The sequence below is a fragment of the Erinaceus europaeus genome, chromosome 20 (genome assembly GCF_950295315.1).
Source record: "Erinaceus europaeus chromosome 20, mEriEur2.1, whole genome shotgun sequence".
NCBI lineage: Eukaryota > Metazoa > Chordata > Mammalia > Eulipotyphla > Erinaceidae > Erinaceus > Erinaceus europaeus.
In genome coordinates, this window is record NC_080181.1 from 55,032,181 (window position 1) to 55,101,559 (window position 69,379).

Here is a 69,379-nt window from a genome sequence, read left to right on the forward strand (position 1 = left end):
GTGGCCCAGGGACAGGACTGGTCATGAAACTGGCATTCTCTAGTGCCATCAGAGTCCTCAGGTTGACTCTGGCCCACATCACATCCCAGCCCTGAGTTGTTTGTAAGGGAGACAGCAAGCTGGCTCAGCTCACTTCACAGGACTGCTTCAAAACAGATGAGACGTGATTCAATCCTGCTTAAGTGTCAAGTGTTTTGATTCTTATTTTCCTTTCTGTTGCCCTTGTTTTTTATTGTTGTTATTGATGTCGTCGTTGTTGGATAGGATAGAGAGAAATGGAGACAGGAGGGAAAGACAGAGAGAGGGAAAGACACCTGCAGACCTGCTTCACCGCCTGTGAAACGACTCCCCTGCAGGTGGGGAGCCAAGGGCTCAAACCAGGATCCTTACACCAGTCCTTGTACTTAGCACCACGTGCACTTAACCCACTGCGCTACCGCCCAACTCCCGGTGTCAAGTGTTTTAAAGGAGGAGGCTGGGGCCAGGCAGTGGCACATCTGGCTGAGCACACATTACAATGCACAAGGACAAGTTAAATCATATTTAACTGAAATGAAAAGTTTAACACTTTCTGGTACTGGAGGCAGTGGTATATATTTAAAGTGGGGTCATAAAGGAGTCAGAATGAAAGAGTGTTAACACCACTCAACCAAGTGCTGAGATCGTGATGTGTGGACTGTGGCATCACACACCTGTATGGTGTTCTCTGCTAAAAATGGCATACAGAGATTCATTCACAAAACCACAAATAAATAGCAAGGTGGAATCTTTAAGATTGTTCAAACACCTCACCTCCCCAGAGCCCTGCCCCACTAGGGAAAGAAACAGGCTGGAGGTATGGATCCACCTACCAACGCTTATGTCCAGTGGAGAAGCAGTTACAGAAGCCAAAATTCCCACCTTCTGCACCCCATAGAGAATTTCGGTCCAGACTCCCAGTGGGGGAGAAGTAATAGGAAGGAGAGGATAAGAGGGCTCAAAAAAAAAAAACAAGGACCCAGGTTCAAGCTCAAACCCCCCGTACCCACCTGCAGGCAGAAAGCTTCGCAAGTGAAGCAGGGTTACAAGTGTTTCTGTCTCTATCTCCTCCTTCCCTCTCAATTTCTGTATCAAATAATAAAGATAACAAAAAAAATTTAAAAAACAAAGAGGCTGGGAGATAGCTCGTGTGGGCGTCCTCCATGAGGGAGGACCCTGGTCTGAACCCCCCACCCCCATCACCATGAGCATGTGCACAGAGAAGCTTCATCAGCGGTGGAACAGCATTGTGTCTCTCATCCTCTAAGAGGAAAAAAAGTGGGACAGGGAGATGGCATAGTGGTTATGCCAAGGATTTTCATGCCTGACGTATCAAAGATACGGGGTTCAATCCCCAACACCACCATAATCCAGAGCTGAGCAGGGCTCTGGTAAAATAAAATAACATAAAACAAAATAAAATAGTAGATAAATAGGGAAGAGTGTCCAGTGTGAACTGTGAGTGGTGGAATCATGCAGGCATTACCCCCCACCCCTCCCCCCACAATAACTCTGGTGGGGGATGAAGACAGATACAAAGACAGGAGAGAGAAGAGGGCCGGGGAGAGGCTCAGCAGGGAAAAGCACATCTCACCGGATGTGAGGCACTGGATTTGAACCCAGCGCTGCAGCAGAGCACCCTGGATAACACAGGGGCAGGGGTGTCTTCATGGATGATAGAGCAAGACTTTGGTGACTCTTCCTTTCTCTTAAAAACCTTTTGTTTAATGAGAAGAACCCCTTTCCTAAGCTAGACTGAAAACTTTTGTGTCAAGTGGGAAGAGTGAGGACACAGGCCAAGTGGCTGAGAAACTACACTGATTTTCACAGGCCTGGAAACAGAACAAGACCCTCAGGAGGGCCATGTGTGCCTCCCACCTTTTCTCCTGGGCCCAGCAGGCAGCTGGCTCCCCAGGAAGCAGCGTTACTGTCGTTACCAGCTAAGAAACAGAAGGGAAGGAGCCCAGGAGATGGCTCTCAGTCGGCCGGCGCAAGAATAAATGAGACCACCACAGCAGAAACTCGTTTATTTCTCAGATCTGAGTTTACTGCTAGACGTTCCCCACGGGCCCAGGGCCCTCTCCCCCGACCTGAGGCCCCAGCCGCGGGCCTGTCTGAGCACTGTCCACAGCAGCTCAGGCCCTCAGAGGTCCAAGAGAAATCTCCTGACCTGGGCCAGGTATTTCGGTTTCAAATAGTCGCCCAGCTCTTCCTTGCTGACCCACACGTGTTGGCTTTTCTCCAAGACTTGGGAAAAGTCTCCAGTGAGCAGGAGTGCTTTGAAGAAGAAGATTTTAGCCCCGAGGTTTCCCTCTGTCCGCACTGCCTGGGGGAACTTGAATTTGTAGTGGCCACAGGGTGCATTTCCCAGGAACTTGGCTGCCATGTTGTGTTCTGAAGAGGGAAAGAAACAGAATGGGAAGATGAGTGCCGTGTTCGCTGACTCCTAAGTTCCTGCAGCATCTCTGGGAGAGCCGCTTCTGGTCCAAGGGGCAAGCAATGACTGGGAGCGAGGAGGAAGGTCACTCTTGAAGACAGACCAGCCCCCTCCATCCAGACTGTGCTGCCAGCAAGTATAAGTTTGGAGTGACGTCAGCAGGACTCTAGCACCCAGCTTCCGGACTGCCTGGTACCAGCAGGTTGACGAAGGCCCAATACCAGCCTTTTTAAAGGGAGGGTCATGTAGAAAGCATACAAAAAAGCCCAGGTGTGAAAAATAAAGGTGACAGGTAATGTCAGATGGAGATACTGTATTCAGATTACTGTAAGGATGTTTGCAACTTGTAACAGAGGGTTAACAGCCCCGAGCTAGCATTTCAGTGGGTACAGAAAGGATGGATGAGCGATGGAATGACATTTGAAAGAGTTGAGTCAAATGCGAAATGAAGCTGGATCCCAACCTCAGTCCCCATGTCAGAACCAACACTATGTAGATCAGAGAAACTGCAGAAACTTTAACTTTTCACAAAAGTTTAGTAGGTGTCATAGATATGAATAGTTCCATGACCTTTTCTGTATTTATATTTTTTATTATCAAGAAAAACATAAGACTATTAGATAAAATATGGAATACTTTATTAGGTAAGACACAGCACTTAAAAGGCTAAAGCAGGGGGGTCGGGTGGTAGCACAGCAGGTTAAGCGAAGGTGGTACAAGGCACAAGAACTGGCGGAAGGATCCCAGTTCGATCCCCCGGCTCCCCACCTACAGAGGAGTCGCTTCACAGGCGGTGAAGCAGGTCTGCAGCTGTCTGTCTTTCTCTCCCCCTTTCTGTTTTCCCCTCCTCTCTCCATTTCTCTCTGTCCCATCTAACAATGACAACAATAACAACAATAATAACTATAATAAAAACAAGGGCAACAAAAGGGAATAAATAAATTTTAGTCTTTCTACAAATAAGAAAATGTTAAAAAAATCAAACACAAAATGAGAAGCTCTAAAAATATTTTGAATACACTGAACAAAGGAATAGCTTATTTTTCTGGCCTACAGGGCCTCTGTCGCTCCAGGCTGTTTTTCACACAGACACAAAGAAAGACACCACAGCACCGGAAGTCCCTGCAGTGCTCAAGTGGCTGGGCTCCAGCCAGGACTTTTAAGACAGATGTTCCCAGCCACTTGGAAAGCATACAAAAAAGCTTATGCTCTTCACTATAGCCACCAGGCTTATGCTACGGTCCTGGACATTCACAGGTGGAAGCTTGTCCCTTTGACTCTCTTGCCCCAGTCACCTAGTCTCTACCATCATTACTCAATCCTCTGTACTGGAGTTTTGTTTTCTTAGATTCCAGAGATGCGGACCATGCAGCATTTGTCTTTCTGACATATTTCACTTAGCATACTACCCTCAAGGCATACCCATACTGTTGTTAATTACTATTTCTTCTGTTATAATTAGCATTTCATCATGGATAAATGTCACGTTTCCTTCATTCATCCATCAGCAGGTACTTAAGTTGTTCCTTCTTTTTGGTAACCAGCTCACAGTGTTGCCAGGGACTGAGTCAGAGGTTCAGGCACCAGATGTCTTTTTGCACCATGGTGCTGTCCCCAGCCCCAGCTTCCATGTCTTAACTGGGAGGGTTGCTTGTTTTCAAATCAGTGCCTTCATTTTCTTCAGATAAAGACCCAGAAGTGGAACTGCTGGATCATATGGCATCACCACTTTTAATTTTTCAAGGAACATTCCATATTTTTCCCCCCCACAGAGGATTCAGCAATTTACATTCCCACCAAGAGTGGCCACATCCTCACCAGTACTGCTGTGTCTAGATTTTTTGTAGCAGCTGTTCTAACAGCTGTGAGGTGACAGACAGCTCTGGAAGCCGTGACTAGCATTTCCCTGATGTCTGAAGACGCTCAGCCTCTCTCAATGTGCTGCTGACCTTCTACATGTCTTCTCTGAAAGACTCTCTCTGCAGAGTCTCCCTCCGTCTAGTTTTTAATCTGAGTTTTGCTGCTGAGTCGAGTGGGTTCTTTATATTTTTGTGCATTAATGGCCCTCATTATGTATACGATATGCAAATATTAATATATTCTCCCATTAACATTGCCTTTTCATGTTGTTGACGGTTTCTATTAAAATGGAGCTCTGTAGTTTGATGTAATTCCAACGACTAATTTTAGGTTCTGTTGCTTTTGGAGTCAGATGCAAAAAAAAAAAAAATTGTTGTTGTCCAATGTCAAGGAGTTTACTGAGTATATTTCCTTACAGGAGTTTAATGGCTCTGAGTCTAACATTCAAGCCTTTAGTCCATTTTAAGTTGGTGTTGTAATGATGGAAGGTAGTAGTCTACTTTCATTCTTTCCCACCACACCTTCCTGAGGAGCCTGTCCTCTACCCACTGTATTCTCTCTCTTACCTTTGCTGTAACTCTAACTCTAGGCACACAGGCATGGGTTCATTATCGGGGTCTATGTTCTGTGCCTCTCTCTTTGTTCTATGTCAGTGCAAAGCTATTATGACTAGTACAGTTCTGTAATATAGTTTGAATTCAGGGAGTGTGATGCCCGAGCTTTGCTCAATTTTCTGAAAAATGGTTTTGTTCTTTGGGATCCCTTGTGACTTCATTCAGTTTTTAGGATTCTATGTTATATTCCTGTGAACAAACGCCATTGGATGTTGACAGGGCATGGGGACTCTCGCACATCACAGGGTACAAAGTAGTATCAACTTAACTGTACCTGCCCGTAGGTCTGGCAACGCCACTTGTACAATTTTACCCTGCCCCATACACCTACTGCCCATGTGAGCAAAGATGAGCATATGAAGGTGTTCGCTGCAGCTCAATTTGTAAAAGCAACAGACTGGTCAAACTACATCACATCTATGAAATCATATGCCAGTGGGCAAGTGTAATAGACGTTTTCATGTACTGATACAGTGAGACACTCGAGTACTTTCTGTACTGAAAGAAAGAAGTTCACAAAACTGGCATTTAAGAGGTCCCAGATCGGGAGTCGGGCTGTAGCGCAGCGGGTTAAGCGCAGGTGGCGCAAAGCACAAGGACCGGCATAAGGATCCCGGTTCAAGCCCCGGCTCCCCACCTGCAGGGGAGTTGCTTCACAGGCGGTGAAGCAGATCTGCAGGTGTCTGTCTTTCTCTCCCCTCTCTGTCTTCCCCTCCTCTCTCCATTTTCTCTCTGTCCTATCCAACAACGACAACAACAATAATAACTACAACAATAAAACAACAAGGGCAACAAAAGGGAATAAATTAAATAAATAAAAAAATAAAATAAAAAATAAAAATGAGGTCCCAGATCAGACCCCCATTACCAAAGCTGAGTGGTATTCCAGTCAAACAAAAACCAAACTAAAGGAGAAAGGAAGATGTGCAAGCATATCTCCCTCCACACACACGCACTTCTATCCCACAGTGATTAGATACGGTTTCATATTTTTACCACAAGTGATGAACCAACTTTCTCAATACTAAGACAGCAGCAACGCTACGAGCATTAGATGAAGAATAACTGCATAATATGAGCTCACCAACAATGCAAAAAAGCAGCAGAGGCTATATCTGTGAGTGACACAACTGTTTTGGTATATTTCCTTACACTTTTCTAAATTTTTCAAACAAAATTCATTGAATATGTATTGGATTCTTTATGATCTGGAATAAATGGATTTAAAAAGAACTATAGCAAGTTGGGGGGTTGTTACAAACATCAGCAAAGAATCTGAGCAGGTAGTTCACAAGAGAAATACAAAGAGCCGATAAGCATAAGAAGAGATGGTTCTCATCTCACTAGCAGTTGGGAAAGTCCCAGTACCACCTAGAGAGATGCAAGTTTAAGAGTCTACTTCATGTGATGGTGAAGTCAAGACAAATGGACACTAAAAACACCAATTGTTACGAACACAGCAAGTCAACTCAGTAGTAAACTCAGATGTATCTATCTCTGCCCAAAATTCCACCTTCTAGATACAAAAATACTTTGGAGGGGCCAGGTGGTGACGCACCTAGTTGAGCACACGTTACAGTGCACAGGGGTTCGAGCTCCTGGTCCCCATCTGCAGCAGGAAAGCTTCACGAGTGGTGAAGCAGGGCTGCAGGTAGGTGTCTCTTTGCCTCTCTCCATGTCACCCCCTTCCTCTGCATTTCTGGCTGTCTCTATTTAATAAATAAGTAAAGATAATAATTAATAAAGAAAAAAGGGGAGTCGGGCTGTAGCGCAGCGGGTTAAGTGCATGTGGTGCAAAGTGCAAGGACCGGCATAAGGGTCCCAGTTCGAGTCCCCGGCTCCTCACCTGCAGGAGAGTCACTTCACAACTAGTGAAGCAGGTCTGCAGGTGTCTATCTTTCTCTCCCCGCCTTCCCCTCCTCTCTCCATTTCTCCTTGTCCTATCCAACAACAACGACATCAATAATAATAACAACAACAATAATGGCAACAAAAGGGAATATTTTTTTAAATGTATGCTTTTCTAGTGGGCTTTTCTTTACAGTGTTCATATGTACGCAGCCCATGTTTCCCTTTGCATACAGCTATTCCGCGTCTTCCCTAGCTACCCTTCCACACGTACAATGAGAGCAGTATGAGGGCAAGTGCAGGCACAATCATCGCCAGGTCCACAGCACAAGGAGGCGGAGCTGGTTCGCACCAGCCTGCTTGCTGGGAGGGGGGCTGAGCACCTGACTGCCAGATCCTGGCAGGAAGCCAGCTACCCACTGTGAGCACACTGCTATGTGACGCGCTGGCTGCAGGGCAGAGGGCAGCCACACTGGGGCAGACACGCTGCAGACGTCTCAGGAACAGTTACTTATGGTGCTGGCAGGACCAGGTTATGGATGTCTGTGCACTGACACCACCGAATCCGCTGACTCCGTAAGCATTCAGCAAGTGGTTAGCAAGTGCCAGGGATGAGCTTGATGCTACGGACAAGTGTGGGGAGGACCGACTTGATACTTACTGCCCGTGCCTTCACAAGAGTCCTAATTCTAGCTGGGGGGACAAAGTGTACAGGTATCACCCCAGTGAGACAGAAGTGAAAGAGGACATTCTCCTTCAGGACACAAGCTGGCACAGAGCAGTGTCCTGGTCACCACCATGACTGCCCTGCCTGGGGAGTACCCAGCAGACTGGAGGCCCAGAATAAATGCTTGCTGCGGACCTGAGGAAGAGCTCACCAAATGATACGGGAGAGAGGTGTAGCGTGAACAGAGTCTCACCACTCAAAGAGTTGGGGCTGAACATCAGAACATTTCAGGTGGAGGGGGGGGGGCGGCATGCTTCAAAGACCTGTGTGAACCACCACATCATTCAAAGGATGCAAAAGGCTGAACGGCTGAGAACTCAGAATGCTCATGAGCAGCGATGTGGAAGACTGAGAAGCTCAGAGTGAGAGCAAAGAAAGCTTAGTGAATCATGCTTGAGAGTCAGAGTTTAGTTTGCCACCAGGGTTAAAGCTGGGGTTGGTGCCTGCACACAGAGACACCATCCCTGGCAACTGCGTTTGACTTTGTTTTTTCTTTTTCACTAACAACAGGCAGAAGTAAGAAAGGTCAGAGAGGAAAGGAGACAGACACCTGCAGAGCTACTCCACTGCTCGAGGCTTGACCCCAGGTCCTCACACATGGCAGGCAATGTGTATGCTCTACTGGCTAAAGAGACAGACTTCTGATGGCAATACAACTCTAGCACGTGCCAGCTCAAGCGGCGGCACAGCGGTGAGGACGTTACTCTCAAGCATGGGACCTGGCTGTGTGTGGAACCAGAGGGATGTCCTGGTTCCTCCCTAACCCAATGAAGTAAATATTTTTCTTTAAAAAAAAAAAAAATTTCCACATATCAGAATTCTAAACAGAAAAGTGATGAAGGAATAGTTTCAGAAAGCTCGTTCACTTCAGGCACGAAACAAAAGTCACCAGAAACTCACGAGGCAGCCACTTCAGTAGTCTAGTACAGTCGTTCTCAGTCACTACAGAGCTGTTCCCCAGGTAATCTTTGACAATGTTTGGAGACATCTTTCTTCATCTCAACAATGAGGGAGGAGTTCACAGGAACAAGGCATCCCATGATGCACAGAGCCAGCCCCACAAAGAATTATCCAGCCGCAGGTACAAGCAGCACTAATACAGAAGCTGAAAACCAAAGTCCAGTGCAGAGAGGAGCCGCATCTTACAGCACATGACGGAGAGGGCGCTACTTAGAACCAAGAAACACCCAGAGATCTGTGCATGTCAGAATGAGGACAGGGACGACTCTTGAGGCTACGAGTCAGGTGAGGGGTAAGTGGTCATACCAAAAAGTGGGGCTGTGAGGGAAATAAGAGAAGCAGGCAGATTATCTTATCCTACTCCAGAAATGATAGCCCAGCCTTAGAATATCAATCTTAAGTGTGCTGGAAATCTCAGTGAAACAAAGACAGAGGTTATTAACCTTATCTAGCTGAAACTTTTATAAATAGCAGCGTTCCCACCTCCTACCCTTCAATCCGGGATCACTGAAGTAAGTCTGAAAATGCTCCACTGAGATTGAAGAAGTCTGAGGACTTTTGAGAGAGACAGAAAACTAACCTGGCAGTGAGGCCAAGGCTCGCTCAGCAGTTCCTCGGAGGGTCTCCCCAGGCTGCCACTCTGTCTGGGGCAGCAACCAAACCTCCTGGTCACCAAGTTTCTCTTTGACCAGTAAGATAAGGTTCCTGTCTAATTTCCGGTGCAGTGAAGTTCTGTCATTCTTTTTGTCAGCTTCTGTGGGAAAAAAAAGGATCCAGGAACACAGAGATCTGTCACAACCAACCAAGGGAAACAGGAGTTTCACAGCCTTTCTTGCAACAAGAACCGCCATCCTTTCTCTCAAAGAACTTGCCAAGTAGAAACTTGCCTCATTTTCTTTCCTTCCCTCTACTTCCACCCCAGTCCCCACCAAACACACACACACACACACACACACACACACACACACACACACACACACACACACACACACACTTTTTTTTCCCATCTCTAAAACTTCACTGCTCCAGGCTGACTTTCTCAGCTAGAGGAAAGACAGAGAGCAAAGGAGAGATACCACAATCCCAAAGCTTCCTCCAGTGCAGTAAGTAGCCAGGTTTGAACCTGAGTCTCACACACGGCAAAGCAGACACACTACCCAGGTGAGCTATTTGCGGGCTCTCTTAACCCTCCCTTCTAGCTCCAACCTCGTTTATGGTAGAATACCAACCTTAAAGAAATGAAAACATAATAAAAGGAAACCAACCCTGAATTTCTTTGTTTGAAAACAAAGCAATGCCCACAGTAATTAAAACACTACTATTTCTTAGTTACTGTCACTGAAACTGACTTAACTAAGCCCCACATCCTCTTTAGTCTTCATCTTTGGATCATGGGTAAGACAACGTAATCTTTGCTTTAGGAGAGAGTCAAGATCTCTCTGAAACCCAAATTTCTAAGGTAGGGAAATCGTGGGAAAGGGCTTCATTTCTCCCATTTTCAGTCTCAAGGTAGGTGTTCAACTCAGCTAACATTCATCAAATTTAAACAAGAGGAAAAGACTGTCCCAACACCCTAACCTCATATTCAAAACTAACACAGGCCTCTAAAGACATTCCACTAGCAGAGATATGAGGAACAGTAAAAAAAAAAAAAAAAAAAAAAAAAAAAGCATATTTATCCCTCACCTGAAAAAAAGCTTAATCATGCTATTATTTGTTGCTTAAACTACTTAGTATTTGTCCTTTGTTTGCAAACAGAGTACCTCTTCTTGCCATTGCCTCTCACTAGCCTGACAAAACCACAAACCTGTTATTCGAGCTCCAAGATTAAACTGAAGAAATTTCTGTTCCCATGCATCTTCTAAATCCTGCACCAGCAAGATATCCTGCTCCTCCTCGTCTTCATAAAGGTCCGCTTTCTTCTTTGTCAGTCTCTGGGCTTCATCCAAAGCACGAAGCTCGTGGTCTGAATACAGACTTCTTTCTGTCTCGAGCTGGGAAAAATAAAAGGGCAAAAGCCTACTACAAATTGGGAAATTTAAAAGAACTAGAAAGGGGAGTCAGGCAGTAGCGCAGCAGGTTAAGCGCAGGTGACTCAAAGCACAAGAACCGGCATAAAGGATCCCAGTTTGAGGCCCCTGCTCCCCACCTGCAGGGGGGTCGCTTCACAGGCGGTGAAGCAGGTCTGCAGATGTCTGTCTTTCTCTCCCCCTCTGTCTTCCCCTCCTCTCTCCATTTCTCTCTGTCCTATCCAACAACGGCGACGACATCAAATAACAACAGTAATAACTACAACAATAAAACAAGGGCAACAAAAGGGAATAAATAAACAAATATTAAAAAAAAAAAAAAAAGAACTAGAAAGGAGAGAGGCAGAGAGGGAGGAGCCAGAGAAGGAGTGACAGCACCGTTTCACTACCATTCCTCAAGTTTCCTCACTGCACGATTCTCCCATGAGGTTCTGAGAGATGGAACCCAGGCCCTCGCCTGGTAAGGTGTGCTCTCTACCTGGTGAGCTATCTCCTGCTCCAGGCTGTAAGGACTGTAAGGCCCTGCTATCCTCTGTGCCCACACCGTGCCATGTACTAGGGATGCAGTGGTGACTAAGACACACGGTTTGGTTCTCAGAGGCTCCACTCTAGTGGATGGGTACAGACAGTCAAAAACTGAGCCCCATGACGGACTCTGGTAAGGGATGTAAAGGAGAATGCATGCTACTGTAAGAAGGTTTACAGGTTGGTTTTATTTTTCTCCTCCTCCTCCTGCTCCTCCTCCCCCTCCCCCCGCTCCTCCTCTTTCTCACTGTGCCAGGCCTGAAGCATTTGTAATTTCACTGCTTCTGAGCCACTATTTCCCATTCTTTTTATTCAGAGACAGAAGAGTGCAATGCCACAGCACCGGGATTTCCCCCAGCGCACCCCACACACACCTGGCTCACCCAGTCATCCTTTCCCACGGGGCTACAGCCAGGCTGCCCACCCTGCTCACCTGCACCCCAAGACCACAGGACGGAGCAGCGGTGGCTCTCCCCCCGCTCCCCGCACTTCAGGTGAGGCCTGGTGCCTCTAGGAAGCGGTAGGTGCATGCAGACCTGGGTCCCATCCTGACCCCATCAGTTAGTCTGTGACTTTGCGGCACATTCGAATGCTTACCTGTAACTTATCTGCTAGCGGCACCTGTCTTGCTGGGGTGGTTACATACATAGAAGGTACTGGATGAAAAGTAGCTTTTTAAAAATTGTTATTTACTTATTTTATTTATTTATTTATTGGATAGAGCCAGAGAGAAGTTGAAAGGAGAGGGAGAAATAGGGGGAGAGACAGAGAGACACCTGCAGCCCTGCTTCTCCGCTGGTGAAGCTTCCGCCCTGCAGGTGGGGTCCAGGGGCTGAAACCCGGGTCCTTTAGGAGCGCCATTGCCTGGCCCCGAGAAGTCAGTCTACTCTGGACTCATTTACTGATGTCACAGGGGGCTCTTCAGTTACTCCTTCCCTTTTCATTCAGCCTTCTAAGAAGGTGGTGGTGACCTGGACGAGCCTAAGCTGGTCTCGGGTTACTGACAGTTTGTGACATGTTGTGGTAGGAGGTAGTGGCTGCACCTGTAGGCAGAAACCTATGGTGCAGACTGCACGTTCGGCTCCTCGTATTTTTATTTTTTTATTTTGCCTCCAAGGTTATTGCTGGGGCTCGGTGGCTGCACTACGAATCCACCGCTCCTGTAGGCTATTTTTTCCCATTTTGTTGCCCTTGTTGTAGTTGTTATTGTTCTCATGGCTGTTGTTGGATAGGACAGAGAGAAATGGAGGGAGGAGGGGAAGACAGAGAGGGGGAGAGAAAGACAGACACCTGCAGACCTGCTTCACCGCCTGTGAAGCGACTCCCCTGCAGGTGGGGAGCCGGGGGATCGAACCGGGATCCTTACGCCGGTCCTTGCGCTTTGCGCCACCGCCCGACCCCCTCCCCCGACCCCTTGTATTTATATGGGGGGCAGGTGAGGAAACGTGGGCGGAAAGTGCGGGCTGGGTTGTGAAGGTTTCCTTTGTCAGACACCCGCCAGCAGGTAAGCATTCGAACGTGCAGCCAAGTCCCAGACTAACTGATGGCGTCAGGATGGGACCAGGTCCGCGTGCACCTACCGCTTCCCCGAGGCACCAGGAAGCCGCGACGCGCTCCTCGACCGACCTGCAGCAGCAGAGCTGCCATCTCTTCCTGCAGTGGAGTCAGGGGCTTTGAGACCCGCGGGGGCCGCTGCAGGCACATGGCGCCCAGGAGGCGCCATGGAGAGCCAGTGTTCGCGGGGACGGCCGCCGAGGTCAAGCCGCGAGCGCTCGGCTTACGGCCCCGGAGCCCCTGGAGCCGCCACCAGCCCCGCGCCGCCCGGACCAGAGGGTGCCTCGCGGGCGCCGCCATCTTGCCGGCCTCCCACAATGCGCCGCGACTCGCGGAGGGCGCCTGCGCCAATCCCGTGATCCCACAAGGCGTCGCGAGACTCAGAGCCCCCCCCCCCCCCAGAGGCGCCGGGACAAACCATTCCGAGGGGGAGAGCCTCTGCCGCGACCCGCAACGGTCGCTATCACAGCGCGCTGGTGGGGACACGGGCCGCCAGCGGCCGAGTGACGAGGAGCCCGGCGGCTTTGCCTCGCCTGCCCCGCGCAGGTTGCGCAGACGGGAGGCGACGAGGGCCAAGTGCCGCCGGCCATGCAGGCGCTCAGGAACGCGGGCGCCTGGCTCTGGCGGGCCCGGGCTCGGCCCCCCGCCACGTGGTGAGCGCGCCCCCCGCCCGCCCCCCGCCCCCGCCCCCCCCGCAGCCCCCCGCGCCCTGGCTCCGCCGGCCGAGGCTCACCAGCCGCCCCTCCCCGCAGGGCTGCAGCCGCGCCGCCCGCACTGCACACCGGCGCCCGGAGAGCGCAGGACGCGGAGCCCTCGGCGGCCGCCCCGCACGGCAGCTTCAGGTGAGGCCCGGGGAGGGGGGTGCGGGGGGCGGCGCCCCTCCTCGTCCGCCCGTCCGTCGCCTCTCCGTCCGCACCGGGCCTCGCCTCCCCCGCGCCCCGTAGTTGAGCCTCCGGCGGGTCATAAACTCTCGGCTCGGTGCTCGGAAGGCAAATGGCAGGAGCGGCGGCGGCGGCGGCTTCTCCCCGGGCTCCGGCTTCGCATTTTCCTAAAAGCTGCAGCCGTGGGGGTCGGGCGGGAGCGCGGCGGGTTAAGCGCACGTGGAGCAGAGCGCAGGGCCCCCCCGAGGATCCCGGTTCGAGCCCCCGGCTCCCCACCTGCAGGGGAGTCGCTTCCCGGGTGGTGAAGCAGGTCTGCAGGTGTCTGTCTTTCTCTCCCCTCTCTGTCTTCCCCTCCTCTCTTCATTGCTCTCTGTCCTATCCAACAACAACGACATCAATAACAACTACAACAAGGATTAAAGAAAAAAAGCAATAAAAGGGAAAATAAATAAATATGGATTTTAAAAAAAAAGCTTCAGCCTTTCCTCCCTGCACAGCACCGACTGCCACCCTCGGGTCACCGGATCCCGCGCCCTGCGGCTCTGACGTGCTGCCACCAGGTGGCGTGATTCTACTGTAAACTTTTTTTTAAAAAAAGATTTTATGTATTAATGAGATAGACAGGGGAGGTTTTATTTACTTGCTAATGAGGAAGATAGGAGGAGAGAGAAAGAACCAGGTATCACTCTGGTACATGTGCTGCCGGGGATCGAACTCAGAACCCTCATGCTTGAGAGTCGGGTGCCCTAGCCACTGCGCCACCTCCCGGACCACAGACTGAAGGCCTGGCCCTCAACCCCCGAGTGCGCCCGTCTCTTCCTCCCTTACGTCTACATACTTTTTTCTTTTTAACCAGAGTATCAGCTCTGGCTGATAGGGGTGGGAGGAACTGAACCTGGGACTTTGGCACCTCAGGCATGAGAGTCTGCATGACCATTACGCTGTCTACCCCACCCTAGTCTTTTTAAATTTTTTTTTGTATTTATGTATTTATTTTCCCTTTTGTTGCCCTTGTTAACATATTGTTGTTGATGTCGTTGATGTTGAATAGGACAGAGAAATGGAGAGAGGAGGGGAAGACAGGGGGAGAGAAAGATAGACACCTGCAGACCTGCTTCACCGCCTGTGAAGTGACTCTCCTGCAGGTGGGGAGCCGGGGGCTCGAACCGGGATCCTTGCGCCCATCCTTGTGCTTCGCGCCACTTGCATTTATCCCTGTTTTGTCTCATAAGCACTCGTCTCCCTGGGGGCAGGGGACCACTGAAATCCTATTTTGTGCTGGGGATACAAGCTGAAAAGTCATTCTACCCCAAAGGTCGTCTGCCAGGGAAAGCAGACTTGGAAACATTTTAGCCTTAATATGACCGCTGATATACTAGAAGTAAAAACTGCGTGATTGAAAGACTGTCCTGCTGAGAAAACCAGGCAAGCCCACAGGAGCAGAAAAGGAAAAAGGAAAACCCCATGAATAGCCGGACACGATGACAAGGGCTGCGGGGCACAGCGGGCAGTGTGCGGGCAGGCGCTGGAGAGCACGTGGCGGCCAGGGCACAGTCTGCTCAGGTCAGCAAGGCAGGGGAGGGGGCTGCCCGCTGTCCCCCAGCAGGCCGGAGTCGGCCAGGACTCAGCTGCACATCTGCGGTGGCAGGCCGCCCGCGCAGCAGTGAGAGCACGACAGGAGGGAGGGAGCTGGGTGAGAACCACTGCTGCTCAGCAAAGGATCCCTCAGAGGGCTGACCTCCTACCCAGGTCGGCTAGCTGTCCGGTTGTTGTAAGTCAAGTTTTGTGGGAACGTAGCCCTGCCCGTTGCAGTGTCAGTGTCAGAGGTCTGGGCATAGTGCCCACAGGGCAGGACCATGACACCCGCTGGAAGGGAAGAAGGGGGAGCACAGCCAGATGGTGCTGCTGGTGTTCACTGAGTTTGGACTCTATCCATTGTGCTGTTTGTCCGGTGTGACATTCTCAAGCCAGTCTCACACAGATCCTTCCTCCCGATTGCAGCATTTACCCTCCAGTTCCAGGACAGGAGAGCTCTCTGCGGTGGGCAGGAAAGAGATTTGAGGAGATCCCAATCGCTCACATTAAAGCGTCCTACAACAAGTAAGCTGCTCGGTGGCCATCAGGGCTGTGGGCTGGGTGTGGCTCCCATCCAGGCGCCCCAGCTCCCTCCCTCCTCCTGGCTTGGGAAAACCCCTTCTGCCCGCAGAGTGTATTCAGAGTCCACAAGAAGGTGGCACAGACCGGATGTCCCATGAGCTATCTTTGCTTTTCTCAGGAATGGCGTCTCAGCTCTGCTCACAAGTCGGGGAATCAGTCTCTAGTGGGTTTGCTGTTATGTCTGCTTTTGAGGCTATTTGAAACTTTGCCCAATGAGAAGCGCGGGGTGGGGGGGCAGCCGAGGATAGCATCTCATTCGAATGCTGGCTACAGGGAGCGCCCCAGGAGTCTGTCCCCGCATCCTGGCTGACAGCAAGCACCCCGACTGCACAGCCTGGCAGAGCAGCACCACAGCCGGGGCTCCGGCTGCAGAACTGGGCCCTCACTTCTGAGCTGCAGGAGCACTTCAGCTGCCAGCGACGTCCTCCTTAGGACTCCTCTCCCAGCTTTTTTCCTTTTATTATTATTCCCTTTTGTTGGCCTTGTTTTATTGTTGTAGTTATTGTCATTGTTGTTGGATAGGACAGAGAGAAATGGAGAGAGGAGGGAAAGACAGAGAGGGGGAGAGAAAGACACCTGCAGACCTGCTACACTGCCTGTGAAGCAACTCCCCTTCCGGTTGGGGAGCCGGGGGCTTGAACCAGGATCCTCACGCAGGTCCTTGCGCTTTGCTCCACGTTCAATTAACCCACTGTGCTGCCACCCGACTCCCCTTTCCCAGCTTTTTTTCTCCCTTTTTTGGGGTGGGGTGGGCAGGAGGGCATTCTTTCATTAGGGCTCTAACCCCACTCACCAGAGCGCCACTCTCCTGGCCTCAATACTTCCCCAAGGACCCGCCTCCTAAGGCCCTCACATCAGGGCTAGAATCTAGCCTCAGTTTCTGACGGACACAGACCTTCAACCTTAGTAGAGCCCATTAGGTGGTGGGGGGTGGGGTGGGGTGGGGTGTGCGACGCTGGGATTCTCCTAGGTCGCCCTATACAGGAGGCTGAGACTGGTTCCTCCATCACGTGGAGTTCAGAAATCATTCCTTCTTCCTCCCTGGGGTGTGTGGGTCAAGATCCCGGCTCTTCCCCTGTTGCATTCTCATCCTCGTTCCCTTCCCCCAGCACGCAGATCCACGTGGTCTCTCCTGGCAACCAGCCCCTTGCCTACGCCTCCTGCGGCACAGAGGGGTTTCGGAATGCCAAGAAGGGCACGGGCATCGCAGCGCAGACGGCGGGCATAGCTGCAGCCAGTGTGAGTCGAGTCCCCCAGCTCCTTCGTGCGTTTTGCCGTCTACGTGGGCAATCTTGGACTAGCCTGGCAGAAGCGGCCAACGGCCTAGCTTTGGGGTGGTCGAGGGTCTGTGTGAGGGCTTCTCTTTCCTCTGTCTCAGCCTTATTGCAAGTGAATGGCCTCTGATGGTTTGCCCCAGGACAGGTAAGAACCAGGTACCAAAATGAAAAACCCAGTGGGGTGGAGGGCTCGGCGGCACCCACTGAGTGAGGTTGGGCCAGGGCCTGCTGTCGCCTGGGCTTGCAAACATTCACACTCTGCCCGAGCGGAAGGGACCTTCCTGTAGGAGCCCGTGACCTTCACACAAGCTCAGCCCCTCAGGACAGTGACAGCTGGGAGCACACTGAGCCAGACACACCCGGACGGACCTGCCGCGGGTTGTGTTTTGTGCCCAGTGGGGGTGGTGGCTTCTGTGTGTTTTGAGGATCTGTGTAATGAAATTTTATCAAGACTCAAATGCACCTTATACTAGAGATTTAAGAGGATACATTTTAAGGAGATATTTAGGCTCAGCCTTGAGTCAGCGTTTCCCCACCCGAGAAAAATCCAAGTGATGCTTAGAAGTGTCCAGTAGATGGCAGTGCAGTTCCAGACTAAAAAGGACTACACGGACTGCCACTGTGCTCTGATTTGGGGGCTCTTGGCTGGCCTCAGTCCCCTTCCTTCTGTCTCCTGCCTCCTTAAACATGGAGGCCATTTCCTGGGGCTGCGGCCTCTCAGTGCAGGTGGCACTGGATGTGGATGTAGCAGTTGTCCCTCTGGGGCCCTAACATCCATCTCACTACTTCTTTCCAGAAAGCAGCTGGGAAGGGGGTGACCCACCTCCGAGTGGTGGTAAAAGGCCTGGGGCCAGGGCGCTTGGTAAGTGACAGTTCTGCATGGGGCGGCTTAAATGGAGAGTCTACACGGCACAGCCCAGGTCACCAGGTCTGACCCTGTCCCTGCCAGGCACCATGCAGGGACTTTCCCAGGTGGCCCTTCACAGCGACCTCCCAGGGCAGGGCAGGCCCAGTGACCCGGTGCTGGAGCGCGTGCCCAGGGTGCGGGGACTCGGGAAGGGCTTTCCAACCTGTGGGTGCCGTCCAGAAAGTTCCTCACCCTGAGATGCCTCCACTGATCTCTCGGGAATGAAGGTGCTAATCTAGGGGGGTGGGAGGTGGGGGCCCCAGGCAGAAGCAAGGACAGAAGTGTGCAGAGGTGCTGGGCTTACCTTAGAGTCTGTTCCCAGCCGAGACGCACCAGGTGGGGAGTCGCAGGTGCAGCCAGGGATGAGGGGTGGCCCGAAGGCTTGACTTGGGGTCTGCCTGTGAGGCCTGTGGGAAAGGGGTTCTGATTGTATGTATGGGGGGGGGGGGACCTCCCCGCCACCCTCCTCCTCTGAGCCTGCTTCTCCTCCCAGTCTGCCATCAAGGGGCTGACCATGGGGGGTCTGGAAGTCATCTCCATCACAGACAACACCCCCGTCCCGCACAACGGCTGCCGCCCCCGGAAGGCTCGGAGGCTGTGAGGGCAGGGAGGCTGCACCAACCTCAAGTCCCACCTCCAGCAGAACCTGGGAGCAGCTCCGCCTAGGCCATGCCCAGCAGGAAGGGCCAGGCCTCTCGCCACATGGCCTCTGCTGGCACCTTCGGTGGCGATCCCTGCTCCCAGAAGAGAGGCCCTGCCACCCAGACACAGAGTAGCATGGCCCACTCTGTCCACAGCGCTGCCTCTGCCCTGACAAATAAAGAGTGTCTGTCTGTAACAGTTGGTGAACCTTGCGCTTTAAAGGCGTCACGAAGGGTAACTCCTACCCCTCCTCCAAGAGACTGGATTGAGGACGGGCCCGTTTGGGGCTGCAAGGCGAGTGCAGTGAGGACAGATCCCTGGCAGGAGCCAAAGCCTGTCTTAAGGAGGTGGGCTGAGGGCTGTGTGCCCCCACATCACAGGCCATTGGCCCTGAAACAAGCAGCTTGTAGCGAGCAGATGACATTAGCAGGCGCTGTGACACTCGGTCCCTGTTACACTGCCGAGGGCACTGGCTTCCTTGAAAACATGCCCTGGCTCCCCCTCTGCACCCTCCCCGGGTTCAGGAGGAACCACACCTGCTCTGCTATACAGTGGGGCTGGGGGAGGGCGGGGAAGACGGCAGGCAGGCGCCCCCCGTTTCCATAGCGGCAGGTGGTAGTCCGACCTGGATTTGTGTGAGTCCCGCTGACCCTAGGAGAAGTGGAGTGTCAGCTGCTGTCTGGATCCAGCTTGAGACAGATGCAGTGGGGGTGCTTCCCTCACCCTCATGGCCTCAGGTCCCCCCAGGACAGAGCCAGTTGGGGGGGACAGGCTGGGAGGGAGGCCCTCGTCCTGTGTGCAGGCCCCAGAGCTCTTTGTCCCCCAGCAGTTTTATTTTTTGTGCTGGAGATGGAGCCCAGGGCCTTACATATGCAGAGCCTGCCCTCAACCACTGAGCCACACCCCCCGGTTCCCTCCAGTTGTGGGGAAAACCTGCAGTCAGTGACTGAATGTAAAAGCCAAGTGGTGGGCAGTGGGTGTGAGCATAGTGTTAAGCAGACAGACTCACGCCTGAGGCTAGAGTCCCAGGTTCAGTCCCCTGCACCATCCTGGCAAATCAAATGAGGAGGTGGCTCAGTAGGTGGAGTGCCTGCTTCCACACGCAAGGCCCTGGGTTCAGTCCCCAGCACCACATGGGAACACCGAGGATGGCAGAGGAACTCCAAAGAATGAGTTTAAGTTTACACACACACATCAAGAAAGGTGGCTGTACACGACTCTCGTGCATGAGGCCCGGGCTCAGTCGTCAGCATCACATATGCTGGAGTGCTGCTCTGTCTGACCTGTCTGTCAGTAGCAGCAGGTGAATCTGAAGCCAAGAGCCTACCCTCAGCAGCCTCAGCACAGAGATGGCGGGCGGCCACAACACAAGATACTGGTGCGAGCTTGTGTGCACTGCTGGGGGTGTGAGGAGAGGTATCAAGGGAGGCTTACAAGGGCAAATGTCCAGGGGGAGGGTCACAGCCTGCAGCCCACTTAGAGCGTGATGTGAGGGCACAGTCCCCAAAGATGCCGGGGGCTGACCGGAACCTGACCACATGCCAGAGGAGCAGGTGGGGCTGGCACAGCCACAAGCCAGAGGGACAGGAAGGGACCTGGGGGGGGGGGGGTAAGGAAGAAGACAAGCAGGCCATGTGAGATGCAGTGACCGTCTGGTCTCTCCTGAACCTGGGGCCCCTTAAGGGCAGAAACACACACACACCCGGTCAGGACCAGGATGCCCCCCACAGCCCCTGGGCTGTGCACAGGCAGCAATCAGGGCGACCCTAGCAGTGTGTCACGTCCAGGAAGGTGACAAAGCACACACCTCTGTCCCGTTGGGCCTGGGTTAATTGGGGCATTAAGGGAAATGCATTTCTCACCTATTTTCTGTCTGATTGGAAAGCTCTTTGCCACCCTTCAGCACCCGGAGCCCCTGTAATCAAAGGCAGAGAACTGGGTCACCGGCAGCTCCAGAGCCTCCAGGACTCGCCTCACAGAGTCCAAGTCCAGGCCCCCACCCACCCCCTCTATGCAGCCCCTAGGGAGGTCAGGCCCCAGGAACTGGCTGGACGTGGGGGGCCAAAGGACCTACCGTGCTCCTCTGGGCCCCCAGTCCACAGGCAGAGGCCCTGAGTTTCGGACTGCACCTCACTATGAGTCCCACGGTGACGGCCACCACCCTGTCAGTGGGAAAGCCAGTGCCAGCTGTGACTGTGCCCCAGAGCTCCTTGGGGTCTGCAGGGAGGGCAGGGAGGGTGGAGGTAGAGTCCCACTTGAGGACTGTGAGCAGGGCTCTGGCCAGGGACCAGACAGCATGGGGGGGAGGGGGACGTGTCTGAGAGGGTCTGTGCCCCCATATCCTCCGGCAGCCCGGGTCAGGATTTGTTCTCATGGCTTTATTAATGACATCTGATAAGCACACACTCAACTGGCTTCACTCCATGTTTCTTCAACAGAACACTAAATAGAACAGCATAAAAGAACACACTGTCCATTTAAACTGCACTGTAACCATGTGCCTTGGAGGGCCAAATGGAATACCTAGCAGGGCACTAAGCCTGTCTGAGTGTGGGGGTTGGGAGGTGGATGGATGGATGGATGGATGGATGGACGGACGGATAGGTGGATGACTGATGGGCAGATGGAGCAAGGGAGGGAAGGAGGAATGAGTGCAGAAGCTAGACCATGTGCCCTGGTGGATATTCCGGGGCCCAGCCCTTCTGGACCATCCTCCTCCTCACATCCCAAGGCCACAATGACCTGGAAGGTGCTAGAAGCCCACAGATTTCCTGCTGAAATGCTCACATGCCCTTCACCAGCATGGCCAGAACCAAGCTCCTGACTTCCTCCCTCCCCGGAAGGCCCATCCCTCACTCAGGGGACTCACAGAAGGGGGCTTCTGGGGTCACCTTTGCCTGAACACCGCCCCCCCCCACACACACACACTCCTTTCTTCACCTCCCTATAGGTCCGTCCTGGTGCCATGGCCCCACCTCCACGGCCTCTGCATCCCTGCTGTCATCCCCAAGCCCCCTCCCGGCTCCTGCCTGTCACACTGTCCCCCAAACATCCAGGACAATCTCATAGGGCAAAGCACCCTGCTGATGGTGCGGGGACTTGAGCCTGGGCCTTTGGAGCCTCGGGCATGAGAGTCTCTGCACAACCAGGGCTGTCTACCCCTGCCCATGACAATCATTTCTCTTCATTCATTTCCCAGCCTGCCGCCGTCCTAGGTCAGGGCTTCTGGGGGACCTGCCTCTCCCAGCAGTTCAGGGGGTGCAACCCCATCCTGGGCAGGGTGCACCTGTAGAGCCCACACACCCCAGCCAGGCAAGCCGGGCCCCATGAAGCTAGTAGAGTCCCGAGAATGTCCACATGCACCTGGGGAGCGGTGCCGCCCACAGACGGTGGCCTTGCAGTACAGCAGCTTTGTGCAGAGGGCATCACTGGAGAAGCAGCTGCACTGTGGACGCTGCTCTAAACTCTTTGAGAGATGAGGTGGGAAGCAGGCAGGAAGGCCCCACAGCAAATGAGAGGAGCAGACAGCAGCCCAGGGCTGCAGAGCGTGTGGAGGGAACGCCAGGGCGGGGGGGGGGGGGGGGGAGGTGGGGAGACGGCCTCCGTCATCCCCCAGCCTCTCTTCTTACTTCCCAGAAGGGCAGGGTTCTGCAATCCACTGGGAAAGCTCCCTGGCCCTGGAGAGGGGAGGCTCCACCCTTGGGCCAAGGTGACAGCCCTGAGGAGGATGGGATCAGTGAGTGCCCAGCCTCCCCCCACCCCTGGGTGGCTGAGGCTGCCAGGTACACCTGACCCACCTGGCACTGTGCACCAGCCACCTCTACAAACAGCAGATGCTCCAATCGGGAGCAAGCTGCCCACCTGCCACCGGCCTACCCGTGTGTGCGAGATGCCCGCTGCTCTGCTGGCTTCGTTCCTGGGAGCCCTGGTCCAGAACTGCCGCCCCCGTAGGGGGCTGCCATCCTCCCACCCTGCACCCACAACCCTGCCCTTCCCACAGGCCAGGACTCAAGTCCCACTCCAATGTGGCCCCAGTTCTGGGGCCCTAAGTGGGTGACAGTCACACAGTGTCTGTGTCCCACACAGTGTCTGGAAGATGGAGACAGTGAGGCAGGCACCTCAGAGAGCTGACAGGAGGGAATGTGGCCACACACCACACGGCGGGTCTGCACAGTTCTGGTATATCTAATACATTGCCGCTGGCCTTCCAGAAAGTTCTGGAAACAGCCCCCCACTCCCTCACTTGGGCGTTCCTCTCATCTGTTTGTAGGAGACTCAGAGACACAGCCTTCCATCCCTCTGCAGAGTGTGCCAAGGGGCCAAGAGATGGCTCACCTGAAGAGCTCAGACCCTGCTGTGATCGAGGCCCTGGGTCCAGTCCCCAGCGCCGCAGGAAAGCACCACGTATAGTGGAGTAGTGCTGTGGTGTCTCCTCTTTATCCCCCTCTCAAAAAGATAAAGAATAGAAACTTGGGCTGGAAAAGCTGCTTACTGGCATCACTTGCACATGAGTCCCCAAGTTCATATCCAGGCACTGGATTAAAAAAGAAAGTGTCAGGGAGGAAGTCAGGCGGTAGCGCAGTGGATTAAGCATGCATGGCTCGAAGCACAAGGACCGGTGACTGGCATAAGGATCCTGGTTCGAGCCCCGGGCTCCCCACCTGCAGGGGAGTCACTTCACAGGCGGCGAAGGTCTGTAGGTGTCTTATCTTTCTCTCCCCCTGTCTTTCCCTCCTCTCTCCATTTCTCTCTGTCCTATCCAACAACAAGGACATCAATAACAACAATAAATACAACAACAACAAAAAGAAACAACAAGGGCAACAAAAGGGAAAACAAATATTTAAAAGAAAAAGAAAGTGTCAGGGGCTCGGGGGTAGTGCACCAGGTTAAGTGAACATAGTGTGGAGCACAAGGACCAGCACAAGGATCCCAGTTCAAACCCCCGGCTCCCCACCTGCAAGGGGAGCATCTTGCAGGCAGTAAAGCAGGCCTGCAGGTGTCAGACTGTCTTTCTCTCCCCCTTTGTGTCTTCCCCTCCTCTCTCACTATACCTCTGTCCTATCCAACAATAACTGCAATAACAACAATGGGGAAAAGATGGCCGCCAGGAGCAGTGGGTTCGTAGTGCAGGCACGGAGCCCTAACAATAACCCTGGAGGCAAGAGAGAGAGAAGGAAAAGAAAAGAAAGGGAGGGAGGGAGGAAGGAAGGAAGGGAAGGAGAGAAAGAAAGATAAAAAGAAACAAAGAGTCCCAGAAAAGTGGAGTATTTGCCAAGGTTCCCATCTGCGAAGGAAGTCACCATGTGAGTGAGGCAAAGCAGTCCATCCGTGAGCGGCGCCTCATCTCAGGGCGCCCAGCTGCAGCCTCCGCTGAAGTAGGATGTGGGGGTCAGGCTGAGGCCTGACTCCTCAGCAGCCACCTCTCAGACCCTTAGGAAGTGCAAATCCAGACTCTCACAGGCCCTGGGGACCCAGAGCAGCTGGGGGTCGCTAGGGGTGGGGCTCCCCTTTCCTCTTGCCCGTGACAGTGAGTTCTGGGGTTCCAACACACCCATTGTGGGAGGCAGGTTCTTCCTACCCTTCTGTCTTCCCCAAAACTTCTCGGCTGTGTTTCCCAGCCCCAACTGGCTTTTCTAGGCCATATTGCTCTGTCTGTGCGACAGCTGGTGTGTTCTCCTGTCTGCCCTGATCACGAACTTGAAGGAGACAGAGAGGGGAGGGAGCTCAAGGCTCCCCATACCTAGCTGCCAGGAATAGCAGCTTCTGAATGAGGCCGGAGGCCAGCGCCCCCACTCCAGGCTGGAACAGTGGGGGGTGGCCACCCCAGGTCTGGTGAGCAGCCTTCAGCCAGGAGCACAGCATGTTGCTAGGGAGCAAATGGCCACAGCTGGCTGAGAATTAAGCCCTGTCCTTGGGAAAGCATGTGCTCCAGCGCGAATGAAACGCTGTGCCGGCCTCCCTCCCCCTGGAGCTGCAGAAACCTGCCAAGTGGATGCAGGCCCGAGCTGGCTGGGAGCTGCCGGCCCACGGGCCTGCCTGGGCCCCTCCTGTCTGTGTCTGTGCAGAGGAAAGACTCCGGGACTGAATGAAATGGCCAAACCCTCAGGGGGCCGAAAAGTAAAAAAAACTGGACCTCAGACCACTCAACCCAACTCTGAGTTTTGCCTAATTCCACCTCTGCTGCCACTAACAAATTCACTGGTTAAAACCTTTTTCTTTTGTTTAAAAAATAGTTTTCTTTTTTAAAAAATATTCTCTTTTGTTGCCCTTGTTGTTTTATTGTTATAGTTACTATTGTTGTTGTCATTGATGTCGTTGTTATTACTGATGTCATTGTTGTTGGGTAGGACAGAAATGGAGAGAGAAGGGGAAGACAGAGGGGGGAGAGAAAGACAGACACCTTCAGACCTGCTTCACTGTCTGTGAAGCGACTCCCCTGCAGGTGGGGAGCCGAGCCGGGGGCTCAAACCAGGACCCTTATGTCGGTCCTTGTGCTTTGCGCCATGTGCGCTTAACCCACTACACTACCACCCGACTCCCCTTTTTTTTTTTTTGCCTCCAGGGTCATTGCTGGGGCTCAGTGCCTGCACCACGAATCCACTGTTCCTGAAGGCTATTTTTTCCCCTTTTGTTGCCCTGGTATTTTGTTTTGTTTTATCATTGTTGTAGTTATTATTGTTGTTGTTATTGATGTCCTTGTTGTTGGATAGAACAGAAAAATGGAGAGAGGAGGGGAAGACAGAGAGGAGGAGAAAAAGATAGACACCTGCAGACCTGCTTCACCTCTTGTGAAGCGACTCCCCTGCAGGTGGGGAGCCGGGGGCTTGAACTGGGATCCTTATGCCCGTCCTTGCGCTTCCTGCCATCTGCGCTGAACCCACTGGGTGGTTCACACCACGTGCGCTTAACCTGCTGCCCTACCGCCAGACCCCCTTTTTCTCTTTTTTAACTCATACCATCTTCCTTCTGCGGACACTTCCAAAAGAGCTGAATGCAGGGTCTCAGCTATTTGCAGACCCATGTTTAGAGCAGTGTGATTCACAGGAGCTAAGAGACGGGAGTACCCAACTGTCCATCAGTGAGTGTGTAAGTGAGTGCATGAGTGAGTGAACAAAATTCAGTTTACACATAAGTGGAATATCATTCATCTTTGAAAGGAGAACAGCAGATAGATAGCTCACCCAGTAGAATGTGCCTTCCATGCCTGAGTTCCTAGGTTCAAGCCCTGCACCACATGGAATCATCAGGATGGGGTCCATGGATGGTAGAACAGTGCTGAGTTGTGGTGTCTCCTTTGCTCTATCTGAAATAAAAAAGAATGATGGGCCGAGTGGTGGCGCAGCTGGTTGAGCACACATGCTACAGTGCACAAGGACCCAGGTTCAAGCCCCCGGCCCCCACCTGCAGGGGGAAAGTTTTGCAAGTGGTGAAGCAGGGCTGCAGGTGTCTCTCTCTTCCCTTCTCCATTTCTGGCTGTCTCTATCTAATAAAGATTTTAAAAATTAAAAAAAAAGGAATGAAGGTCAGTCTGAGAGCAGTGGGATCATACATGCTCAAGGAACCAGCTGCTAGGAAGAGGAGAGGTGAGGAAAGGAGAGGAGGAAAGAGAAAAGACAGGGAGAAATAGTTAAGATGAAATAACTTAGCATAGTCTGTACACATGTTGATTTTTTTTCTTTTCTTTTTTCACCAGAGCACTGCTTAGCTCTGGTTTATGGTAGTGCAGGGGACTGAATCTGGGACTTTGGAGTCTCAGGCATGAGAGTCCTTCACATGCTGGTTTCTTTTCTTCTTCTTTTGTTTAACCTCCAGAGTTATTGCTAGGCCGGCACTAAGAATCCACTGCTCCTGGAGGCCTTTTTTTTTTTTAGTTGTTGTTATTGTTACTGTTGCTGCTGTTGTTGTTGGATAGGACAGAGAGAAATAGAGAGAGGAGGAGAAGGCAGAAAGGGGGAGAGAAAGACAGACACCTGCAGACCTGCTTCACTGTCTGTGAATCAGCCCCTCTCCCCTGCAAGAGGGGAGGGGGCGGGCTCAAAGCAGGATCTTTGCACCACTACTAGCACTTCGCACTTTGTGCACTGAACCGGGTGACATGTTGATTTTTGATGCCACCTGAAACTTATACAATGCTATGTTGTAGCACTACTTCAGAAAATGAAACAAATAGTTAAGGTGGTACATTTTCTGGCTTCCGCTTTCTTACCAGTTACAAATTTTAAAACTCACACACATACACAAAAACAACTTTAAATTGATACCTGTGTGCACTAAAAGAAATACAAAACAAAAGGGAATAAGCTAAGACGAATGCCCACCCCGACCTCTAGAGGGAACCAGCAACAGCAGACTGTTATCTTGAGTGTCTGCAGACAGTGTGTGTGTGTGTGTGTGTGTGTGTGTGTGTGTGTGTGTGTGTGTGTGTGTGTGTGTGTGTGTGTGTGTGTGTGTGTGTGTGTGTGTGTGTGATGTCCAGGCCACTCCAGTACAGATTTTACTCATGTTTTCTTCCTACAATAAACAGCATCATAATAAACACAGGTGCTTAGCATGTCTCAGCGGCCTTTCCAAATCAGCATGTACGGAGCTGTACCCCACTGGGTGGGCATTTACGTCCTTGCTTATGTGTAAAAGCTGTTGACTGTATGTGGTTTTTTAAATCTTTTTCTTTTTTTTTGTTTTGTTTTTTAATAGAGACAAAGGGAAATCAGGAGGAAAGGGAGAGACAGAAAGGGAGAGTGACAGACATCTGCAGCACCACTTCACTGCTTATGAAGCTTCCTTCATGCAGATAAACACCAGAGGCTTGAGCCTGAGTCCTCGCACACTGGAATGTGTGCGCTCTACCAGGTGCACCGCCATCCAGCCTCACGTTTGTATTTCTTCTGTGCACATCCTGACAGTGTCACTCTTTGCCCTACCCACTTATTTTTTTTTTGCAGAATTGTTCATATTTTTCGTCATAGCTTTATATATTTTCTTTTTTTTTTTTTTTTGCCTCCAGGGTTATTGCTGGGGCTAGGTGCCTGCACTATGAATCCACTGCTCCTGGAGGCTATTCCCCCCCCCCTTTATTGCCTTTGATTTTTTATCATTGATATTGTTGTTACTGCCATCATTGTTGTTGGATAGGACAGAGAGAAATGGAGAGAGGAGGGGAAGACAGATGGGGAGAGAAAGACAGACACCTGCAGACCTGCTTCACCGCTTGTGAAGCAACCCTTCCGCAGGTGGGGAGCCGGGGGCTCGCACCGGGATCCTTCTGCTGGTCCTTGGGCTTCGCTTAGCCCCTGCACTGCTGCTCGGCCCCCAGCTTTAAATATTTTATTAAGGAAATCAGATCTTTGAAAAGTGTGTTGTCACTTGATCTTGTTTTCATTTTTTGCTATGTATAGGTTTTCCTTTGTACTTGCAGTTATATGCACCTTATCTTTATTTTCCTTCTTAAAAAGGGCCTACTGGGGCTGGGTGATAGTTGAGTGCACAGTACCATGCACAAGGACCCAGGTTCAAGCCCTCTGTCCTCACCTGCAGGGGGGAAGCTTCACAGGTGGTGAGCCAGGTCTGCAGGTGTCTCTCTTTCTCTTACCCTATCTCCCCTCCTCTACTAATTTCTCTCTATGCTATTAAATTTAAAAGGAAAGAAGGAAGGAAGGAAGGCAGGAAGCAAGGAAGGGACGGAGGGGAAAATGGAAATATGGTTGCCAGAAGCTGTGGGTTTGTGGTTCAGGCATGAACTCCAGCAATAAGCCTGATGACAATAAAAAAAAAAAAAAATTATAAAAGGGCCTACTACTGACTGAAGAACTCTAAGCAAAGATTCAGACTTCAGATTTCACTCACTCTGGTGCCTGCTGCCTGCCCCTCCCTGAGTTTTCTCTCCAGTCCTTGCATTTCGTACCATGTGCACTTAACCCACTGCGCTACCGCCTGATCCCCTAATTTTATATTTTGAACTTAACCAGAATAACTGAATATAAAAAGGTCAAGGGGTGTTGTAGGAGGTGGCTCAGTGGATAAAGCATTGGACTCTCAAACATGAGGTCCTGAGTTCAATCCCTGGCAGCACATGTACCAAAGTAAATGTCTCTAGATTGCTTCCCCAAGTCAATCTTTTTATTATTCATTATAATCTTTTTATTACTAATTTATTCATTACCAGAGTGTTCTGTGTGGGCTTCTGGTGTTGTAGGGGATTGAACCTGAAACCTCTGGTGCATCAAGCATGAACATCCTTTTTTTTAAATTTTTTAAAAATATTTTTAATATTTATTTTCCCTTTTGTTGCCCTAGTTGTTTTTCATTGTTGTTGTAGTTAGTTGTTGTTATTGATGTCATCTTTGTTGGATAGGACAGAGAGAAATGGAGAGGAGGGGAAGACAGAGAGGGGGAGAGAAAGACAGACACCTGCAGACCTGCTTCACCACCTGTGAAGCGATTCCCCTGCAGGTGGGGAGCCGGGAGCTCAAACTGGGATCCTAATGCCAGTCCTTGTGCTTTGTGCCACCTGCACTTAACCTGCTGCGCTACCGCCTGACTCCTGAACATCCTTTTGTGTAACCATTATGTTATACTTCCCCAGCCCTTGATCTTTTAATTTTTTTTATTTTTTAAGATTTTATCTATCTATTATTGAGAAAGATAGGAGAGAGAGAGAAAGAACCAGACATCACTCTGGTACATGTACTGCCTGGAATTGAACTCAGGACCTCATGCTTGAGAGTCCAGTGCTTTATCCAAGGGCGAGTATGTGTGCTTGCACCGGTGTGTCTGGGCATCCGCGGGGGGATGGGCAAAAAGCTGACAGAGCTGTCAATGTAGGACGCAGACTGATGAGGAGGGTGCAGCAGGGCTCTGGGTGTGCGTGAGGACCCAGGCAGTATGCATCCCAGGGTGCTCCACACCCCTTCCCACCTGTCTGATAAAAGTGCCCCCACGGGTGTTATTTGTGGGCGGGGGGGGGGGGAGGTCCTACAGTTCTTTGAGCAAGGGCTGGACTTGGAGACCAGGCAGAAGTATGCTGCTTGGTCTCCAAGGAATGACAATACGCCAACAGCGCTGGGTCCAGAGGAGGCATTTATTGAGCACTTTCTGTATCCAGTGCTTCACTACACACTCAGCACTCACAACACCTCTGCAGAGCAACGAGGGGAAGTGAGACTCGAATTCTTCTCATCAGGCCCCGGTTGCAGAGCTAGTAAGTGGCCTAGTCAGGGTCTGTGCCAGGCCCCTGTCGCAGGCTGGAACTACCCCCAAATTCTATCAGTAAAGAACTGAAGTCCTTTCTGCCACCCACCACCACTTCTGTCTCTGATAATCAAACACTGCATGGCGGAGATGGCCTTCAGATTTTTTTTTTTTAACAAGAGGGTTCTAGCTAGAAAGGGTAGACACTCAGCCAATTAGTGCTGTAAACACAACTGCCCCCAAACATCACAATCACTTAATGTACTCAATTCCTGTCGAAGCACGTATTGCAGAAAGCAGCAGCCATGCTGATTACCAATAATTATAATCTGCTCATTAAGGAAAGTCCCCGAGGGCTTCTACAAAGAACACTTCACGGCTGAGATGGAGTTACTCTCTGTACTTGAAAATAATGAAGCTACCGTGCTTTTTAAAATTATCTCATTTAGGCTTTTCAGTGAATTACACTGTGCTTCTCTGCAAGGACTCTGAATGAAAGAGGCTTTGCTCGATTCAAATGGAAGCTTCTCGAAAAGGCCTGGAGCTGCTGACAGCGTGTGCCAGCTGCCTGCTGAGGCCCGAGGAGAGGGAAGGCCTGGGCAAGGAGAGGCTGGGGCGTCGCAGTCCTCAAAGTCTCTGCATTTCTTAAGTATTTTGGTTCTAAAGACCTTGCTTCTCCAATAATTCTTGAGGTTTCACTGGATTTGTGGAGAAGGTACTGAGAGCTATCTCATATGCTTTAGAAACAAAATTAAGCAGTCCGGGAGGTGGTGCAGTGGTAAAGTGTTGGACTCTCAAGCATGAGGTCCTGAGTTTGATCCCCGGCTGCACATGTACCAGAGTAATGTCTGGTTCTTTCTCTCTCTATTATCTCTCATTAATAAATAAATAAAATCTTTAAAAAAAAGAGGGAGCCAGAGACGACCCGAACTGCCCCTGCGGCTCCAGACAGACTATGACCCACATCGTCAACGACTGCCACCTCTCCAGACTCAAAGGAGGTCTCGAAACTTTACGTCAGGCTCAACCTGACGCTGTTGACTGGCTACGGAAGAAGGGCAAACGCTAGAAGAAGAAGAAGAACAGTGGGTTAAGCATAAGGATCCTGGTTCAAGCTCCCGGCTCCCCACCTGCAGGGGAGTTGCTTCACAGGCAGTGAAGCAGGTCTGCAGGTGTCTTTCTCTCCTCATCTTCCCCTCCTCTCTCCATTTCTCTCTGTCCTATCCTATCCAACAATAACAACAACAATAATAACTACAACAATAAAACAAGGGCAACAAAAGGGAATAAATACATAAATATTTTTAAAAAGAAAGAAAGAAACAAACAAACAAACAAGGAGTTGGGCAGTAGTACAGCGGGTTAAGTGCACATGGCGCGAAGCGCAAGGATGGGTATAAAGATCCCAGTTCCAGCCCCCGGCTCCCCACCTGCAGGGGGGTTGCTTCACAGCAGTGAAGCAGGTCTGCAGGTGTCTATTTCTCCCTCCTCCTCTCTTATCTTCTCCTCCTCCATTTCTCTCTGTCCTATCCATCAACAATAATAATTACCACAACAACAATAAAACAAGGGCAACAAAAGGGGAAAAAATAGCCTTCAGAAGCAGTGGATTCATGGTGCAGGCACCGTGCCCCAGCGATAACCCTGGAGGCAAAAAAAGAAATAAAGAAAAAAGAAAATCAATACACACACACATAAGGGTTGAGAAATTAATAACTCAACAGGTTGAATGTTTTCTCTCCCATTTTAGATCATTATGGCTACAAGAAACACCCAGGTCAGCTCAAGTGTGGTGTCAGGTGGCTATTGGAGACCCAGGAACCTCACAGGAATCAAGAGTAGCACTCAGGTCAGGGAGACATGTGACATAACAAGACATTCATGCCTGAAGCCCTAGACGTGCCAGGTTCAATCCCTGACATTGCTGTATGACAGCTGATAGGTGTCTCTGGTCTCTCTTGCTCCTTCTCTCCTTCTCTCTCATCTCTCCATCCCTCCCACTCTTCCAGTCTCTCTTAAAAAGAAGTCATAGGGGGCAGGGCGGTAGCGCAGCAGGTCAAGCGCACATAGCGCTAAGCGCAGGGCCAGTGCAAGGATCCTGGTTTGAGCCCCCAGCTCCCCACCTGCAGGGGGAAAGCTTCACAAGTGGTGAAGCAGGGCTTCAGGTGTCTGTCTGTCTCCCTCTTCCCTCTAAAATTCTATCTGTCCTATCAAATAGATAACTAAAGTTAAAAAAAAAAAAGTGAGCTGGGCAGTAACACAGCAGGTTAAGCACAGATGGTGTGAAGCACAAGGACTTGCTCAAGGATCCCAGTTAAAGCCCCCGGCTCCCCACCTGCAGGGGCCTCACTTTACAAGTGGTGAAGCAGGTCTGCAGGTGTCTATCTTTCTCTCTCCCCGTCTTCCCCTCTTCTCTTAATTTCTCTCTGTCCTATCGAACAACAGCAATAACAACAACAATAATAACAACTATACAACAACAAGGGCAACAAAAGGGAAAAAACTAGCCTCCAGGACTAGTGGATCTGTAGTACAGGCACTGAGTCCCTGTGATAACCCTTGAGGCCAAAAAAGAAGTCATAATTGAGCCTTATGGAAGCAGACACTGAACAGAAAGTACACAATCCTAAGAGCTTCACTTCTTGGCCTGTATTGATTTGCTTTCAAATGCAAGAAAAAGAACACCCAATTCTAAGAGGTCTCAATAGTCAGGGAATGCACCGTCTCTCAGAACTGGGAATACAGAAGTCGGCTGCGTCAACCAACACTGTCAGCTCTAGTTCGGTTCTTTCCTCTCCATTCTGCCATGCAGAATGTCAGTGCCCTCCCAAGGCTGGTACTTTTCAGAATTGGAGCGTGGGATGTTGGAAGAGCGGAGGTATGGACATGTTTCCTCACTGACATTTTAAGTATTTTTTTTAAAGTATTCTATTTATTTTATTTTTGAGAGAGATGCAGAGAAAGACACAGCAAGAAACACCAGAGCACTGCTCAGCTCTGGTTTACGGTGGGGCAGGGGGACTGAACCTGGGACTTTGGAGCCTCAGGCATGACAGTCTCTTTGCATAACCATTATGCTATCTACCCCCACCCCATTTTATGTATTTTAAAAATATTTTTATTATCTTTATTTGATAGAGATGGCCAGAAGTCCAGAGGGAAAGGGGTGACAGAGAGGGACAGAGACAAGAGAGACACCTGCAGCACTGCTTCACCACTTGCAAAGCTTTCCCTCTGCAGGTGAGGACTGGGGGATCGAATCCTTGAGCACTGTAACGTGTCCTCTCAACCAGGTACACCACCACTCAGCCCCTTCCTCACTGACATTTTGAAGAGAGAAATGTCCCTCGGAAGTCCCAGAATCCTTTACCTCATGGAATCACTCACCTGGTTAAGTACTTTCACAAACAAGTCCCTCACACTACCTGGTTTGGCCTTGGTTCCACCTCTGGTCACTAGCAGGGGATGTGGGGCCATCAGGCTGCCAGGGCACACCCTAGAGACAAGTCAAGTATGTGGGAGTTCAGGTCAGTAACCTACTCAGCCCACAAGGCAAAGGCTCAGCCAGGAGCCTTTCCCGCCACAGGCGACAGCACAGGACAGACATTCCTAGTCCTCCGCAGCCCCCCCAGGGCCCCAGGGTCCTTACCTCACTGTCCGCCCTCCTGCAGCACAGAACTAGAGCAAGCTGGCGGAGGCCCTGCCTGGACTGAAGATCCACGTGGTAGTGACACACACCACTGCAACTCACTCTGCAGAGTCCTAACCACATCAAGTAGGCAAGAAAGGGTAGGGCAGACAGCATTAAGATTATGCAAACAGCTTTCCTGCCTGAGGCTTTGAGTCTGCAGGTTCAGTCCCCAGCACCACCGTAAGCCAGAGCCGAGCAGTGCTCTGGTAGAAAGAAAGAGAAGAGGCAGCCGGGTGGTGGCATACCTGGTTAGCACACATATTACCAAGCGCAGGGACCCGGGTTTGAACCCCCACTCCTCACCCGCAGGGGGTTCTGCTTCGCTGTGAAGCAGGTCTGCAGGTGCTTATCTCTCTCTCCCTCAATCTCCCTGACCTCCGTTTCTATCTGTTCTAGTAAAAGTTATAAAGGGAAAAAAAAGGATTTAAAAATAAAGTGGGGAGTTGGGCGGTAGCGCAGCAGGTTAAGCGCAGGTGGCACAAAGCGCAAGGACCGGCGTAAGGATCCCGGTTCGCACCCCGGCTCCCCACCTGCAGGGGAGTCGCTTCACAGGCGGTGAAGCAGGTCTGCAGGTGTCTGTCTTTCTCTCCCTGTCTTCCGCTCCTCTCTCCATTTCTCTCTGTCCTATCCAATGTCTACATCAATAACAACAATAAAACAAGGGCAACAAAAGGGGATAAGTAAATATTTAAAAAAATAAAGTGTATTAAAAATAAAATAGGAAAAAAACAGAAGAAAAAAACATATGGAAGAGTCAGTAATGGAACATTACTACCAGCCAAGCAGAGTCCAGCTTCACAAGAAGGGCTCTGGAGGAAAGGAAGCTGGCTGTCCCCAGCACACTGGCTTCTCCTTAAGCTGTCAGCTCCCTATATCCAACCTAATACAGGGGCCTTGCCCATAACTGCCTTGCTGCATCATCTCCTTCATGCTAATGAAGAGAAACCTCAACTCTGTATATGTCTGTGTCTGTATATGTCAGCTAAAAGTTGCTGCAAGGGAAAAAAAAAATCCTTAGGGTGGAGAGCAAGCATAATGGTTATGCAAACAAGACTCTCACGCCTGAGGCTCTTAGGTTTCAGGTTCAATCCCCCAGGTTACCATAAACCAAAATTGAGCAGTACTCTGGGAGAAGAAAAAAAAATTGTCCTTAAATTCATGAGCACAAGCCTAAAACAGGCACTGAGTGAGGCATGGTGCACGATTAAGATTTCTCCTGCAGACTCGGGGACATCTGGGTATTTCCTCCATCCAAAAGCCCAGGGACGCTGTTCAAGCCCTCCCACCCCTTCTTCTCTTGACCAGCACCTCCCTCTCTTGGATCTATTGTCTCTAAGCCACCCTCCAGACTGTGAGGCTTGTATCTTCTACCTTCCAGAGCCTTCAGGATTCAGACACACATCCCCTGGCCCCTCACCTCTGGTTAGAAACACTAGCTGACGTGCCACGCTGGCCCTCAACACCTGCCATGCTTGCTTCCATTCCTTAGGTACACTGGGGTTCTCCTCGGTATGCCTTCTCCTTGGGTGACACTCCCATGGGTCCAGTTCCAGTCTTTCCAGAATAGCTCTCCTTCCAAGAGACAGACAGACGAGAGCTACTCTGGCATGGCTCCACTAAGTGTGGAGTTCCTGGGAGTCACCCATGGTTCCAGGGCTTGAACCTAGGGCTGCGTGGACAGGAAAGCATGTGTTCTACTGCACAAACTACCTCCCAGTCCCATCTTGCACTACGATTCTCTCGTCTTTCCTCATTTTTTTTTTCCCTCCAGGGTTATTGCTGGGGCTCGGTGCCTGCACCATGAATCCACTGCTCCTGGAGGCCATTTTTCCCCCCTTTTGTTGCCCTTGTTGTTGTAGCCTTGTGGTTATTATTATTGATGTTGCTCGTTGTTGGATAGGACAGAGAGAAATGGAGAGAGGAGGGGAAGACAGAGAAGGGGAGAGAAAGACAAACACCTGCAGACCTGCTTCACTGCCTGTGAAGTGACTCCCCTGCAGGTGGGGAGCCGGGGGCTCGAACCGGGATTCTTACGCCTGTCCTTGTGCTTTGCGCCACGTGCGCTTAACCCGCTGCGCCACCGCCCGACCCCCATCTTTCCTCATTCTAACATCTTGGCACTAGGTCTACTGGACTCAAGAGAGAAGCTCCAATCCTGCACTAGATGTGGGGCACAGGTAGGTTTAGCTGTTTGGTGATGAAGTACACAGAACTGTCCGCAGGAGCTCAGCACCTCCTGTCCCATTCCTTGTGTTCCCAAGGGAAGCTGGTCTGGTGGGCCTGAGGGATGCCGCCTATAGGAGTTTGCCCCTGCTCCCCCACAGCCTTCTGGAATCCCACATCACAAAGATGCTCTCAAAGTCAGATGTTCCTAACAAGCTCCTTCCATCAATGGCGAACAAGCGTCAACAGCCTGACAAGATGCCCAGGAGGAGACAGGCTGAGAATGTGACCGAAGGATGCTGCTGGGGGCTGGCGGGGGGTTTGGGGCTGGGAGGCTGGGCCATGTAGGCACTAACCCGATCTCCTTAGGGACACCTGGAGCTTGCCAGCTCTCACTGCCCAAATCACAGTAAGCGCTGCAGTTTATTTCTGCTGCGACCGGACGGGGCTGCTCTCCCCTCCACCTGCACAATGTGGTTGGCCCAGATGGGAGCATGCTTCCACATGAGAACGTGCAATTATGCCCAGTTCCTGCCACAGCAACAGTCACAGGACAAAACCCGAGGGAGGGAACCGCAGATGGCTGCCTCCCTCCCATGCTGGCCCACATCCTTCCTTCTCCCAAGAGCAGCTCTGGGTTCATGGCTTCTGGTCCCTTTCACGATCTTTCTGGAACCACGTATCTGAAAAGCATTTGCGGAGCTGAGACAAGGCAATCATCAAACAGGGTAGACTTAGGTAAGAAAATACCAAGGCTTTATTATCAAATTTTCCTTACAAAGATAGCTGTGCTTGTGTACGTGGTGGAAAGGAGTAAGATTTAGCTGAGTCAGGCTGCACACCATAATGTCAAAGAAGGGAGAAAGGTGGAGTGCTTTCGTCTTCATAGAAATAAAATGCAGAGTAAAACCAAGACCAAAAAACGAGTGGATTTAACTAAAGCTGGTTATTCCCACAGGGAAGAGGCAAGAGGACTTTCCGTGAGTCAGAAGTTGTGTTGTAGTAAAAGCAAGACCCGTTGGGCCGAGCCACCCGTGAGGCTGCATCTCTCTGGCTGTCCTCATCTGAGACTCCCCAGTCTGGAACCAACAAGGCTGGTAGACAGAAAATTTTGCTTTAGAGCCCGCTGAGAAGAGGGACAGCAGTCCCAGAGACCAAGTAACCCAGCTTCCGTGAGGCACCTACGTGCAGCAGTGTCGCATGTGGAAGTTAACAACATACTCGGCGTTAGTCCTCTGCACAGAAATAGCGAAAGGCTCAAAGGGGTGGAAAGTGAAGGCAACAAGGCGTCGCACCGTGTGGTTGATGGGGCGGCCCAGTAAGCCCGCCTGAATCTCAAACTTGAGCAGACCAGAGTCCCGGGCATAGAACCTAGAGAACAAGGAGGGGAGGGTTCAGCTAGGCACCACCATCCTGAAATCAGCACAGCAGGGGAGGCGGGAACTCCTTCCCTTACCTGGAAGTGGAATCTCTTGTCACGAGTCCCAGGTGATCAGAACTGCAAAACCGGCTTTGTCTGATAGGCTATGTTGTCCTGAGCCACTGGGCCACTTGTCTTCCCCAAGATGACCCTGAACTACAGCCTTAACCACAGTCTGCCCTTTTCCAGAGCGACCCGGCCCAAGACTGTCTAGGCTGGGGCAAGAAGTGAAATGAACACAAGGCACTAGTGTAAAATAAATTCTGTCACAATTTTTTCTTTTCTCTTTTTTCTAAAAAAATATTTATTTTATTTATTTCCTTTTGTTGCCCTTGTTGTTTTATTGTTGTAGTTATCACCACCTGTGAAGCGACTCCCCTGCAGGTGGGGAGCTGGGGCTCGAACCAGAATCCTTATGCCAGTCCTTGTGCTTTGCGTCACCTGCGCTTAACCCGCTGTGCTATCGCCTGACTTCCAATTTTTTTTTTTTCTAATAGAGACAGAGAAATAAGGAGAGAGGGAGACAGAGACGTACCTGCTACGCTGCTTCAGTACTTGTGACACCTCCCCCTGCAGGTGGGGAAGCTTGAACCAGGGACTTGAACCCGGGTCCCTGCATATAATACCTGTGCTCTACTGGGTAGCCACATTTACATTAGTGAAATGAAACAGGTGAAATCAGTCTTAGTCAGATATTTTACTTGACCAATCCTGGAATCTCAAATAGTGCCAAGATAGCCCACACTCTTCTTCTGCACTAGGATTCTGAAACAGGATGCGTGTTTGACCCTGGAGCATAACCTGGCTTGGACCAGTGACACGGTAAGTGCTCAACGCTCCCAGATATGAGTATTTGTCAGGCCCACATTGGAGCTTTTTTTTATTAAGATTTATTTCATTTTATTGACTGAAGCAGGGGAGGTATGCCTCAGAGGGAGAGATGCCAGAGCAGCACCCTGGCAAGTGAGGTGCTGGGGATCTGAACGCCGGCCGGGTCTCAGTCCAGAACTCTGCCACTTTGCCACCTCCTAGGTCACGAGCTTGTCTTCTTTCTTTCTTTTTCTTTTTCTTGCTATCAGAGTGGTTTCTGTTGTCATTGTTTGTTTTGTTTTGAACACAGCCCTGCTAAGCTTTGGCCTATGGTGGTGCCAGGGACTGAGCCTGCGGCTCAAGCTTCAAGCATGAAGTGACTTGCAGAACCACTGTGCTATCTCCCCAGCCCTACATCACAGGTACTGCTGGGCTCTGTGGCTGCATGGTTCCATGGATCCTGGTGTACTCATTTCTTCTTTTCCTTTTTTTTAAGGTAAAGGGGTAAGAGAAGGGAGAAAGACCACAGAGACACCACAGTACTGCTCCACCGCCTGTGAAGCCTCCTAGTGGCAGGAGCAGGGCCCTTGCACATGGTAACACACTCCACTGTGGGAGCTGTCTCCTCACCACCCGCTTTTTATTTTTAAGGGTAATTTGTTTGGAAGGTTCTTCTTCATATACCAGACCAAAAATACTAAATTTTCATCTGTTACATTACTAAGACGCTTCTATTTCTCCTACTACTTCAGAGTCTTTTCCCACCTACAAAATAAATGCCCTGAGGGATTGGGAATGGGAGGCGCCCAACAGGCCTGGAGTCGAATAGGAAGGCATTCTAGAAAATGAAGAGCTCAGAGTTAAAGAGTTCTAATCTCCTTTCTTCCTGCCTTCCTTGTTTTAGAAAGCAAATATACAGCAGACACAGATCTATTCATATTCTTTGACTCAGTAATTCCAGTTCCAAAAATTTATATCCTGAAATTTAACTTAAACGAGGTAAACAGTGACATGAATAAAGATGTCTGCTATCAAATTAACCCTAATGTGAACATGCAGAGAAAATAAATGCTCAGTAGTAGGGTGGTTACATAAATTACGTGACATTTACTTGAGGGAATAATCTGCTGTCATTAGGACTGCAACTGTGAGGACTGCATAATGACATGCAAGATAGAAACAGATTGCCAAGCAGTATGCTGGGCACGGCTGCAAAGGCGTAAATGCAGCAACACTGATAAACGGCAGAGTGGAGGGCACAGTAAAGGTGCTGATCCTGGCGTTACCTTCCTCGTGCTTTGGACATTCTTCTATTTCTCGTTTTGAACAAAAAATAAGAATTATAAGACAAAATCCTTTAGTCAGGTAGAGCATTAACGACATTGCCAGATGTTTACTCTGACTAATCTTTTCAAACTAGGAACAGAGACAAGTGAAATGTGTCATAGTCCTTGATAGTATCAAATGAGGGTTTTCATGTGTCAAAATGTTCTCACCTTACCCACATAATCCCCAACACATAAAAATATAACTGATTTTTCCTTTCTTTCCCGCCCCCCATAGAAAAAGAGAAGGGGTGATGGAGGAGGGGGGAAGAGACCACGGCCCCGAAGCTCCCTTCACCATGATGGGAAGCAGGCTTGAACCTGGGTAGTGCACGTGGTAAAGCAGCGCACTATCCAAGTGAGCTATTTTGCTGGTCCAAGGGTCTCTTATTTGAAGTGACCTGCTTGAGTCTTGCATCTACCTGCCAGTTCACAGGAAAACAGGTGGAGTGTGAAAGCGGTGAATATCACCCTAGGGATGCATTAAGGAAGATCTAAGTGCAGGAAAGTATAGATCAAAAAACCTGTTTAAAAAAAATAAACAAACTTTTTTCCACTTTAGTATTTATTTATGATTTGATAGGACTGAGAGAAATTGAGAGAGGAAGGGGACGAGATACCTGCAGCACCACTTCACCGCTTGTGAAGCCTCCTCCTGCAGGTGGGAGCCGGGGGCATGAACTGGGGCCCTGCACTTGCTGACATGTGCTCTCCACAGTGCACCACTGCCCGGCCCCGCAACAATTTCTGTACAAAGGAAACAGAAGGAAAGCAGAACCCACAGAATAAAAAGGACTTTAAAGGTCCTGTAACTAAAGCTATATATGGTCCTTGTTTCTGTTTTTAAATGTCAATTCTTAAAAAAAAAAAAAAAAAAAAAAAAGAAAAGAAAAGAAAAGAAAAAGACATTTATTATATTTATCATGAGAGAGCGAACTGAGCACAGTTCAGCTACGGTCAGTGGTGGTGCTGGGAACTGAGAGGCCCTTGCTTTTAAGTCTTGACTGGAACATATAAACTATAAAGAGAGTATTTAAATATTCAGGAAATATAAAAACTGACTACATATTTTGTGATATCAGTACATTTAAATTGTTTCTTTTAAAAAATATTTTATTTATTTTTGAGAGAGATGCAGAAAGAGAGAGGGAGACGGAGAGAGAAAGAGAAACACCAGAGCACTGCTCAGCTCTAGCTTATGGTACAGCAAGGGATTGAACTTAGGACTTTGGAGTCTCAGGCATGAGTCTCTTTGCATAACCATTATGTCATCTACCCCTGCCCTTCTCTCCCTTTCTCCTCTACCCTCTCAATTTCTGGCTGTCTCTATCCAATAAATAAAGGTAAAACATTTTTTTTAATTAAAAAAACTGAATTCTACTTAGGTTTTGGGACTAAATTGCAATTTCCCAAAGGAATTATTATGAATAGGACTTATCTGTACATAATGTCACACAAGCCTATTAAACAGGCAACAAAGCTGGACTGTGAAACACTAAGTGCCACCACTTCTAAGTAGAAGAGCCTTCAATACCCTGACTCCGGGCTTAGCAGCAGGAGTCCCCTGAAACAAGCCAGGCAGGAACGCTGGTGCCGGCTGTTCCCCAGCACCCACCTCAGCCCAGCACACAAGCTCCTACTAAGTAGACACGCGGGTCTGTGAACAATACTTCTGGGAGGGAAGGAGGAAGGGACTTAGGAGGTTAGCTTCAAGTTCCTGCAGGGGTCCAAGTCTACATTCCAGAACTTCCCTGAGAGAGGAAGCAGGAGTGTCTACCGCCTGTCTGAGCCCACAGTTGCCCCCTGCCATCTGTTCTTGGGAACAGGAGGATGAACAGACTCAAAGTGGCACATGCAACCCAGGGTGAGACTCGATCCCCACCCGCTACTCTCTCTCTGCCTCTTTTATCTACAAAGTCAACGGGCAGTGAAGTCCCAGTGACGACAAAAGTACATACACAAATAAATAAAATGTTAAAAGTAATTAAGTTGAGCTGACTAAAACTTACAAGTCTCAGTGGTGAACTCTATTATGAGACGATAAGAAGTTATTAAATGGAATAGTATGGTTTCCCTCCTGGATACTGTACGAGTGGCCGACACCGGGGGCTGGAGAGGCTCTGGCGCCCAGGGCTCTGAGGCTCCAGGCGCGACCTGCAGCACAACCATAAGCCAGAACTCAACAGTGCTCTCTGGTGAAAAAGAAAAAGCTCAAGAACCTGCACAAGGATCTGGGTTCGAGCCCTGGCTCCCTGCCTGCAGAGGGGAGGGAAGCTGCACAAGCAGAGAAGCAGGTGTGCAGCTCTTTCTCTCTCTCTATCCCCCACTCCTCTCTCAATAAAATGGAAAAAATGGCCGCCAGGAGTAGTGGATTCAGTGTGGGCCCTGAGCCCCAGCAATAACCCTGGAGGCAAAAGACAAAAAGTGGGTAACACTTATCTCAATAAATGTCTTGTTGAGAAGCAAGGAGTAGAGGTTTCAGTGACTAAAACAAAGCACACATTCAAGAATCAGTGGACCAGAAAGAGTCAAAGGCTGCCTAAGCAAGAGAGAGAACACAGGCCATGTTCAGCTTCGGGCCTTTGCCGGTGAAGCCATGGCCACGTACCTGATTGGGTGGTCTCCACAAGTCTTGGGCCGCTCCATGACTGACACCCACTTGTCGTCATAGCTGAAGAGGGACAAGTCCAGGTAGGGGCTGCCACTGTATGACTGCGCACTGATGGGGAGCTGGCCCAGCAGGCGGCGCACAGCCTCTGTGTGGCCTCCGTACTTGGCGTTGACAATAGTGTCTTTGAACCTGAAACAGAGCACCAGTGAGGAAGGCTTCATTAGTGTGCACGTGGCGCTGCCTTGGGTTTCAAGCTGGCAAACGTCTATCCGCAAACAGCTCGGTAAATGGAAGTCTTGGTGTGGAAGGAGGTCAGACTCACATCACAAGCCTGCCTACTACTCTCAAAAGGCACAGAAATAGAAACGGGGGAGTCAGGAGGTAGCGCAGTGGGTTAAGCACAGGTGGCACAAAGCACACGGACCAGCATAAGGATCCCGGTTCAAGCCCCCGGCTCCCCACCTGCAGGGGAGTCACTTCACAGGCGGTAAAGCAGGTCTGCAAGGTGTCTGTCTTTCTCTCCCCCTCTGTCTTCCCCTCCTCTCTCCATTTCTCTCCTATCCAACAATAACGACAACAATAATAACTACAACAATAAAAAAACAAGGGCAACAAAAGAGAAAAAAGTAAACAAAAATTAAAAAAAAAAGAAATAGAAATGGGGGGTCTCGGTGGTAGAGCAGTGGGTTAAGTGCACATGGCACAAAGCACATGGACTAGCATAAGGATCCTGGTTCGAGCCCCCAGCTCCCTACCTGCGGAGAGGGGTTGCTTCACAGGAGGTAAAAGAGGTCTGCAGGTGTCTTTCTCTCTTCCTCTCTGTCTCCACTTCTCTCTCAATTTCTCTGTCCTATCCAGCAACAATGACAGCAATAACAATAGTAATAATATCAACAATTATGATAAACAACAAGGGCAATAAAAAGGGAAAAAATGATCTCTAGGGGTGGATTCGTAGTGCAGGCACCGAGCCCCAACAATAACCCTGGAGGCAAAAAAAAAAAAAAGAAGAATGTTCATAAAGACCCTCCTCCAGAGACCATCCACCATTCTCATCCTGCCTGGGAATTCTCTGTTGTGTCTTGGATTAATTTAAAAAAAAAGAAAAAGAAAAGAACTAGAAATGGTCTGAATCTTAGAAAAGTTCTCTAAAGTTTTATTTTATTTTTACTTTTTTAAAAAAGATTGTATTTATTCATTAATGAGAAAGTAGGAGGGAAAAGAGAGAGAGCCAGGCATCACTCTGGCACATGTGCTGCCGGGGATTGAACTCAGGACCTCATGCTTGAGAGTCCAGTGCTTTACCACTGTGCCACCTCCCAGACCACGAAAAGTTCTCTGAAGTTTCATAAACAAGTTTAAAAGGAGTATGATTATTCTTTGCCAGCTGTTAGCATCTCTACTAAGATTCACTTCCCCCAAGTAACGGCCCAAGACTGAACAGGGAAGGTAGCATGCGGAGAATTCTGGGCCTAACAGCCTCTCTCTGACTCTGACAAGTTTACTTCTGACAAACTACACATTCTTTGTTTAAATCAAGTTTGGGAGTAACCCTAACACCTATGGAAACACCAGTATCTAAAGGATAGGCGACAGTGGGTGGTGCACCTGGTTGAACTCATGTGTTACAATGTGCCAGGACTTGGGTTCAAGCCTTACAAGGGGAGAAGCTTCATGAGCGGGGAAGCAGTGCTGCAGGCGTCTCTCTCTCTCCCAATCTCCAACTTCCCTCTCAATAGCCAATCATAGATTAACTGAATATCTAAAACTGGAAAGGATGGTAACACATATCTGACTTGCCTTCAACAGTAGCAAGGGAGAGGCCCAGGAGGTGGCCCAGGGTGTTAAGCACTGGACCCTCAAGCATGGGGCCCAGGGGCTGCACATGTCAGAAATGCTCTGGCTCTCATTCTCTCATAAATGAATCTGTGTTTAAAAAAAATAACAAGGGGGAATTCTTTCTCACAACGATAGTAAAGGCTATATTAATACCTTTTGACCAAGCATGTCTCTTCTCGAAGTCTGCCCTGAGGAAGTAATCCTAGACACAGGAAAATCTTGGCACACGTTCAATACAGCACTGCTTATGACAATGGAAGGGAAATAAAAAATCTAATGGGAGCCGTGGCTCTGCAAAGTCCTTTAGCAACAGAGAATGTCTGTCTTACAGAAACACAACTGTCCACATGCTGCCTCTATAGCATGGTTAAAATATAAACAAAGAGCAGAGATGCACGTATTTAAAGAAAGACTGGAAGAGATCACTCAACATGCTCATAGCCATGCTGTGTGATGTTTTAGAATTATTTCCCTCTTTTTCACTTTCCTGTAGTGTCTTAGAAAACTATCAGAAAAAAAAAAAAAGAATACTATCAGCAAGTCTTTTTTTAATCTCTATATCAAAATACATGAGATGATTTAATAACCAAAGGAAAAATTATCTTTAAAAAATTGGTGGGGGCGGGGGCAGCAGAGAATATCTCATTCCTGAAACGAATGGAGTAAAAAGCAATGAAACAGTGCTCGGGGACTGGCTTAGCGGCACAGTGCAGGGCTTCCATGGCCCAGGCCCAGCAGAGGGGCACTCTGCCTTCCCTTTTTTCTTCTTCTCATGAAATACACAAAGCTTTAAGAATAAAATAAGGGGAGTCAGGCGGTAGTGCAGAGGGTTAAGTGCATGTGGTGTGAAACAAAAGGACCGGCTAAGGATCCTGGTTCGAGCCTCTGGCTCCCCATCTGCAGGGGAGTCACTTCATAAGCGGTGAAGCAGGTCTGCAGGTGTCTGTCTTTCTCTCCCCCTCTCTGTCTTCCCTTCCTCTCTGTCCTATCTAACAACGATGACATCATCAACAACAATAACTACAACAACAATGAAAAACAACAAGGGTAACAAAAAGGGAAAATAAATTTTAAAAAATTAAAAAAAAAAAAAGAATGAAGTAAGAAAAAATACCCAAAGGTCCCTATCTTTGACAAGATCAGAAAGACTGCTTGGCTGGGTTTTCATGCCCTCGCTGTTGGCCTGTGGTGCTAGATGGCCATGAATGCATCTCAGCCCCCAGAAGAAAGCCAGTGGTCAGCAACACCTCTCCAAGACCCCTCCGGACACTCATCTCCACTGCCTCAGTAGAAATCAGAAAGTAGGCCTGGGCCAACGTGAATGTATTTCTTTGCCATTCGTCTGAGCTAGAATCAAAGACAGCAGATTCTCTGGTTTTCAGCAAAGCCCCAGACTACAGCTCCATCTATACTCTGGGCCTCCCCTCCTGAGCACTCACTGGTTTCCAAAAGCTGAATGGTGAAAGCTGCCCACTGCGGTTCCTCTGCAGCGGCACCTGCCCTCCAGCCTTCCCAGCTGCTAGTTCCAACCTCCACGCACAGTGGCTGCACGCCCTCTGACCTCAGGGCGGAACACCACCCTCTCAATCGTATTCTCATGTCTTTTCAGCTCGCAGCACCGGAGCTGGGGGCAGGAGCAGGTCCAGCCAGTAGAGTGTGTGTCTCGCCATGCTCAAGGCCCTGTGTGCGAGCCCCAGCACCCCTTGGGAGCACACGGAGAGCAGCAAAGGGCAGCCCTGTGGATGGAGCTGCTTTCACGCAGACAAAACTAATATAGACAGTCTCAAAGAGCACAGACAGCACTACATTCATTATGTGGAATTAAAAGTTTTCAACAGTCTGTGTTGAACAGCTCGCATTTCAAGGCTAAAATGTCCAGCCACTGGTCGTGAACCAGCATGAACAGCTCTCACTTGCTCCGCCTCCCGTGCTGGACGCCTGCGGCAGAATGTCGGCTCTCGTCACCTTCTCTTGTGTTCCTTCAGGAGACAGCCAGACACTGGGCCTCCCAAGCACAGCCTCTGATTGCTTCTTCTCCCCCATGTTCCTTCTCTGTTCACTCTGCTTCCTTAGAGACGTCCTCCACTACATATAAAACTTTAAATTCCTAAAGTATCTCCCTGCTGTAGGAATGCTCCTAGCATTGATTTTAACGCTTCAGCTCCTTCAGTGTACACAATGTTACTCATTTCTCACTGTCAGTTAGAAAAAGCATTTGTTTCTTTTCTCTTAGACATTTGTCCTGTCAGAGAACATGTTTGCATTCACTTTCATTTTACCAAGAGGTTACTGAATAGAACTGAACATTTAGCGCCATGTACTCACAAAAAAAAATAAATAAAATAACAAATAACTTCAATTTATATATGCATTCCAATGTGGCAAAGTATCAGAAGACAGTTAATAAAATAGGTTTCATTAAGATACAATTCTTTTTTTGTGTTATTTATTTATTTTTTTAATATTTATTTATTCTTTTTTTCTGCCTCAGTTGTTTTATTGTTGTGGTTATTATTGTTGTGGTTATTATTGTTGTTGCTGCTGCTATTGTTGTTAGATAGGACAGAGAAAAACGGAGAGAGGAAGGGAAGACAGAGAGGGGGAGAGAAAGATAGACACCCGCAGACCTGCTTCACCGCTTGTGAAGTGACTCCCCTGCAGGTGGGGAGCCAGAGGCTTGAACTGGGATCCTTATGCTAGTCCTTGTGCCTTGCGCCACCTGCGCTTAACCCGCTGCGCTACTGCCCGACTCCAAAGATACAATTCTATAGAGATGGGACAGATAGATGAATCTGAAGATCAGAAAAACACTGTAAATTCAAACAGCAGAAATTAATGTGTTCTGTACTTCTTTTTTTTTTGCCTCCAGGTTTATCACTGAGGTACGGTGCCTGCACTATGAATCCCCTGCTCCTGGAGGCTCTTTTTAAAAAATATCTATTTATTTACTTTCCCTTTTGTTGCCCTTGTTTTTTATTGTTGTTATAGTTATTATTGTTGATGTCGTCATTGTTAGGACAGACAGAAATGGAGAGAGGAGGGGAAGACAGAGGGGGGAGAGAAAGATAAGACACCTGCAGACCTGCTTCACCACCTGTGAAGCGACTCCCCTGCAGGTGGTGGAGGGGCTGGAGCCGGGATCCTTACGCCGGTCCTTGTGCTTTGTGCCATGTGCGCTTAACCCACTGCGCTACCAGTGACTCCAGCTGGAGGGTATTTTCTCCCTTTTGTTGCCTTTGTTGTTTACTGTTGCTGTTACTATTGTCACTGTCCAACAGGACAGAGAGAAATGGAGACAAAGGAGGGGAAGACAGAGGGGAGAGAAAGACAGACACCTGCAGACCTGCTTCACTGCTTGTGAAGCGGCTCCCCTGCAGTGGGGAGCCAGGAGCTCGAACCGGGATCCTTGCGCTGGTCCTTGCGCCTTGTGCCACCTGCACTTAACCCACTGTGCTACCACCAGGCGCCCCGTTCTGTACTTTTTTTAAAAAAAAAATTTAATTTTATTTCCCCTTTTGTTGTCTTATTGTTTTTAATTGTTGTAGTTATTATTGCAGGTCTGCAGGTGTCTGTCTTTCTCTCCCCTGCAGGTGGGAAGCAAGGACCCGCTCAAGGATCCCAGTTCGGAGCCCCAGGCTCCCCACCTGCAGGGGAGTGGCTTCACAGGTGGTAAAGCAGGTCTGCAGGTGTCTGTCTTTCTCTCCCCCTCTCTGTCTTCCCCTCCTCTCTCCATTTCTCTGTCCTATCCAACAATGATGACATCAACAACAATAATAACTACAACAACAATTAAAAAAAAAGGCAACAAAAGGGAAAAAAAAAACCCTCTTACCTCTCAGGAATATATATTTGGATATCATATCTCATCAGAGGAGTAAGTGTATGAGTTTCACTTAAACTTTGTTTTTAGTGACGAGATAAAACACGACGGGGCCTGTTTGAGTGCGCGTTACAGCGCACAAGGACCCAGGTTCGAGTCCCCGGTCCCCACCTGTAAGGGGAAAGCTTCACGTGTGGTAAAGCAGGGCTACAGGTATGTCTCTGTCTCTCTTCCTCTCTTCCCTCTCGATTTCTGGCTGTCTCTATCCAATAAACAAAAATAATAAAAATTTAAAAAAATACAATGGCATGTTTTATCCCCATTCCCGGCTATGCCTTAAGAACCCAGAGCCTGGGAGTCGGGCGGTAGTGCAGTGGGTTAAGTGCAGGTGGCGCCAAACTCAAGGACAGGCAAAAGGATCCAGGTTCGAGCCCCCAGCTCCCCACCTGCAGGGGAGTCACTTCACAGGCGGTGAAGCAGGTCTGCAGGTGTCTGTCTTTCTCTCCCCTTCTCTGTCTTCCCCTCCTCTCTCCATTTCTCTCTGTCCTATCCAACAACAATGACATCGATAATAACTACAACAATAAAACAAGGGCAACAAAAGGGGAATAAAAAAAAAAAGAAAAAAAAAAAAGAACCCAGAGCCTGTATGGTTCCCTTGCTCCAGAGAATAAAGCTCCAATCTTGCTGAAGTGGGAGAGGACACAGTCACATGGAGGTGTAGGTTTGAGGAGGGGATACGAGGGGGGTGTAGTCTAGGATTTCACTAAGGTTTGAAGCATGTGATTCATGCTCATGACAGCCAGACCCCTCTCCTCCCAGATGGGTGATGGGACACAGAGAAGGAGAGGCCACAGAGCTGCTGTACAGCTCCCGAGACATCCCTTCTGCGTAGTGTCCCATGTGGTGGCTACAGGCGATCTGCCAAACCCCCCCCCCCCCCCCCCGCCAACTGCTCCAGAGGGAGAGTGAAATGCGAAGACCACAGCACTGGCGCCTCCTTTAATGTGGCACAGACCGGCCTCAAACCTGGCTCGAGGACGCGGCAGGCAGCATACTGCCCAAGTGAGCTGTTTCACCAGCCTTCTAACTACTACTCCTTTTAAGAACTCCACTTGGGCAAGCAATTACAGAAGCCAGACCTTCCACCTTCTGCAACCCACAATGACCCTGGGTCCATGCTTCCAGAGGGATAGAGAGTGGGAAAGCTATCAGGGGAGGGGGTGGGATATGGAGATTGGGTGGTGGGAACTGTGTGGAGTTGTACCCCTCCTACCCTATGGTTTTGTTAATCCTTTCTTAAATAAAAAAGAAAAAAGAAAAAAAAAAACAACTCCACTAGTTGTGGTTTCTGCCAACTCTCAAAGATCTCTCAGAGGTGCTTACGGCCTCCGATCTCCAGACTCTTCCCAGAGTTCTCAAGCATAAGCTCTGCAGTCTTAGCTGTCTGCTGCTCCCTGAAGATGCTAAGGAGCTCTCACTCACCAGCAGGCTGTTCCGCTTCCGGATGCTACCTCCTGTCTCCAAACATCCTCTCTCACGTGCTCTGGGTGCCAAGAGGGTCAAACCTCTCATTACTTTATTGTCATTTCACTGGAGTTTGGGGATGGCGCAGCAACGAGTGATGGGTACAACACACAGTTAAATTCTAAGCCCCAAACACTTTCTCTAGTCATTCAACAATATTTAAGTGCTTAGCATTGCGCCATCAAGATTACACAACTAAGAACAAGGACCCAGTCTCTATCTTTCTTCAATTCACGTACAGTCCAGAAGTCATGGACAAGGAATACAGATGTTGAGAGAGGTGAAGGTTTAGGAAGACACAAGGCACTGTAACAGGCAGATCTAACCAAGACTAGGTGAACAGAGTGAAGATGGAAGTTTTCTGAAGTTAACTATTGGCCTAACACTAATCAATAGTCTTCTAATCTTTTTTAAAAGTTTTATTTATTATTGGATAGGGACAGAAAGTGAGAGGGAAAAGGAAGACAGGGAGGGAAAAAGAAGATGGGGAAGGCAGGGGGAGAGAAAGACAGACACCTGTAGACCTGCTTCACCATCTGTGAAGCGACTCCCCTGCAGGTGGGGAGCCAGGGGCTCGAACCGGGATCCTTATGCCGGCCCTGGTGCTTCACACCACGGGCGTTTAACCCGCTACACTACCACCCGACTCCCACTAATCAATTTTCTAAGGGCAAAGTAAGTCTGTTAAGCCTGGCAGAAAGCTTACCGGCGCTGGATCTGCCTTGCAAAATTGTTGCTGGAAGCTGAGCAGGGAAACTGGACTTCACTGTGCAGGGTGGCGTTTCGGAAGAGGTCACAGAAGTTCTCAAAGAGCTCCAAAAGCTCGTCCGAAGTATTCTCAAACACAGCAATCACCTCTGTTGTCACCATGTTGTACACCACAAAGAAAGAGGCCTGCAGAAGGAGAGAGAGTACTAAGTACCAGCAGAGCACAATGCCATGTTCAAACCCTTGGCTGAAAGTCCAAGTAAAACAAGCGAACACCTAGCCAGTCTCCCGCACGAGGGTGGCGCCACGGCCCCAGAGGTTCTGGGGATGGAGGAAGCCCGGTGGGGTCCTCAATGGAGGGCAGCAGTGCCGCCAGATTCGCTCCCATATGGGTGCTGCTACAACGACTGCGCTGGCCAGCACCTATGCAGAAAAGGGTTTACAAGCTTTCATTTCAAACTGTGAAAATTCAGTATTTTTCCTTCCATGTGTTTATTTCCTACTTGCTCCCCAACCTGCCCTGAGATTAAAAAAAAAAAAAAGTTTTTTAAATGCCAGATTTAATTTTCCTTCCTGCTGAGAAAGTGACTCGCAGTCTGGAGCTGCCTGTTGGCAAATCCTTCTCCCCTGTGTATGTGCAGCTGAAAGTCCAATTCAGGGGCACTCTTAACATTTCTAACATGCAGAGAGACGCCTTAAGCGCACTGTGCCTCAAGCTGTCCAGGCAAACTGGAACCAAGCAGGGCACTACGGCACAACAGAGGAAAGACCACACAGACATTTTCCATTTCTTTCCATAATGTTTTCCAACCAAGAGCATCTTGTAAAATACATCTGAGATTTGGAGCAATTAAGATCAAATGGAAAGCCTCCCAAGGCCACAGATGGCCGAGCTGCTGCTTTTTCTGGTGGCCCCTGGGTGACCGGCCCTCGTGCTGACCTGACCTAGTGTGGAGGGTCCAGAATTCCTCGTTTGTGCCACCGTCAATGGGACAGTGTGCATCGACCTGCAAGCTTCCGACAGGCCCCTGGCAATCTTCAGGGCGCTGGGATTAGTGTTCCCCCTACGGCTGCAGTCAGACCTCCATCAGCTATTTCTGAGGCTGTGGCCCCTGTCCTACCAGTACTTAGCCCTTCCCAGAGCTTGTATTACATGACTTTTACACTCACCTAGGAATCAAATTGGACTGTAAGTTAAAGAGGCTGGAGGGTAACCTGAGCATAATGCCCCAACATTAGCAAGGCTTTGTGTTTCGATGCACATCTTACCCATTAATTTATTGAAGCCTATCAAGTTAAACTAGGACACTCGGGGGTGGGGGGGAGCAACTAGGGCAGAGAGATTGGGTTATAGTTATAAACTCTGTACACAAAGCAAAGAGCCTGAGTAATGCTTCAAATGACAAATTCGTACACACACTCACCAGAAACAGTAGGTCAGGGTTTAGCACAGGAAGAATGGGTAATTGCAGTGCAGCAGTCAGCAACAATTTATTCCCACCAAAAGGATGAATTAATGAAAGATTGACTCATGTCCTTTCTACAGACCTGGACAACACTTTGCTAGTGTCAGGGCTTCACTGGGTCCATCGCTATTCCATGAAAACATCATCACAGAAACATTTACAGAAAACATCCTTACAGAAACAACCACTGTCATCATTACAGAAACATTCACTTCAGGATGCAGAAGTCAAGGGCCTCACTACCAACCTCCCATGACATGATGCTCACTCGTGAAGGCTCCACGGCAACTTCATCATCACAAGGAAGGAAAGAACCCAGGACTTGTAACCATATTACTACCCCCTTTTTCTTTCTTAAGAACACACAAGCTGTAATTCAGAAGAAAAGTACCATAAAATAATTTCATCACTGGGGAGTCGGGCGGTAGCGCAGCAGGTTAAGCACAGTTGGCTCAAAGTATAAGGACCGGCATAAGGATCCCGGTTCGAGCCCCCAGCTCCCCACCTGCAGGGGAGTCGCTTCACGGGTGGTGAAGCAGTTCTGCAGGTGTCTGTCTTTCCCCCTCTGTCTTCCCTCCTCTCTCCATTTCTCTCTGTCCTATCCAACAACGACGACATCAGTAACAACAATAGTAACTACAACAGTAAAACAACAAGGGCAACAAAAGGGAATAAATATTCTTTTTTAAGTTGTTTTTTTTTTTAAATTTCATCATGAATGATGAATGGCTGGTAGGGCCTTAGTCTCTCCCTCTCTCTCCTTCCAACCACACTCAGATCACTGCTCAGGTCTAGCTTGCTTACAGCAGTACTAGGGATCAAACCCAGGGCCTCCGGGGCCTGCATAGTGTCTCTTAACAGTAGAATCTTTTGGGGGGGTCCATGAGAAACACCAGACTCCGCTGAATTCAAGGTTTACCGGTTTGTTCTCTGTTCTTAATTTCCAAACTGGTGTCCAAAGAGCCCTTCTGGAAACAGGAAAATGGGAAGCCAAGATGCGGCCGCGGTCTCTAACTCGGTCAAAGCTGGAGAGCACTCAGAGCAATCAGAATCTCAAGACAGTACTTCAAGTCAAGAGTCTTAAGAGATCTCTGTGCTTCTAGCCATCTCGTTCCATTTGAGAAAAATCTCTTTCTCCTCCATCAACACCCGTCATCCAAACCCAAAGCCTCAGCGCCTGCGGTTCTGATGACTCACTTGGGAAATGAACAGTCTTGGCCTCCTTTTGATCTCGTGACTGCCCAGTAAGTATGTTCAGCATGTGAGCAGGGTCAGGCGAAGTCATAAAACTGAGGTGTGGTCCGGGAGGTGGCACAGTAGCTAAGGCACTAGACTCTCAAGCATGAGGTGCCGACTTCAATCCCCAGCAGCACATGTACCAGAGTGATGTCTGGTTCTTTCTCTCTCTCTCTCTCTCTCTCTCTCTTATCTAATAAATAAATAAAATCTTTAAAAAATTTTTTTATATTTATTTATTTATTTTTCTTTTGTTGCCCTTGGTTTTTATTGTTGTAGTTATTATTATTGTTATTGATGCCATTGTTGTTAGATAGGACAGAGAGAAATGGATATGGGAGGGGAAGACAGAGAGGCGGAGTGAAAGACAGACAGACATCTGCAGACCTGCTTCACCGCCTATGAAGTGATGCCCCTGCAGGTGGGGAGCCGGGGCTCGAACCGGGATCCTTCAGCCATTCCTTGTACTTGTGCCACGTGCGCTTAACCCACTGTGCTACAGCCCGACTCCCCAAATAAAATCTTTTTTTTTTAAAAAAAAGAAAAACTTAACTGAGGCTAGAACGCTGTTCCCTGGGTAGCCCACATCTGAGCCTTAGCACCAGGGAAGCTCTGGCGTTACAGTCTGTCCTCTCTCGCTGTCTCTAAAATATACAGAATAAAAAAAGTCCACCCGGGAGCAGTGAAACTACAAATGTGCAAGACCACAGTTCCACAAAAAGCAAAAACTTAGCCCTGTCTCGTGAGCTTACCTAGACAATCTCTAAAGACGCTGCAAAGGGTACTGGCACTAGCCATTTCCGACAGAACCCAAAGGCTACTTTCTCTGAGGACACAATCATTCTCTCTGCCAGGACTAAAGCAGCCAGGCCAGCAAGCACACTCTTATGAAAGCATCCACCCTTCTCCAGAGTGCTGAAACAAACGCTCTGCAGGAGAACTGGGACAATGATCGCCGAGGCGACCAGGTGAGATCTGGAGCCAACGAATGTCTGTCAGGGAGCGGGGGAGAGACCGGAGGAGCCAAGGGTAGGCCCCTCATACCTGGGACGGGTCTGTGACCCGCAGCGTCACCACATCCTCACTGGTGTACTTGATGAACAGGTGGTTCTCGTCCAACAGCTGCATCTTCCACATGCGCAGCTGCCGCAGCTGGTCGAAGTACTGAAAGAAGCGCCTCTTGGCCATGGTGCTGCCGTCCCGCTCCGCCCGGCGCCACAGGTAGACGAGCAGTCGGTGCTTCAAGGAGTTGATGAAGGGGTCTCTGAAAGGACCGGCCATGCCCGTCTGACTGTCCCGCTGGACCTCGGGGAAGACGGCCGACACGGTGAGCAGGTCGTCCTCGTAGCAGAAGCGGCCGATGGTCCGCACGTCGATGAACGTGCCCTCGGGAGTCACCTGGAAGACGTGGATGGTCTGCTGCTGCACCGACAGGATGGCCAGGATGTTCTTGTACAGGTACAGGCCCTGGTTGTGCGACAGGACCACTTTGTCGCACTTGAAGGTGCGGGTGTCGCACAGGCGGCCGGTGTGCAGGTCGACGATGTGCAGGGAGTAGTCCTCCAGGGGGGAGCGCGGGTTGGGCGTCACCGACTCGCTGTTGCGGTACACCTCGTAGAAGGGGGGGTGCGGCTCGTCGGGCAGGTAGGCGGCCGAGCCCACGATGACGCAGCGGCAGTCGTCCGTGAAGAGGCTGCACTCCCGGTTCAGGTGCTCACCGTTGGCGGCCACGTTGGTGATGTGCAGCAGGACGAAGAAGCGTTCGAAGAGCCGGCCCCGGATGTTGACCGACCGCTGGTCATTGCCGTTGGACAGGATCTCCCCCTCGTAGCCCTGCAGCAGATCCTCAGCCGCCTGGCAGCCCTGGTACTCGTAGATCTCCAGGGAGGTCTGGTCGGAGGAGAAGGCGATGAAGTAGCGGCCGTCCGGTGAGAATTTCCGCAGAAAGCAGGGAGGCTTCTCCACGTTGACGACGGTGAAGTTGGGGAAGACGTTCTGGTGGAGCACTCGGACCTGGTGCCAGTGGGTGCCCGCCTTGCCCGAACTAATCCTCCGGCGCTCCAGGCGGTGAATGACATTCTGGTTCTGGATTCTTCGAGGTTTGATGGTGGAAACATGATGATCCATTGTCACATCGCTGCACAGGAAAGTCAAGAAAAGGACACAGAGTTTACCAAGACGTCACCATCTGCGAGCCAAATGTACCGTGAACTGAGGAAGCCCAGGACCACGGCGGTTCGTCTCCTCTCCCGTAGCTGGGAGCCCCCAGGACGCAGCAATCAGCCTGCCCCCGTCACAGTCAGGAAGTGGCCCCGACGTTTCGGAGTCTAGAAATAGGTTTGAGGGGCAAACTCGGTTTACAAGGAACACCTTGAAAGCATCAACAAGATGTCAGAAATATTAAACAGAATAAACCTGTAATTCAGTTGCCTTCAATGCACATTTTCAAAAATTCTTAAATATTTATTTTGCATAAAGAGAGAAATTAAGACAGAAGGGGGAGACAGACAGGAAGAGAGACACCTGTAGCACTGCTTCACCACTTGTGAAGCTTCCCCTCCCCCGCAAGTGAGGACCAAGGGTATGAACCTGGATCCTCGTGCACTGTACTACATGCTCTTTAGAGAGTAAGCCACTGCCCAGGCCCTCAATGTATTTTTTTTTTAAATATTTATTTATTTATTTTCCCTTTTGTTGCCCTTGTTGTTTAACATTGTTGTGGTTATTGATGTCGTTGTTGTTGGATAGGACAGAGAGAAATGGAGAGAGGAGGGGAAGACAGAGAAGGGGAGAGAAAGACAGACATCTGCAGACCTGCTTCACCACCTGTGAAGCGACTCCCCTGCAGGTGGGGAGCCGGGGGCTTGAACCAGGATCCTTATGCCGGTCCTTGCGCTTTGTGCCATGTGCGCTTAACCCGCTGCGCCACCGCCCAACTCCCTGTATTTCTTTTACATTAGGAAAGAGTCTTCATGAAGGAAAAGCAAAGGTCGGGCCATAGACGAAGCCAGACATGTACACCTTGAGGGGCTGCAGAACTTGTAAGCTCTCGTCTGTCTGCTTCTGATTTTCTCACCAGACGAGGCAAACAGGAAAATTCAATCAGCTACAGAGTTTGTTCTGCCTATGATATGAAAACTTAATAGGTGTTTGGAAGAAGTACAGCTCTTCCCAGAACTGGGGTAAAAGAAATCTCTCTCGTGGGTTTCCTCAAAGGACCCTGGTGTGATCAAGTGAGCAATATTCTCCAGATCTGAAAACTTCAGACAAGAGCTGCCCCTGTAAAGTCACTGCATCGAAGCAGCTACTTTGATAGAGCCAATAAAACACACTAGTAAGGCTTAAACACTTAATATATTCTAGGGGTCTGGGCAGTAGCAGAGCAAGTTAAGTGTACATAGTGCGAGGTGTAATGACTGGCGCAAGGATCCCGGTTTGAGCCCCCAGCTCCCCACCGGCAGGGGGGTCGCTTCACAAGCAGTGAAGCAGGTCTGCAGGTGTCTATCTCTCCTCTGTCTTCCCCTCCTCTCTCAATTTCTCTCTGTCCTAACCACCACCAACAAGGGCAACAAAAAAACTAAAACAACAACAACAACAAAAAACAGAAAAATAAAAAGGGGAAAATGGCCTCCAGGAGCAGTGGATTCGTAATGTAGGCACCGAACCCCAGTGATAACACTGGAGGCAAAAAAAAAAAAAAAAAAATCCCAAGCCAGGTGCACACTGCCTCGCTCTACCTCTGTCCATCTAAGGAGGGGCTTAGCGTCAGAGAGGTCAGGACAACAGAAGAGGAGCTGGACAACAGACAGACAACTCCCACTAGTCCCATGTATCTGAGTCTGGTAAAATATACTGTAACTACAACTTAGAAAGGACCACTGACTAAGGAACTAGACTCTCAAGCATGAGGGACTGAGTTCAGTCCCTGGCTGCACATGTACCAGAATAATGACTGGTTATTTCTCTCTCTTTCTCTCTCTTCCTATCTTTCTCATTAATAAAATCTTAAAAAAAAAAAAAAAAAAAAAGAAGAAAGAAAATAAAGGACCACTGATCATTTTAAGCAAAGTAGATGCTTAAATCTTAGAAAACCCAGATATGTTTTAAATAGGCACATCCTAAATTCTGATTCTAGGTTTTTTTTTTTTTTCTCTTTACTAAGAAAAAAGACACCAGTACTGGAGTGAATGGGAACAGAGGTGAGACAGATGTGGATGAAGGCCTGTTGGTTCCAGAAACAAGTTGTGCAGGAAATTCTCGCCAATTTCCTAGTATTATTCTCCTTTTTCTCTCTCTCCGTATGTCATCCTGAAACGGTGTCTAAGGGAATTCAAAGCCTTTTTTTTTTTTTTCAGTTGTTCTGATTACAAAAATAATTTACACGTTCATATAAACTCAAATAAGGGAGATAGATATATCAATGGTCAGGCGGGGGTAGATAGCATAATGGTTATGCAAACAGACTCTCATGCCTGAGACTCCAAAGTCCCAGGTTCAATCCCCCACACAACCATAAGCCAGAGCTGAGCAGTGCTCTGGTTAAAAAAAAAAAAAATATATATATATATATATATATATATATATATATATATAAATTCCTTACTAAAAACACAATAAAATAAAACTGTAAATCAAATGATAAAGCAACTGACCTCCAACCCACTCAAACACCTGAGTGGCATTTCAAAATTGCTTTTTGCTAATGTTCCTTCCCTTACGGACTGAAACATGGATCGCCTTAGTCAGGATCCACATCCTTGACTTGCCAACCACCAGCTCAAGTCTCCGCTCAGGGCGGGGTAGACACCATAATGGTTAGGCCAAGAGACTCTCATGTCTGAGGCTCCAGAGTCCCAGGTTCAATCCCCTGCACCATCAGTATAAATCAGAGCTTATCCCTGCTCTGGTTAAAAAGTAACCCTATGTCTTAACGGGTTAAGCGCAAAGCGCAAGGACAGACGTAAGGATCCCGGTTGGAGCCCCCCGCTTCCCACCTGCAGAGGAGTTGCTTCAAAGGCGGTGAAGTAGGTCTGCAGGTGTCTGTCTTTCTCTCCCCCCTCTCGATTTCTCTCTGTCCTATCCAACAACAATAATAACAACAACAACGATAACAACAACAGCAACAAAGTGGGAAAAATGGCCTCCAGGAGTAGTGGATTTGTATGGAGCCCCAACAATAACCCTGGAGGCAAAAAAAAAAAAAAGTGCCTCTCCAGACTCCACCAACCATCCCCTCAACTGCCCTCCCTCCCCCTGCCTCACCCCCCCTGCCGTTCACCTTCACGGGGTGGTCTTTTCAGATAGCGCCCTGCACCCTGGCTAAGCCCTGCACCTCCCTAGCAGACAGAATGCGCTGCGATGGCCACACCTGTGCTTCCCAGCTCTGTCTCTGGAGACAGCCCCACCCTTACTTAGATGCCTGGGGAGCAGAAGGGGGGGATGGGGAGAAGGGGGGGCTGGGGGCCAGAAGGGGGGCTGGGGAGCAGAAGGGGGGGCTGGGGAGCAGACAGGGGGGATAGGGAGAAGGGGGGCTGGGGGCCAAAAGGGGGGCTGGGGGCCAGAAGGGGGGGCTGGGGAGCAGAAGGGGGGGCTGGGGAGCAGAAGGGGGGGCTGGGGAGCAGACAGGGGACTGGGGAGCAGAAGGGGGGCTGGGGGCCAGAAGGGGGGCTGGGGGCCGGAAGGGGGGGCTGGGGAGCGGAAGGGGAGCTGGGGAGCAGACGGGGGGGGGGCTGGGGAGCAGAAGGGGGGATAGGGAGAAGGGGGGCTGGGGGCCAAAAGGGGGGGCTGGGGAGCAGAAGGGGGGGCTGGGGGCCAGAAGGGGGGCTGGGGAGCGGAAGGGGGCAGGGGAGGGGACGGGGGGGGGCTGGGGAGGGGACGGGAGGGCTGGGGAGGGGACGGGAGGGCTGGGGAGGGGAGGGGGGGCTGGGGAGGGGACGGGGGGTTGGGGAGGGAAGGGGGGCTGGGGAGGGGGAGGGGGTGCTGGGGAGGGGGAGGGGGTGCTGGGGAGCGGAAGGGGGGCAGGGGAGCGGAAGGGGGGCAGGGGAGGGGACGGGGGGGGGCTGGGGAGGGGACGGGGGGGGCTGGGGAGGGGAGGGGAGGGCTGGGGAGGGGACGGGGGGTTGGGGAGGGAAGGGGGGCTGGGGAGGGGGAGGGGGGCTGGGGAGGGGGAGGGGGGCTGGGGAGGGGGCGCTGGGGAGGGGGAGGGGGGGCTGGGGAGCAGAAGTGCGACTGTGGAGCTGCCCCCGGCCGCCCCGCCCGCCCGCCCGCCGCAGCCCCGACAGCCCCGCACCCCGACAGCAGGGCTCCCGCCCCGCCTCCGGCTCCGCAGCGGCCTGCCCCGCCCTCCCCGCGCGGCTCGGCTGAAGTCCGCGTCCCCCCAGGCAGGGCGGCACCGGGTCTCTGTCTCCTTCCCCGGCGGGCAGGGCTGGTGGGGCCCCGTAAGTCCAGGGCGGGGCCGGGCCCGGTGGGCACGGAGGCTGGCACGACGAGGGAGAAGTCCTCACCTGTCCAGCGCGGGCTCAGAGACCCCGAGCGAGGGGCCCCGCAGCCGGCTCGGCGCGCACCTCCAGCGGCCCCGCCCCCGCCATGCCTCCCGACCCGGCGCCGGAGGCGGCAGACCCCATTTCCGCTGGGCACCGGAAGTGCGGCGGAGCGAGCGGACACGCCGGGGAGCGCGGCGCGGACAGGCGCTGCAGCGCACCCTGGTGGCCGGAGGAAATTAGCCTGGAACCTTAACGGGGCGCCTCCCTGGGTGACCAGAGAGCATCTCTTTGCCCCCTGGGCACGTTTGCAAAAGAATGATAAATACAATTAACAACAAGTACTAAGGCATTTTTTAAAATTTTTTTAAATTATCTTTATTTATTGGATAGAGACAGCCAGAAATCAAGAGGGGGTGATAGAGAGGGAGAGAGACATAGAGACACCTGCCGCCCTGCTTCACCACTCATGAAGCTTTCCCCCTGCAGGTGGGGACCAGGGGCTCAAACCTGGGTCCTTGCACATTGTAATACGTGCGCTCAACCAGATGCGCCACCACCCGGCCCCACTAAGGCATTTTTAAATAATGTATTTAATAGTTAAAATAAAAGTTCATTTCGGGGGGGGGCCCGGACGGTAGCGCAGCGGGTTAAACGCACCTGGCTCAAGGACCCCGGTTTGAGCCCCCGGCTCCCCACCTGCATGGGGGAGGGGGGGGTCGCTTCACAAGCGGTGAAGCAGGTCTGCAGGTGTCTGTCTTTCTCTCCCTCTCTCTGTCTTCCCTTCCTCTCTCCATTTCTTTCTGTCCTATCCAACAACAACAACAACAGCAGCAGCAATAACAACAATAGCAACAAGGGCAACAAAATGGAAAAGAAGATGGCCGCCAGGGCAGTGGATTCATAGTGCAGGCACCGAGCCCCAGCGATAGCCCTGGGGGAAAATGAAAAGTTCATTTCGCACATCCCGACTCAGTGGGCCATTAGCAGGAACTGACCTCTGTCTCCTATGGCAGGAGCACTCGGAGGATGGGGGCTGCTCGTGAACCCTCAGTGCTAATTCAGTGGCAAGCACATTACTGGATGTGCAATCGAAGTTTCCTGCTCTAAATTCACCCCATAACTTTTAGTGGACTTGCATTTGGTCTCTCTAACAAGCTGCTTCCTTCTTAGACACCTTTGCTCTGTCCTCTCACAAGACCTTCTGCTCTCATTGGCCTCCCTGGGATTATTCATTTTCCAGCACAGATGTCACTTCTTCAGGCGCTCGCCTGGCCCTTCTTGTTCCGCAATCATTACTACCTCATCTCTCTCAAAGTCTTCTGACAACCCTATGCCTTCAGCTGGTAAGAATAGCAAGTCCAGGGAGTTGGGGGGCAGTTTAAGCAGGACTAGCTCACAGGGACTAGCTCTGGTTCCCTCCAACTGTCAGAGGGTGAGGAGACAATTGAAGGTCTGGCCAGGCTGCTCACCTTGGCGTATGTCACCGTGGATGCTTTGCTTGAAATGTAATGGGATATTTCAATGAGGCTGCATTTAAGTCAGCACTGTGGGGATAGGGGCTCTTTCTGTTTGGCCTTTACTGATGCCCTGGCACAGTGCCAGGCACATGGGCACCCAGAGGAGGTTTCCTGGATGCAGAATACGGTCAGTCGTGCACACAGAGCATGGCCTGGGTCCGGGGCGGCTGTCTAGTCCTCCAGAGGCTCTTGCTATTTCCCAGCTCCTCTGCCTGCCTCTCATGCAATTCAGCTCCATGTTCCCTGCCACCCCTCCTCCCACTGTCCTCTCACTGTGAGAATAACAGTGAGTCCTGAGCCCCCACCCCACCTACCCACACAGCCCCGTTCCCAAGGCTCTAAGAAGTCCCCAGGTGAGTGGATGACGGAGTGACAGGGAGATGGCCTGAAGCACTTGAGAGCTTTTCCCGCTGTCCACGGCCTCCCTGAGCTCCACAGTCAAAGCTTTTAGCAAGTCTCCTGCTTGTTGAATTCACCACAAGAGGAAAAGATGGAACAAAAGCAGCATAAGAGGCTCTTGTTCTCACTCCCTTTCCAGAAGGGGTTGGCAGAACTCTTTTTCACATCGATTTTCAGCAGCAGACATTTCTTGTCCCTAAGTCTTAGGCCACCACCCATCATCATCATCATCACCATCAGCTCCAGCACCTCTGACATTACAACCACCATCACCAACCCATTAATCAAGATATGTATATTTTATTTATTCTACCAGAACACTGCTCAACTCTGGCTTATGGAGGTGCGGGGGGTTGAAGCTGGGACTTTAGAGCCTCAGGCCTGAGAGTCTCTTTGCATAACCATTATGCTGTCTATCCTTTATCCAATCAGGATATTTTTAATGGTTATTTGGCATTCAATTACAGCAGAGCAGACCCCACGCCAATCATTTCGCCTGCATTCTCCCATCTAATTTCCCACATAACCCCGTGAGTTAAGTATTATTAAGCCCACTTTACAAACTGGCTCAGTTCCCTCTCCTTCAGATTTCTAGGCCCTATCATGTATTAAGAGTTCTAAAGTGTGCTTGCTGGATGAGTGAGTGAGTGAGTGAGTGAGTGAATGAATGAATGAGTTGAGCACAGCCTGAAGCCTGGCACTCATCCCAGGTGTGGCTGAGTTGAGGGCATGGAGGGTCTTGGGCAGTGCAGGGCTCACCCTTCCAGCAGCAGTAGCTGCCCTTACCACGTGGCAGAGGCTTGGAATCTCTCTCTCTCTCTCTCTCTGTGTGTTTTTGCTTTTTAAAAATATATATATATATTTATTTATTTCCTTTTTGTTGCCCTCATTTTTATTGTCGTAGTTGTTGTTGTTATTGATTTCATCGTTGTTGGATAGGACAGAGAAAAATGGAGAGAGGAGGGGAAGATATAGAGGGGAGGAAAGACAGACACCTGCAGACCTGCTTCACCGCCTGTGAAGCGACTCCCCTGCAGGTGGGGAGCTGGGGGCTTGAACTGGGACCCTTATGCTGGTCCTTGCGCTTTGTGCCATGTGCGCTTAACGTTTATGCTCTTTTTATTCTGCAAGTGGGGTTCATAAATGTAGGGACCAAATATAGCTATTGCTGCACAACTGGACTCTTAAATTGAGAAGGGGAGAGTTGTCCCAGCCCCCTGCCCCCCTCCCTACCGCACTAGCCCCAGGACAGCGGCTAAGGAGGGAGGGCCGGGGGAGCTTGGTCTCTCAGGCACTTGCTGGAAGTGGGGTGGCTGGGAGGCCAAGCCCTGGGAGCATGAAAGAGCTTGGCTGCAGGGAAGAGCCCTCTTCTCCCCACCAAGTCAATGAAATGAGAGGTGACTGTGAGACGCAGATTCCAGATTTGATAATGCCACTGGAACCTGGCAGGGCAGGGGCGGGGTCTGACTGGGGAGCTGGAACAGCTGGTGTGCGCTCCCGCACCAGTAATGACCGCTCTCTGCGGTGACACTGAACAAACAGTTCTTCTGAGCCCTGTTGGGTGTCTCCCCCCAAAATCACCACCCCACACCTGAGGGGAGGCTGGCAGGAGTGGCTCAGCCAAGTTTGCAGGTGCCAGGCCACCAGAGCCATTGGCAACCTGTAGGGGAAGGACATCACCCCTCCCTGCCCGTCCTTCTCGCCCACTGAGGAGCCGGGCTGAGAAAGGCACAGGTCCCAGAGCCCAGGGGCAGGTGGGAAAGCAGGAGCCCGAGTGGAGGGCACAGCAGGTGTGACAGGCAGCCAGCAGTCCCTTCCTCAGGAGGGACAGGAGGCAGAGGAGAGAGTACTAGGCAAGTGACACCTTAGGGAGCAGGTTTTGAAGTCCCTCGCCAGACAGTTCTAGGCGAGGGGGTGTGCAACCGTCCACACTCAAGTGCTCATTCACCCCAAGCAGAAGTCCTGCCCCACAGTGGGAGACAACTGAGACACTGCCTGCTGCCCCCTCCAGCCCCCCACAGGAGGAGTCAGCTGTCAGCAGTAATAAACAAGTCAGCAGGTAGGGGTATAGCATAATGGTTCTGCAAAGAGACTTTCATGCCTGAGGCTCTCAGGTCCCAAGTTCACTCCCCCACACCGCCATAAGCCAGCGCTGAGCAGTGCTCTGGTTAAAAATAAATAAATAAATAAATAATAATAATAATAATAACCAGGTCAGCACTGTGCATTCACGGTGGAGTCAGTGGCAGAGCCGTAGTCAACACCGGGTGCACAGAGCGTCTAAAATGTTCTGATCGGGCCAGGAGTCAGCTTGATCAATAAACAGGGCACATGTGCTGCTGTGGAGGAGGCCCTGGGTTCGAGCCCTGCCACATAGGATTACTGTGTATGGGGGCAGGGGGTTCCGTGAACGGCAAAGCAGTGCAGGAAGATTAAGCAGCTAGAATGATGTTGCCCTCCAGCATGGGGGCTCAGTCAGTCAGCACGGGGATCTCTGCCGGTGCTAGGTTGTGAAAGGGACAGAGTTCCACCATGATGACCTTGTGACCAGAGGAAATGGGGCAGAGGAGATGGGGAGATATGAAGACACCCCCCCCACCCCACCCCCGCCTCCAGCCTTCACAAAACATTACTGTTGGGGCAGCCCTGGGGGCTTCTGATAAGGTTGTTAAGTGGCCAGGACACCTGCCGGCCATCTGGCATGCTCACCCCCTGCCAGCCCCCTCTTCGCTGCTGGCCCACCTGCTTTAAGCAAATGAGGCTGAGGGGGAGCTGTACACCCAGCTGGACGGATAGGCAGCGTCCAGCTCCAGGGAAGGCTTTGGAAACACTTCTTTAGAATCAGTTAAGAAAGGCTTTCTCCTGTGACCCCTGGAGGGGGCGTCTTCTCTGCACTCAGGGTGGCTGGCGTGGGCTGGCTCTGCCCTTGGTGCATAAAGGAGCAGGGTGGGGACGTGCTTGGTGGCACAGGCCGTCCCCTCTCCAGTCCAGGGCCTGTAATCATCTTTGGAGAGTTTGGGGGAAGCAGGACTCCCTCCCATGCCCACCCCCCACACACACACTAGTCTTGTTGGGTTCCATCTCACGGCAAGTGACCCAGTCATGTAAATACTCTGCTGCTTCCTGGAGTTGTGCTTTCTGTTACAAAAAGCAGTCAGGGCTGCCAGAAATGTTGTTTCCTCAGTCGGCTGCTGACTCTGCAGGTGTGTGTGTGTGTGTGTGTGTGTGTGTGTAGAATCCAAATTCTGGATCCTCTCACTTTTAAAACAGTAATTTATTTATTTATGAGATAAAGAGAACCAGAGCACCACTCTGACACATGATGCCAGGAATTGAACCTGAGACCTCATGCTTGAGAGTCCAGTGTTTCATTCACTGTGTCACCTCACAGGACACAGATTCTCTCTCCCTCTCATATGAAAGAAATACTAAGTCATAAAAAGAAAGGGAGAGGGGGTCGGGCAGTAGCGCAGTGGGTTGAGCGCACGCGGCACAAGGCGCAAGGATCCTGGTTCAAGCTCCCGGCTCTCCACCTGCAGGGGAGTCGCTTCATGGGCAGTGAAGCAGGTCTGCAGGTGTCTGTCTTTCTCTCCCCCTCTCTGTCTTCCCCTCCTCTCTCCATTTCTCTCTGTCCTATCCAATAACGAACAACATCAACAACAATGATAACCGCAACAAGGCTACAACAACAAGGGCAACAAAAGGGGGGGAAAAGATGGCCTCCAGGAGCTGTGGATTTGTGGTGCAGGCACTGAGCCCCAGCAATAACCCTGGAGGCAAAAGAGAGAGAGAGAGAGAGAGAGAGAGAGAGAGAGGGAGAGAGAGAGAGAAAGAGAGAGAGGAAGAGAGAGAGAGGAGAGAGGGAGAAACACACAAGGCAGTGATGCTAAGCTCTGGGGTAACAAGCTCGGCCTACATGCCCTGCGGGGGTTGGGGAAGGAAGGCAGGCAAGGACGAGGTGCAAAGAGGGGCTGGGGGTGAAGGTGAGCAAGTCACCTGGAGTCTCTATGCCTCAGTTTACTCCCCTGTAAAGCAGAGGGAATATTCCCTGCCCAGCTCGCAGTTCTGTCCCCATTGAGGCTTAAAGAGGCTCATATCAGGCTGCTCTCTGTGTCCTGGCTGCTTCCCGCCTCCATCTCCACTTTTCCTACCCTCAGCTCCGCACATCCACAGTGAACTCTCACCCCTCCGTCCCCACCCCCCCACACACACACACCCTGACTTCCTGATCCCTCCCCACTGTAGAAGTCACAGGCTACAGTGACCCTCGGCTGTCCTGGGTTTCAGCTTGAGGTGAGAGAACTGTCACACTGCCTCCCACAGGCCTGTCCTTCCCCCCACCCCTTGTTCTCCTCACAACATTTACGGTGCCACCCCCCCACCCCTGTGATTGATTCCTGGCTCACACTCATTAGGCCTTGCTGGGACTGTAACAGGAGCAAGAGCTTGGCCATTTTCTTTATGGAAACCACATGCAAGGCTGACCTGCTGGTGGTTGCCGGGCAACCTTGATGCTCCTGCAGGAAAAGCCACCCAGAGACACCAGCCAGAGAGCAGAGTGAGTAGCTAGCAACTCTGCAATGCCCCTGCCCGCTTCCAGGTACCGGTATAAGAGAGGCCAGGCTGGCATGGTGGCCACTGCTGCAGCTGCCTTTGAAAGCGGGTGTGTGGTCTTGCTGGGGGTGCATGTGTGTATGTGTTCGTATTGGCTTTGTGTTGTGTATTGGGGTGCATGTGTGTATTCTAGGGGTACATGAGAGCATGCTGGAGGCAACTACTCAGAGGGACTTGGGAAAGACTTATCCACACCCTAGCAAAGTGTTTATACAGCTGAAGCAAAAGTCAGCTGTAGTGACAAAGATCGAGGCCAGTCACTGCAGTAGAAAGGAGACAGAGACAAATGGAGGTCTCACTCTGCCCGCTTCCTACTGCACTGCAAAGTGATGGTCACCCCAAACAGCAGGCTGAGCGGAAGTGGGTCCCCCACAGCAGGAACAGCCAACTGATCTTTGTAGAAGGGGGAAGTAAACTGATAGTACCTCAATGAACCGTGAGAGTTTTTTCTCTTCAGTAAATGGTACTGAGAGAACTGAACATTCACGTGTGAAAAAAAGAAAAAGAATCTAGACATAGTCCTTATACCCTCCACAAAAATTAACACAGGGGGCCAGGCGGTAGCACAGCTGGTTAAGCGCACATGGCACAAAGCGCAAGGACAGGCGTAAGGATCCAAGTCCGAGCCCCCAGCGCCCCCCCCCCGCTCCCCACCTGCAGGGGAGTCGCTTCACAGGCGGTGAAGCAGGTCTGCAGGTGTCTGTCTTTCTCTCCCCCTCTCTGTCTTCCCCTCCTCTCTCCATTTCTCTCTGTCCTATCCAACAACAACGACAGCAATAACAACGATAAACAATAAGGGCAACAAAAAGGAAAAATAGCTTCCAGGAGGTGTGGATTCGTAGTGCAGGCAACGAGCCCCATTTTATTGGCGGCGAATAAATAAATAAAACAACACAAAAAGAGCCCCAGAGAACTAAAGTGACAGCTCAACATCTTGGGTCACAGACCCGCCTAGCTGAGGCCCCAGAAGCCCCCAATTCACTAGCATATGCCATGATCACGAGAACCCTTAGGCTTAGTCCCTGGCACCATCAGAAGTGTGTCGTTCTCGGGCCAAAAACAGGGAGGAGGAGATGGGGGCATGGTGGTGGCACACATGGCTGAGCGCACATGTTGCAGTGCTCAAGGACCCCGTGTGAGCCCCTGGTCCCCGCCTGCAGGGGGAAAGCTTTATGAGAGGCAAGGCAGTGTGGCAGGTGTATCTCTGTCTCTCTATCTCCCCCTTCCATCTTGATTTCTGATGGTCTCTATCCAATAAGTAAATTAGATAATAAAGAATTTTTTTATTTTTTAATATTTATTTATTTTCCCTTTTATTGCCCTTGTTGTTTTTATTGTTGTTGTAGTTATTGTTGCTGTTACTGATGTCATTGTTGTTAGACAGGACAGAGGGAAATGGAGAGAGGAGGGGAAGACAGAGAGGGGGAGAGAAAGACAGACACCTGCAGACCTGCTTCACCGCCTGTGAAGCGACTCCCCTGCAGGTGGGGAGCCAGGGGCTCAAACCAGGATCCTTATGCCACTCCTTGCGCTTCGCGCCACATGCGCTTAACCCGCTGTGCTACCGCCCCACTCCCGATAATAAAGAATGTAAGGGGCCGACTGGTGGCACACCTGGTTGAGCGCACATGTTATAATGCACAAGGACCCAGGTTCAAGTCCCTGGTCCCCACCTGCAGGGGGGAAAGCTTCACGAATGGTGAAGCAGTGTTACAGGCATCTCTGTCTCTCTCCCTCTCTGTCTCCCCTTCCCTCTAAATTTCTGGCTGTCTCTATCCAATAAATAAAGATAATAAAAATAGATCAAAATAGTTTTTAAAAAATTTAGGGAGTTGTGCGGCGTGAAGTGCAAGGACCAGCGTAAAGATCCCGGTTCAAGCCCCCGGCTCCCCACCTGGAGGGGAGTCGCTTCACAGGCGGTGAAGCAGGTCTGCAGGTGTCTGTCTTTCTCTTCCCCTCTCTGTCTTCCCCTCCTCTCTCCACTTCTCTATGTCCTATATAACAATGACATCAATAACAATAACAATAACTACAACAACAATAAAAAAATTAAAGGAAGAGGAGAAGAGGGGGGGGAAGAGGGAGAGGGAGAGGAGAAGGGAGAAGGAGAGGATGGGGAAGGGGAAGGAAGAGGTGGAGGAGAAAATCTTCATAACTGTGTGCTTTATAGCATTTTAGTACACACACAAGTACACACAGCTCAGACATGCCCGTCTGACATACACTGCAAACCTCCACTTCACCCCAGCATCTCTTAGCATCAAGGACACAGGAAAGTCATAGAGCCTCAAGCCCCTGGAGCAAGAAAACATTTTTCACTCAGAGGAAATGTTATTTCAGAGTGAAATCCCAGCCAAGGTTGCCAAAGCCTGTAGAACACAACCCCATAAAACCAAGGTCCTTGGGGTGCTTAACAAGATTTCCACCTGATGACAGGAGAACAATGATGTTTATCAGATTTCCCCCAGGAAACCAAATTGTCTCCATCGAGTTGAAAGGCTGAGATCAGTTTGGAAATAATAGAGAAGACTGGACAGCCTTCTCTATGGGCCTGAGCTGCTGCCCTGCGCATATTAACGCAGGCACCACCCCCTTGGAGGACAGCAGCCTAGCTCTGCTTAGAGGAAGTCTCCACAGCCCTTGCCACCCAGGACAAGCCCACGTCCACCTGCATCCTCCTCACTCCAGAGACCTGCTTCATGACACGCCAACCCCTCACTTCTTCAGACTACCTTCTGCCTCCCTACTCCCATCCTGGAACATGTCCTCAGATGAATGAACCAGTGACTCACCAAAGGAATGACCTGTGCCCCTCACCATTCTTAATCTTTTCTTTCTGTCCTTTTCTTTTCTCTTTTCTTTTCCTTCCTTCCTTCCTTTTTTTTTTTTTTTACTTTCTTCCTACCTACCTACCTTTCTTTCTTTCAGTCGCCTACAGGATCAATGGGGCTCAGTGCCTACATTATGAATCTACCACTCCCAGCAGCTATTTTTCCTTTTATTTATTTATTTGTCTATTTTATTTTATACGACAGAGAAATTAAGAGAGATGGGAAGATAGAGAGGGAGAGAGAAAGATAGATACTTGCTGACCACCGCTCTTAGAAGCACCTTTTCTAGAAAAGTTTCTAGTTGTCAAACGTAGACCAGTTTTTCATCTACTCATGAACCCATTTCTGGACTTTCTAATCTATTCTATTCATCTGTTTTGACATCTTTATGGATAGTCCACACAATACTAATTACTACAGCTTTCTGATAAAACTTGATGTATCATATAGAAGTCCCCCTCCAGAGAGCCAGGTGGTGGTGCAGCGGGTTAAGAGCACATGGCGCAAAGCACAAGGACCAGCATAAGGATCCTGGTTACCCCGGCTCCCCACCTGCGGGGGGGGGGGGGGAGTTGCTTCACAGGTGGTGAAGCAGGTCTGCAGGTGTCTATCTTTCTCTCCCCCTCTGTCTTCTCCTCCTCTCTCCATTTCTCTCTGTCCTATCAGACAACGACATCAACAACAAGAACAATAACTACAACAATAAAACAACAAGGGCGGGGAGTTGGGCGGTAGCGCAGCAGATTAAGCGCATGTGGCGCAAAGCGCAAGGTTCAAGTCCCGGGCTCCCCACCTGCAGGGGAGTCGCTTCACAGGCAGTGAAGCAGGTCTGCAGGTGTCTGTCTTTCTCTCCCCGTCTCTGTCTTCCCCTCCTCTCTCCATTTCTCTCTGTCCTATCCAACAACAACGACATCAATAATAACTACAACAATTAAACAACAAGGGCAACAAAAGGGAATAAAAAAAAAAATTAAAAAAAAATTCTAAGTAGAGGGATAAGATCAAGATAGTCTGTGCATATTCCAGCATCAGTTTGGTGCCATTTTGCTCACACCTGCATCTAAACACACACACACACACACACACACACACACACACACACACACACACACACACACACACACAGAGTGATGGTGGAGAGAGGGATCTGTTAGAAGTCTAGGCCCACCATATATCTTAATGCTTTTCAGCCACCAAGTTACAGATGCTACCAGAACGCTAACCTGACTTCCCTGGGCTGATGACCTCACCAATGTGTCCTGGAACCTCACCTCCCCAGAGCCCTGCCCCACT

General features: G+C 50.5%; 3 protein-coding genes across 9 annotated transcripts; 1 reads left to right on the forward strand and 2 right to left on the reverse strand.

Annotated features, from left to right (window-relative positions):
• Positions 1-2,030: 2,030 nt before the first annotated feature.
• MRPL46 (mitochondrial ribosomal protein L46) lies at positions 2,031-12,905 on the reverse strand. Its single transcript, XM_060179388.1, has 4 exons — positions 12,646-12,905; positions 10,272-10,458; positions 9,045-9,218; positions 2,031-2,412 (listed from the first exon to the last, which is right to left on the reverse strand). Exons 1-4 carry the CDS (start codon positions 12,871-12,873, stop codon positions 2,162-2,164), a joined length of 840 nt encoding a protein of 279 aa, XP_060035371.1. The 5' UTR covers positions 12,874-12,905; the 3' UTR covers positions 2,031-2,161.
• Positions 12,906-13,012: 107 nt separating this feature from the next.
• On the forward strand, positions 13,013-18,638 carry MRPS11 (mitochondrial ribosomal protein S11). The gene is made up of 6 exons (XM_060179389.1): positions 13,013-13,226; positions 13,326-13,415; positions 15,456-15,554; positions 16,721-16,850; positions 17,685-17,750; positions 18,289-18,638. The coding sequence occupies exons 1-6, from the start codon at positions 13,162-13,164 to the stop codon at positions 18,394-18,396; spliced, it is 558 nt and encodes a 185-aa protein (XP_060035372.1). The 5' UTR covers positions 13,013-13,161; the 3' UTR covers positions 18,397-18,638.
• On the reverse strand, positions 18,100-58,858 carry DET1 (DET1 partner of COP1 E3 ubiquitin ligase). Of its 7 annotated transcripts, none has more exons than XR_009546610.1 (6): positions 58,747-58,858; positions 53,288-54,380; positions 49,540-49,727; positions 41,645-41,836; positions 25,622-25,743; positions 18,100-18,202 (listed from the first exon to the last, which is right to left on the reverse strand). XR_009546610.1 is itself a non-coding variant. In XM_060179384.1 (5 exons), exons 2-5 carry the CDS (start codon positions 54,368-54,370, stop codon positions 31,154-31,156), a joined length of 1,581 nt encoding a protein of 526 aa, XP_060035367.1. In that variant the 5' UTR covers positions 54,371-54,380; positions 58,747-58,858; the 3' UTR covers positions 31,139-31,153. The 7 variants fall into 7 exon arrangements, 5 of the variants coding, with proteins under 5 accessions (XP_060035367.1, XP_060035365.1, XP_060035366.1 ...); XR_009546611.1 differs by lacking the exon at positions 18,100-18,202 and adding an exon at positions 22,952-22,971; XM_060179384.1 differs by lacking the exons at positions 18,100-18,202; positions 25,622-25,743 and adding an exon at positions 31,139-31,271.
• Positions 58,859-69,379: the final 10,521 nt, after the last annotated feature.

Excerpts from the sequence above, each read along its gene's own strand:
- MRPL46 (XM_060179388.1), bottom strand. The coding sequence starts at position 12,873 with ATGGCGGCGCCCGCGAGGCACCCTCTGGTCCGGGCGGCGCGGGGCTGG. Across the intron at positions 9,219-10,271 it reads TCTTGGAGCTCGAATAACAG|AAGCTGACAAAAAGAATGAC; the intron begins GTTTGTGGTTTT and ends TTTTTCCCACAG. Across the intron at positions 2,413-9,044 it reads AGCCTTGGCCTCACTGCCAG|AACACAACATGGCAGCCAAG; the intron begins GTTAGTTTTCTG and ends TTCCCTCTTCAG.
- MRPS11 (XM_060179389.1), top strand. The coding sequence starts at position 13,162 with ATGCAGGCGCTCAGGAACGCGGGCGCCTGGCTCTGGCGGGCCCGGGCT. Across the intron at positions 13,227-13,325 it reads GCTCGGCCCCCCGCCACGTG|GGCTGCAGCCGCGCCGCCCG; the intron begins GTGAGCGCGCCC and ends CCCTCCCCGCAG. Across the intron at positions 15,555-16,720 it reads ATTAAAGCGTCCTACAACAA|CACGCAGATCCACGTGGTCT; the intron begins GTAAGCTGCTCG and ends CCCTTCCCCCAG.
- DET1 (XM_060179382.1), bottom strand. The coding sequence starts at position 54,370 with ATGGATCATCATGTTTCCACCATCAAACCTCGAAGAATCCAGAACCAG. Across the intron at positions 41,837-49,539 it reads GCAAGGCAGATCCAGCGCCG|GTTCAAAGACACTATTGTCA; the intron begins GTAAGCTTTCTG and ends GCTCTGTTTCAG. Across the intron at positions 36,853-41,644 it reads TGTGGAGACCACCCAATCAG|GTTCTATGCCCGGGACTCTG; the intron begins GTACGTGGCCAT and ends CTTGTTCTCTAG.